Source organism: Pituophis catenifer, unplaced genomic scaffold (genome assembly GCF_029215685.1).
Source record: "Pituophis catenifer annectens isolate HBS135680 unplaced genomic scaffold, rPitCat1.0.hap2 SCAF_3, whole genome shotgun sequence".
Taxonomy (NCBI): Eukaryota; Metazoa; Chordata; class Lepidosauria; order Squamata; family Colubridae; genus Pituophis; species Pituophis catenifer.
The window spans coordinates 54,857,140-54,929,228 of NW_027256883.1; the positions used below are offsets into that span (position 1 = coordinate 54,857,140).

Sequence of the window (72,089 nt, forward strand, 5' to 3'; positions counted from 1 at the left end):
CAATAGTCAGTGATGGCACCAACTGACTATATTGGGACGTCGGAAACCACAGCCACTTGGTCTTGGATGGGTTGAGCCTGTTTCTCCCCATCCAGATCCGCATATTTAGATCTATAATATTTAGTATGAGTTATGATGGCACCTGGCCATATATTATCAAATAAGATTATAGACAGGTGTATTATGTCAAATATTCTTATCCTTATTTATGGCATAATAGATAGATGTGCATGTTCACCACCAAAACCATGTGTTAAAAAAAATCTGGGCCCTTTCACTATTTCTGCATTATCAACTACTTAAATTGGTAATTTTCCTTAATATAAAGTGTATTGCTTTGACTGTAGAACCATTATTTTAAAAGGACAATTGTTTGTATAATGAGGCAAGCCAGGTTAACCATTGAGATCCCCAAGTTGGTCATTTTATGCATAGGAAGGGAAATACATCAAGGACCACCTGTCCTCAAAAGAAAATTTCAGAGATCATTCGTAGGGCTTATGGAGACACTGCTGGCAGCTCCTTGAAACCAGAGTTCCCAAACTTCCTCAGTCCATGGCATCCTTAGTGCAGTTCCCAAACTGCACCCTGGAACACTCCAATAGATACTTTGGTAACTGTGGACTTGAGAAACGCTGTGTCATAGGGATGCTACAGGGCAGTTTAAATTTGCGGGGTGGGGGGACGAGGGACGGGACCCAGCACAGCTAGTCTAGCAGTTCATGCGGTTTCCAAGAGATGGTGACTGTTGCTGTGTTTCCCTCAACAATGTAAACATCCCATGGCACCCTTGAATTTTAATTGTGACACTCTAGGGTGCTGCGGTGCACAGTTTGAGAACTTCAGCCTTAAACATAATGTGGCTTTAGCCAGGTTCACACTGTGGCTGTGGAGGCGAGCTGTATAATTCCAATGCTGCCGACGTGCCCACCCAAAACTCCTTGTTCCTAAGTCAACAGCACTTTAATGCAGGGATTGGGATCCTGCCATAAGGGAGCCAAAAACCGAACAGCGTGGAACAAAATTTGGTCCATGGGGAGAAGATGGTAAAGAGATGGGGCATATCCATCAGGCACGCTGAGAACAAAATCTCCAATTCCCTCATTGCCTTCCTGTGGAACAGGCAGTTCAGAAACAGCAAGGGAAGTTGGCAGGTGATCCAAACTTACTTGGCTTCCTGCTTCCTTCTTGATCACGAGATCCAGAAGATCCACTTTGAAAAGGTTAGAATTCTAGAAGCCATTCACTGCATATCTTTCCTTATCTTGCTCCTCTGGGATCTGAGGTGCTGCATAACCCTAATGATTTATATTGCATAGCATTGCTGGTGTAGAAATAGCAAAAAACATAATATATTATGAGCCAGTTTTTAATTACTACTTCACCCAAATCTCCCAGGTTTTTCTCAGAGCACCAGTTCCCCCCCTCCCCTTCTTTTCATTCAAGTTATGGGTGCCATAAAGATTAAAGCAAATTTAAGGGTTAAAAACTAACTACTTAAACCTAGTTTTAAACCCTGGTCCCAAATCCTAGATGCACAAGCAGATCTAAAGCTTAATTTCTGAAAATGATACTATCACTTCTCTCATCCGCTTCTGACAGTAATTATTGTTTGTTTGGAAATACATAGCAAAGGTTTGGGATATTAATACTGCAGATATTACTAACGATGGCAGACATGTTGCTTCAGATAATCCCAAACCACATACTGTATTTAGGTGGACTAATCATGTAAATTTTCATACATTAAAAAAAAAACACATCAGTCTTAATGGTCTCTTTTTCTTTCTGCATCCTTCCTGCTCAGGCTGCTGGGCAAAATGCCAGAACGCGAGAGCTTCTTAGTGACAGACGCACTAGTTTTCCTCCTCCACAACTATAAGCCTCCACAACATTCAAGAGCTCAAGAAATCCTTGTGAACCAGCTTCATCTCACTGCCAATTAATTTAACTTTGCAGATATTGACAGTTAAGTTATAAGCAAAACATACACAGCAGACAGAGCTTCAGACAGTTTGACCCACATTTAACCCCCTACGCTTCAAATCTCTTTGTCAAGCTTAGCTAAAATAAACCATGTTCGTTCATTGTCGGATTTTTCTGAAGCTTGTTAAGGGAGAGGCCCAGGATTTTCCTATTTCTCATTTCACTAATCATGTATTTATTTTCCAAGACATCTTGTAAATTAAGAAAATGTTTGCACACAATTGATAAGAATAACTCTGCATCTTTGGTCCAATTTTTGTGCACACATCCTAATTTGAACACTTTTTAATAGGTTAATTCGGTTTAGTTTTGCCTGAGATTTTGCTACAACAAAATGTGTACTTATGTAAATGTATATATTTTGTGTACACTTTTTAGGTGCAGACTGCATTACAAAATGGAGGCAACTACAGATTTTGATATGCAAGGGAGTTCTAATATGAGATTAAATTAGATTAAACCAATTTATGGACATTATGAATGAAATAATCTAATAGAAAAATAGTTTTAATGTATTTATTCATCTACATTGTGGTGAATATGATCTATTGATTGATTCAATTCACATAGCTGCCCATTTCTAACCAGTGACCCTGGGTAATGAACAATCATAAAAGACAAAGCAGTTAAATAATACTAAAAAGAAATTAAATACAAATAGCAGCCAAGAGATATTATAAGCCTTCAGTGTCAACATAATCAGGAAATGGGGTCCTTCACATACTTGGGTAACCCAGACCTGGGCACATTGACTTCCAAAAGGCCAGCTGGGTCGGTGCCATCCTAATTTCTGGAGGGACAATGTTCCAGAGGGCAGGGCTATGGCAGAGAAGGCACCTGAATTGCATCTGAAACACATTGGCAACCCCTGAAGAAGTTACATTGTATGTGCTGAATAGCTGACATAATTTACAACATGCACAGCTGCATTCTGTATCAGCTAAAGCTTCTAAATGCTTTTCAAGGGCACACCAGATAGAGTGCATTGCAGTAGTCCAAACAGGAAATCATAAGTGGCAGTGGGTAAAGCCTCCAGGGTTAAACTGGCACACATCCTGAAGGTATACAAAAGTTCTCTCAAGCTCAGCTACCATCTGTTCTTCCAGCAGGAGCCATTAGTCCAAGAAGACCTCCAGGTTGCGCACCAGGTCCCTATGAGGCATTGCTGCTCCATACAGGACCAGATGTGAAAAAACCTTGGTACTGGAAGACCCAAGCACCCAAAGCCACTCAGTCTTGCTTGCATTGAGCCTATGTCCATTGTGCCCCAATGAGGTCCCTGCAGCTAGCAGACATGGAGAACAGAACATAGAGCAGACCAGGGTGGAGATTATTATTAGCATATGGTTTTGTTACATTAGCCAGGAGACCACAATGCTTTTTTCCCCCTTTTTTAAAAAATATAGATCAATATCAATACATGAACAGTGAGGCATCTGGGTATTATTCATTTGAATACAGTAGTATTCAATAGTAGTAATAGCTTATTACTACTATTATAAGCTACTTCAATAGCTTATTTCAGGGTTTTAAAAAAATAAGACAGGGTCTTATTTTCAGGTATTAATATTATTTGTTATTTAAATCATGCTTATGTAATTGTAATAATATTCTTATACATATTTGTATTAAAATATAAGCCTTCATTATTTAATTGTTCAACATTTTAGTCCCCCGTTCTAATAACAATAACAGTATCGTTAGAACATATATAATATCACCATCTTTCAACCTCTAATCTTTATGTCTAGCTATTACTTTAATATATATTTAAAATGTGCATAATAATATTTTCCCTATTTCTTGTGTCTGCCTCTATTCTAGCTCTATTCTAGCAAAGCCAATCTTGTGTTCTTGTAACACATTTCCTCTATCCGTCATCTCCTGCCTGTTTTAATATTTCAATTCTTATTCGTTTTTTGACTTGCCTCCCAAATTCCTCCCATGGGTCTTCTTCTCTATCTACATCTTTCCTGTTTAATTTAAGTATTTCTTCCATCTCTGCTATCTTTTGTGGCCAAATCTCCAGAGGATCTGCCCAACTCTCCATTTTCTTTTCAAATATATCTTTCTGTTTATCTAGTATCATTTTTTGATCTTTTAGCATGTATTTTTCCTGAATTGCTTCATAAGTTTTTATTACCTTCTCCCTCTTATTTTCTTGTTTTGTTTGTTTATTTAGTTCTGTCTTTTCCCCTGGTCTCTCCATTGTCTCCTCTATTTCCTCTATTTTTGATCATTATTCATCATCCCTTGTAGAGCGCTTTCTAACTTCCCATTTATGTTATTCATTAAGTCCATTATCTCCCTGTAATTCCTTGTCATAGTATAATGATTCTTTGAAACATCAATTCTTTTTGCAACCTGCTTATTTCCCCCTGCTGAAACATCTTGCCTTCTTTTTTGATAAGTCCAAATATAGCTCAGTAGTCTGTCAATGTTCTATCCCAGAGTCTCAATTATTTTTGTCCTCAGAAAGTTGATCTGGAAACCATTTACTCAGTCATGGAATAGATAAGTATAAAGCAATAGCAGTCCTCCAGGTATTATTTCCACTTTCTCCTCTGTTTTATCAGTATTTTTCTCAGGGTTGTAGGGATGTAATATATTCCATTCACCAGTAGATGGTGTCTTCCATTTAACTTCAATATTGCATAGATTCTAACAGGATCCATTTGTATTTATTCAAACAAATAATCAAAATTCTGACAAGTCATTCCAGCATTTTAAAATGCCTTATTGCCAATAAAAATTAGGGCTCCAATCTTTCTGTGTTTTTACAGGTTTTCCGCTCTCTTCTTAATATCCTTTTCTTTTCTTTCGGGTCTATGATTTTTCTCTCTGTAATTGTTCACCGCTTAAACAAACTCTTCAAAGAGTCCCTTTTCCAGAGTTTATTTTCTTTAGGGTAGGTTTCAGGTAAAAAATGTCACCTCACCCAGTTCCAGTCACTGTTCATCCACACCATTCCAACACAGTCTTTGTTTCTTCAGATTCCCCAGCTTCACAGCAGCCATAATGGCTGCCTGTCCTCCTTGTCATCAGATGAGAGGGAATTAGTTCTGGCTCAAGCAGCAGAGCCACTGCTCTTCATGATCTGCAGGGCACCCCTCCACTCTTCGTCACCCCTACAGGGTGACTTTAGCCCCTTATGGAGCCCTCCAATGAAGGGATTCGGTGCAAGTTTGTGGAGCCCCTCTTTTAGTTGTTTTAGTGCCGCGACGTCAACCAGAAGTCCGAGAGGAAATGTAGGAAATGCTTGCATGATTCCCAAGGGCCATAGGAGGGTGAGCTGGCTTCATACCAGAAATAAAGTCAAGCAGCTCTTCCTGCAGGTCATCCAAGGCCCTCTCCCTCTCCAGAGCCATCTTACAAATGGGCACTGCAACTGGGAATGTTCAGAGCCAGCAGGAATCTCGCTGCATAGAGCACCAACTTGTCTTCTCACGAAGGAGCACCTATTTATCTACTTATAATAGAACATGATTTTGAACTATTAGGTGGACAGAAGCTGAGGTAAATGATGAGGAGCCTACCCTGCCACATAGTGCTAGGTCTTGAACTGCTGGAGCAGAGACTCCAGCATCATTAAACCACAGAGCCACTGCGCCTCTTAAAATGGAGATATAAAGCTGGGTATCATTAGCATATTAATGGTCCTTAAATTATTGGATCACCTCACTCAGTGGCTTCATGTAGTTGTTAATTGAGTGGGGAGGACTGGGCCCCACAGCATTCCACAAAATAAGGGTCATGGGATAGACTTCTCTCCTGTCAACACTGACTGGAACTTAATCCAGAGGAAGGAGGATAACTAGCACAACACCATGGTCCTTACCCCTATTTCTTGAAGCTGGTTCAGAAGGATACCATGAAGGACACCATGAGATCAAGAAGAGCAAGAATGGATGCACTACACCAACCCCATTCCTGCCAAAGGTCATTCAAAAGCACAATCTATGCCATGTCTGCCCCATGTCCTGGCCTGAATACTGACTGAAAAAGGTGCAGATAAGCCTGGAAGGGCATTCATCTAATACAAAATGGATGAACTAACCTCATTGTTAAGGAGATGGAAAATTGGGGGAATTGGGAGTATCCTATTTCCTGAAGTTCAACAGGCTTGAACTCCTCCAGATAATCATGCAAGTCTCAACCCCTGTAGCCCTATTATCCCTACATGAAGGCTGGAGGGCAATGCAGAGTGAATCCAAGTGACTTTATCCACCAGATGATCAGCATCTTCTTCACGGCAACCTGAAGATAGACTTCAGAATTACTCCTCCTAGGAAGGACTGAATCACCCAAAGTAGGGCCATTGGGTGGATATCTGCAGATACGAAAGGCGAAGAAATAATTTACGCTTTGCGGCCCTTATTGCCATGAAATAGGTTCTAATCATGGAGTTAGCTTATGTTTGATCATCTTAGCTTTTTACAGATTGCCAGCAGTGGTCTAGATGTCTCTTAACCTAGTTGTCCCTCTTAAGACATTGGATGCTGAACTGCTTGGGGGGGTGGGTGGGAGGGTGTCACATAAGTAATTAGCATGTCAGAGCCTTATTGGTTATTGGAATCCACCAATCACTTCACCAACTAAGAACAACCATGCAACACCCACAAAGAATCAAGAAAGAGCTATTACTCTGTCAATCATTTCCATGTCCAGGGCTGGATATGGTTTCCTGTGTTGATACTCCCTCTCTCAACCCCCCCCCCCCCAAAATTAGTTAGCATTATTTTTTAAAAATAATTTTACAGGTTTATATCAAAGGATCCTGAAATGAGTGTTCTATTGTTTGCCCATTGCATAAAAGAAAGGCAAGTGAATGGATCACTTACGGTATCCAAGCTAACTCCCAGTATTTGCAGTTAAACCTATTTAATAGTCCCTACAGTTAGCAAAGTATTTAGATTTAGCCTGATTCAGATTCATTTGCATAAACAGGATTACATAATTATGCAGGTAAGCCCTTTAACTTAATTGGGTTGAGCATCATGTGTCATGTTCTCAAAGTCAAAATCTTACTGGACTATATTTACCAACTGAAAAATAAATCTTATTGTGCCAGCTTAATGCCATCACAATATGGCACTATTTGCATCACAAGGGAAAAGTAATAGCAGCACATTTAATCTGCCTAGCCCTCATATAGTCTAGCTATAATAACTTTCTCTAATTTGTACTAATTTATAGGTTGAATTCCTACCTCTCCCCCAGTAATCTATTTTTAAATCACATTTTACTGATGGGATCTAATAAATACTTTGAATGCAGATTCCCAGCGTCACTCTGCTAATTCTATAGGGATAACCTGAGGCTGGTAATTCAGCTTTCTTTAACCTGCCTCTGTCCACAAATTCTAGCAGTCTGTTACACATCAATAGCTTCTTGTATGATGTTGGGGGGTTTCCCCATTATCTGTTTATTTTACTTGAATATATACCCATCTATGTGTACATGCACATTTTGCCCCCTTAATCACACTCTGTCTACCACTAATTTGCATCTTTTTAATAAATGATTAATTACAATTCCCCCTTCAACTTTGAAAAACGTAAAAGACACCCAACCTCATATTAACACATACAATCTCTTGTATTTGTCTGAGTTATTAATTAGTCTGGGAAACAAATGCAAAGTTACTCTTGTGGCTTATACAATCAAGATGTGTTAGTTCTACTTAAAGAAACAGCTTTATCAAAACTGTCAGATAACTGCTAAAAGTAATTAAGTTCCTGCAATTGTTATTATAGTTGATAGGAAAAATATATGAGAAAGAATGGAGGTTTTTTTTTAAGTAACTAGTGAAGTTGCAAAAGGGGGAGCAGAATATTAAACAAATGTGATTCTCCACCCCCGCCATCATGAGAAGAAAAATATACCAATCTGAAAATGGACAAGGTATGTGATGTGAAGACCTTGGGCATATATTAGACAACATCTTATTAGAATGACATATGGGATCAATAAAACATAATATAAATTTAACTTTGACAAGAAAGTTGTAAAATGCAGTACCAAGCTAAAATAGAATTAGATCTATTTTAGATCTAATTCCCTTCTCAAAAGTTAATTCTTTGACTCAAAAGTTTTCAATAACTATTGACCAGTCTCTAACTTTTCTTTTTCGGGGAAGGCTGCTGAGAAGATGATTGGACTGTAGCTGAGAATCTTGAAGGAAATATCATTCTAGACACTTCCAATTTTACGTGGGAGAAGACCCGAATAACCAAAGACCTACATATATATATATATATATGTATGTATGTATGTATGTATGTATGTATGTATGTATATGTATATGTATATGTTTATGTATATGTATATGTATATGTATATATTGTGCCTTTGTTCTTAAAAACTAAACCCGGAAGAAATACTGTATCAAATCAGTAGTGGACTGCACTATGCAGAAATAATTCAATAATTCGTCAAACACAAGCATTTTGTTTAAATCTGAAAGATAATATACTTTCACCTTTTACTATCTATCAGTAAATGATGTGTTTTATGCAACCATTAATGCTGGCATTTTACATTAGATCTGTGGATTTAACATGTAGAACATGTACAAACTGCTAGCACTCATAGCAAGAGTACTAAGACTTATATACTGCTTCGTAGTGCTTTATAGCTCTCTCTAAGAGGTTCCAGAGCCAGCTTATTGCCCACAACAATCTGGGTCCTCATTTCACCAACCCCAAAAGGATGGAAGGCTCAGTCAGCTTTGAACTGGTTAGGATCAAACTCCTGGGGGCGGGGGAGAGAAAAAGAAAGAGGGATACACACACACACACACACACACACACACACACACACACACACGTCCACTAATTACAAATTAAAATCTGAATGCAATTCTATTCTGAAGGCGCAGATAAAAGTTCAAAATTAAAACCTAAATTGACTGAAATGCATAATTTCATAGTTCACATGAAGCCAGAAATGTTTTGAATAAAATTCCTACATTACTATGAAGCATTTTTATGTACAGCTATTATAGACAGCAATCTGATAGCTAAAAAGGCTGAAATAGCAAATATTTTGTCTTCTCTTTAAGAGTCCAAAACCTATGCACCTCTAAAACGTTTTACTACTGAGCCAAGATAGCGCTATACGGTTTTTCTATAGATAGCTTTGCTAAGGAATATTTCATTCTTTTTGGATATGAAGAGCTTTGATAATTCTCATTTGAATAAAGCTCAACACTTAGTGTCAGCTTAAGTCTTTGTAATGGAATATATGAATGACCTCCTTGGGGAAAGAGGGGAAGAGATGCTGCCAAGGAGACAATCAGACAAGTGAGGCAGGAGCCCTCAATGGATTAAGAATTAGAGGAAGAAATTTAGCAAGCCCTTCTCTCATTTAATTGTTCAAGTAGTTAAAACGGTCGTGGAAAGTTATACTTTCAAATGTGCAAGATTCTGTTAATGCAGCCTTATAAGAAGATAGAATTAGTTCACCTAGTTGTGTTTTCTGCCTGATTACCCACAAAGATAAACTCTATTGTAGTTAACATTCTGCTTAAAATACAGTCAGGATGATTTGACAAGTAGAAAAATCTAGCTAATTTAAACTATACAGGCTGCACACTCACTATATGTGACATTGTATGTCAATTTGAATAATAATTTATGATATTTTAAAAAGGAGAAACATGCCCTGCCCTGCTCAAATGTGATGGAATTCAAGCTTCTCATTTACCCTTGGAACTCCTGTCAGAAATTCTTCAGCATCCCCCTCCTCCACCTGCTCCAGGAGTCTTTCCCAGTTGCATCGAGCAGATTTGGTGGGTCAAGACCAGGGGCCTCCAAACTTGCCAACTTTAAAACTTCAACTCCCAGAATTCCTCAGCCAGCTGTTCAAGACAGTTACTCAGCTTTTTGTTGATAAAGCTAGTTCCTTCGGCAAAAGAACAATCCTGACGCAAGCCCAGCATTGTTGAAGTCCAATATGACTAAGCAAATTGCCAGTGTGATCATTTTAACGCTGCTTTCAAGTTTGGGAAATATAAATACGTGTGTAAAGTGTACGGACGTGATTTGTAGCAACTTGTTTGGGGAAAGATAAAATGGTGTCAGAACTAATCCCTAAGCCAATTATTCAAAAAGAACAGACATTGTGATATATAGCAGGAGTACTTTAATTCAATTAATGTCATCTGCACTATTATTTTAAGAACAATTCCTCTGCAGTGAATATAATGAAAACAAATTTATGAAAGAACTAAGCAGTGGTTTGATGAATATTATTAAATACTGCTTTGCCCATTCCATAGCAATGGGCCAATATTGTTTCCATTTATATCGATATGGAACTACTATTTTAAATTCCTGATGTTTTTACCAAAATCAAGTTGAAATATTGAAAGAGACATATTTTCATTCTGAATACACTGACATTAAATAAGAATGTTTGTTAAAAAATACTTAAAAGTACAGAAAATACAAGAAACATTTTGTTCACTTTTTCCCAGGAGAGCTCCCATACTATTTCCTATTATGTAATTTGATTATGTCAGTTAATTTTAGGAATTTAATATCCATGGAATTATGGATGAAAAAATTTCCAACATGCTGCTTCTACAAAAATGGAATATGTTTAAGTCCAAATCAGCTTTTCCAAAATGATCTTGTAGAGAAGGGATATATATTTTCTATCTGTTTTTGTGCTCTTTTCTTTTGATTGTGTTTGCTAGTTGCCAAATGATTTAATTCTAAGCTTCAAGTTAGCATTCCTCTCTCTGCAGGTTTAGAATGTAGTAGATGCTCTGAATCTACTAAGAGAGAAATAGCTGAAACTTGCAAATCACAAAGATGTTAAGTTACCTTTAATAAATGAGTAGCAATCTATTTTACATGCCACTGCTTATAGAGGCAAATCATGGATGTATATTGGCTAAGATAATGTCTGACTTTTATTAAGCATCTCTTTGATAGATCAGAAAAGATAAGCTTTTGTGAATATGTTCTCGCAATGCTAGGATTGGAACTGGCAATAAGAAGATTTGCTGAGTACAACATTCATTAAATTTACAAGAAAGCATACTGTACATTTTAAAAACTTACCTGCATATTAAGTATCCGAAACAAGTATTTTACAGGAGTAAAACTGTGCTTGAAAACAACTGTAGTATTTCTCCTATTAGAATAACTATTGCGTAAATATAGCAAGGTTTTATTTCATGGTTTCAGACAAAATTGACTTCATGGGACACAAGAGTGCTCAGCAATGCTGTCATAAGAGTATATAACCTCATAACCAATTCTCAAAGCCATCATTTTACTTTTACACAAGTATTATTTAGTAGTGTAGTGCTTTTATGATATTGTCAAACTTTACCAATTAAAAAAATACATCTTCTAAACCACTCCTGCTTTATAGCTAGGCAAGGCTGATTTTGGTAGCTGGCTCCTAGTCATCTCCTGAGTCTCTATCACCTCAATAACCCCCTTTTTTATTGCTTCCTGGATAAATAGCTTCTAAGACTAACTAGTATCAGATATTTTGTTTTAATTTAACAGAACTGAAAGAAACAAATTATATATTTTTTAAAAAAATATACAGTCCCCAAGTAGTTGAATTATAAACCAACAAAGTGTTTGACTTACATTAATGTAAAGCACTTTGAAAGCATTCCTTCAAATCACAACAGAGGTAGTGATATAAACCATGGATCTTAACATGGATGTGACAGTCATTTCTAAAGTTCTTCTTACCCTGATCTTTTCATCCCTTATACCAGGGGTCTCTAAACTTTGCAATTTTAAGACTTGTGGATTTAAACTTCAAGAGTTCCCCAGGCAGCAGGAGAATTCTGAGAGTTGAAGTCCACGAGTCTTAAAGTTGCCAAGTTTTGGAGATCCCTCCTTATTCTGTTACCTGCCCATGACTTTTTCTCATTACAGGAGAAATACCTGAAATGCCAATGTTCAAAGCTGTGATCACCAAAATAATACATGGAAATTATAGCCTCTTGATCTCAGCCGTCTTCCCCAAAAAATCCAAAACCCCACCTGAGATGAATCTATAGTATTCAATAGTACAATGATGTTGTGTTTAGCCTCTAATAACAATATTGGATTATTTTCTACAAAAATGGTTGCAGTGTTTCTTTTCTTTTTTTTCACCTGGCTAAAAAGATGTAAACATTTATTCCGTGAACAAAGATAGATCTATCTCCTTTCTTTTTATAGCTTTATCAGTAATATGAAATGTACGACTTATTTTAGCCTAAAGAAGAATCAAAATCCATTTTGCAATATAAATATGCAATTGCATTTAGTACCATTTCATTGAGCCTCACGCATCATTTTAAGTCAAGTTTTTATAAAAGGAATATGGAACATAACATAGCTTTCTAATTACCTGATTTTTCTAGAAATAGTAAGATTAATTAATATACAAATAATGACACAATTTCTAATATTCAGGACATTGTTTACATGACTAAGCCATTTTAATACTTTGTTTTACAACAAGGTGAGTGATGCCAGGTAAGAATATCAGCTTCATCAAACGTGCAGAGATTCATTCAAGTCACTGATGGGATGACCACAGAATATTCTCTAGGAACTGAGTTGTGGAGAAAACTGTTGCATTTACTACATCGTACATTGGAAAATGTTGGATAATTTTTATTAAGGCCAGTGCAAGTCTTAAGCATTATCTTTTTAGCTTTCAAATGTCTAGTCAGCCTGTAACAAAATAGACATGAATAGTAGCAAGAACATACATTTCAGACATTCTAAAGGATTAAAAATATCACCTTTCACTCTAACTTTCCTATTCTTTCTTCTTTATAAATGAAACTTTATCTTTGGTTTCTTGTATCTTTTCAGTTATCCTCTCTTTTGTTTCTTCCATTTTCTCAGTTAATTTTTCTTTTGTTTCTTCCATTTTGCCACTAATCATGTCTCTTGTTTCCTCCATTTTTCCCGAGATTCGTTCTTTTGTTTCTTCCATTCGGTCTTGAATATATTCCTTCACTGGAGGTGGTGTGGACATATATTCATGCTTGCGAAGATACTTCACAGTGATGGACGTTCCTCCTAATGTCACTGTGTATCTGGCTGGAGTTGCAATCTTGCCAATAAAAGAAAAGTGTGTTAAAAACATATAAAAACATTAAGGTATCAAGTGACTTTAAATTCAATTGTCCAATAGCATTCACAGGCTTGCCTTTAGCTACAACTCTTTAGACACTGACTGTGATAGTTAAAGTACTAATATAACCCTAGCAAGGAAGTTCTCCAAGCTATTCAAAGCATTTCCTAAAGAGATAGAGGCAGATCTATGTATTTTAATAAGTCATTCAGACACTATAAGAACAAGCTGCTCCCATCAGCAACATCTGTGCCTCCCAAAATCTACTCTGAAATGCAGAATGCATCATCTGCAAAGTACTTTAGAGAACTGTTGAAAATGGAAGAGAAAGCTGAATTTAGTCTCATGGTTTATCTGAATTATTTTATAGCTCTTAAAGCTTTGATAGTTGAGTTGTGCAGTTTCATTTGAATAAAATTAAAAATAAAATATAGTTACAGAAATTACATTTTCTATGGGGGTACAATGAAGAATAATTCCTAGAGAACAGATGAAAACTTTCAAAATATTTAAAGGAAGAAAATATTATCTCTGTATGAATTAAATAGGACTTTTATGCAGTTTTGATTGTCCTTTTCAATTTTGTACTTTGTGTGCGTCTTCATTTTTCTTCCTACCCAAATCATTATTTCCTCTTTTTTAGTTTTATGTAATGACATATCATGACATATTAAATGAGAAGACATAAACAAATTCCTTGGTTTATGGTTTGGTGTTTTGTATTCATTTAAACATTCTCACTACTTTAAAAATTAAACTTAAAAATAGTTTTAAAAAATACCCTCCTACTTTATTTAATAGTTTCTTATTGGCAAGTATTTAGGAAATACTTCAGCATGGATGGATGGAAGAGATTCAGTTCAAAATACGTGGCATTAAGCAGAGAAAAAGAGATCCGAGAAAAATAAAAAAGAATTATGTGTGTGAACATTTAAAATATCCTAAATGCTATTGAGCCAAGAAAGTAATTATTTGTCATGCAATAAAAACTTCTGTCTTTAAAGTACTAAAGTACTGAGATGCAGAAATTAAAAAAATAAAATTATGGTTTTTGTAAGAAAAATACTATTTTCCAAAGTTGTTCTTTAAGGCTGAAAATCAGAAAATCCATTTTAAACTAACTATTGCCAGAAAATATATTTAAACCTAAAATTTAGAGTGTGTAAAGATTAACAATATTTTACATAATTGGTTAAAAATTAGAAATATACAAAAAATATAGGGGATATATTACCGATTGATACATATATATCTAATAAAAAATATTATTAGATTAAAGAAAGGTGAAGGAATATATTATAAGTAGAATTGTAGAACGTCACTCTGAAAAAATGCATTTTTGTATTATTTTTAAGAGATAATTTTAAAATTATGAATAATTCCACAGAGCCAACACTTTTAATGTTGTCAAATGGCATTGATGATGAGAGTCATACGCTCACAGGCACATAAGCAAATTAAACAGTATTGCTTTGCAATTATTTTTCGCCCTTTTTTATTTACAAAGAAAGGTCAGGATGCATTGCAAAGCAAAATTATTAACATTCCATTATTATTCCACCGTGTGGCACTAATAAGGGTGCCAGAGTAGTAATGGAGACACTGATGGGAAAGCAAGCTTTTGTTGTGCCAAAGGCTAATATAGGGAACTGCAAATGATGTTCCTGGAGCAGCAAATCTAATCTTACATCACTTGTTAAGGCCTTTGAATGTCTGAAAAAATTAAGTTTATGACCAACTAGATATTGCAAAAGATCACATTTTACTAAACAAGACGGTATAGTATAAAAGTTGTGAAATACAGAAAATTTAAATGGAACATTTCCTCATGACCATAAATATTTTTTAGATAATGATACACTATCAAAGAGCCACTGTCAACCCTTGAAACGACTTCAGCCATGCTTACTTTCGTTTAGTTTCTCAGTTGCCACTCTTGGGGGGGGGGGAGTCAGAAGGTATTAGAATGTGGTGCCTTAACCTGCTAGACAAAACATCTACCAGAATCCGTGTGAGAGCCAAGGTCACGGCAACGAACATCTGCTGAGATCATCTGCTGAAACCGAGGGGGAAGCTGCTGACGGACTAATTGGTTAACGTACCCTAAGACACCTGAGGGGGTGGGAAGTTTTTATTCTTTTAACCACCCTAAAGTACGGGAATTACTGAGAGCTAGGTTCAACTTTCTACCAGCCAATATGATGTTCTCAATAAAAGGTCTCTGACTGAAGCCTCAGAGTCCTGATTCGATTGGATTCATTACTCAGAACCATGACATCCACTCAGTGAGTCTGCTGTAGAAGTGCACTTGGACAACGTGATTTTCTAAGATTCTCCTCTCCCTGCCTTGCCAGTTGCACCCCAAATCTCCTCTAGAGGATCGCATGCAGGGAGGAAGAAGGCAATCTGATGAGCAGAATGATGCCATTGAATACAACCCAGTGTCTTCTTAGTTTCTAAACAGGTGTCCTCTTCATTATTAACCTTTTTCCTTTTTTATTCCTCCAGCACTGTTTTTTTTTTACTTTCTTACAAACTTTTAAAATGAGTTTGCATTGAACTAAACATTTTCTGTCATAAACATCAAATTATGTAAATAAATTTTAGCATATTTTCTTTCATCACTACGTAGAGAATTTATTTTATTCATTATAACATTATTGTATCTATTCAGAGCCTTCATGACAGAATCTATTCCTCAGTAATTACACACACAGACACACAATTGCCTACTTTGAATGCAAAATCCCAGAGGCTCACTCGTAATTTTGTAGGGATAGTCTGGGGTTGATGGATTCAGTTTTCCTTAACCCACCTCTGTCCACAAATTCTAGCAGTCTGCCACACATCAGAATGCCCCAAATTAAGGAGGTCTTATTATCTAAAGTGATTCTTGGTACTTTGCTCTATTTGCCCTGCTAATATTAGTGGGTGGTGATAGTTTTCTCCTTGGCAATTCCTTGATTAGGGTACTGTTTTCTGCTCCTGGTGCTAATCCCTGTTTATCAGGGTATTGTTGCTGGAGTGGATGTGTTCTGATCTTTTTGTTTCCTTCTTAGCTTTTAACTATTTCTTTTGAATGGTTTGTAAATGTGGTTTATCTATATGACTATTGATAGCTGATGTGTTTAATGCCAAACTTCCAGGAATTTCCTAGTGTTTTAGAATTTAGTTTTCTCTAGGATGCTCACAGTTTTCCAGTTGAAATGATGGTTGAGTCTGTCCATGTGTTGTGAGATTAAGGAGCTTTCATTGTGTCTTCTAACTGCTAGTTAGACACAAATCCCACATTTGCTAGTCAGATAAGGAAACAATGGTGAGCAAACAATGAAGCTCAGAGAGCACCAAGGACTTCACAGTTCAACTCTGAGCTATAGATATTCTCTTCTATTGTAACTGTAAAATATTCCTGTGAGAAGCGTAATAAACTCATGGATCTACTTACCTTATACAACGCATAGGCAGTTAATGCATTTCCACTTTGAGAATGCTTTAGGATGTTTACAATGCTTTCAGGCAACCCTATGAATTCAAGAAATGGAACGACATTTACTCCCCTGTAAAATGAAGACATATTAAAATAAATTACATCATTCCTATTTCAGTAAACTTTTTTGTAGAGTTATAATAAAGAAGGATTTTTACATTTGATAACAAGTTTTTTTTTTCTCAACTGATACAGAGTAATGAATGAATGGTCAATAGGTTATAAGAAGAAAAACATGAAGTATATCACGTACAGAAGATTTCCAGTTTTGAAATTTAATTTCAATATTCTAAAACTATGATTTACAACCTGTGTTCCATGTCCTAGGGATCTGGGAGGGTGCTTTACATGATACAGCTTCCAAATGAAGTGTGCATGTATATAGAATTATAAACATATCTAAATAGCAAAAATACCACCAGATTGTCAATTTGATATTTCAGGTGGGAAAACCAGCAACTTAGAAGATGTAATGATTTTGTATGGCTCTGCTTATTTTTACATAAATTATGAATCCTAAGAGCATCAAATGGAAGGGATCAAGCATAACATAGTACCTGCAGGGGCCAGGTTGATGTTCTTTGACTAATATAGTGGTCTTCAAAACTGATGATGTAGTGCTATGCATTAAAATGTTAAGAATCATCTTTTTAGGCTATTCAGACATAACTGACTCTTAGAGTTATTTCACTATTGTATTTATTGTGGTAACTCAAGGCCAAGATGAATGAAAGTATTAGTCTCCAGGGCAGACTATATGATTCGCATTAAAATAATTTTGGAATGTTTGCCTCAACCATAAAAGCTAATACTGATCTGGCATATGTCAACTTCTTATCTAAACAAGCTACACAATAAGTCTTAAGAGAAAAATATAGTCAAGTTCTTCTGAAAACATGAATTAAACATTATTCTGAACATGTAGTCTCCATAAAATTAAAACTGAGTATCAAATGTTAACCTTGGTCCATTTGTACCAATGAACGTTAGCTGATTTCAAACAATACCTTAAGCCGTGCCTTGGAGAATTATTGTTGGAAACTTTATTGGACTCACAATATGAAAAAGTGACGTGTCACAACCCTACATGTTTGTCTGAGAAGAAATTCAATTACTGTATTTTTAAGGCTTGGTTAAAAGGCACTGGACTGTCGACTGGAAAGTGGGCAGTTCGAAACCCAAGTACTGGGTGATGGGGTGAGCTCCTGTTCTTGCCCTAGCTCCTGCCAATCTAGCAGTCTGAAAGCATGCAAATGTAAGTAGATAAATATATATCACTTTGGTGGGAAGGTAACAGGATTCCTTCCAGTATAGATATGCTGGCCACAAGACCACAATAGTATCTTCGGACAATGCTGGCTTCCTTGGATAGGAAACAGCAACCCCCTGCACACAACTGGACAGGGGAAACCTTTACCTTTTTATAATGTAATCATGCTTTTCTTTACAGTTCACCTCTTTGAATTCTGTCACTTGATAGATAGAATGATAGAATAACAAAGTTGGAAGGGACTTTGGGGGTCCAACCCCCTGCTTAGGCAGGAAACCCTACACCACTTTTGATTGGCAGAAAGTTTTCAAGATCTTGAAACAAAATTTGTTAGGATAGAAACTTAACTGTTGATCTGTTTGGAAAGGGGTAGTCATTTACCCCTAGATAACAGTAAATAAACAGCTAATGAGTCAATTACTGGCAATGCCGAAGTGAAGATTTATTCACTTTAAATAGGTTACAATTTGTGGCCTCTCATAGAAGAGGTAGAACAATGATAATTAGTGAGCAGAAGGACAAGTGTCTCTGACATCAGAAGGTATTATAACTGTTTTAGGTATTCTAACCAGATGGCATTAAGTGCCCTTTCTAAAAGCAATGGGTCTAAATGTCATTCTAAATTTATCCCTTCTCAGGGTAATAAACATCCAAGCTGTTTAAAATTTTGTTTCTAGATATATATTTATCTTCAGGTTTTAAGAAAAAATAAGTACCTGGTTTTGTTAGATATTACAGACATTAATTGCATTTACTTCTTGATCATGTAGTTTGATAGTTTTAAATAAATCTAAGGATCTAAATTGGGACGCTAGAATATTAATGTTTGGGATGGTTGTTTTTAGTTTTCAACGAGATATCTTATTTTAAATCTACATAGACATTCAAATATATTTAGGATCCTTCTTGCAGAACTACTGAATTCATACAGCACAGAGCCTTTAAAACTCATTTAAAGTGCTAGTCTATTCATATGTATATGGGATTAATCCCACTGAACTTTGTCACACTTTTGTATATATGGCAGGGATTCCAATTTTGTAACTTAAGCCAGAGATATTTTAAATATTCACTAGTAAGGTTTAGAGCATGCATGCAAGCATGCAACAGAATTACTGAGCAGAGATCCTATATTATATATTAAGTTCACAGCCCTAGCAGATATTTTCTTAAGTACTAATTCAACCTGTACTACTTATTCTAGCTTCATCATTAGCATTTTTACATGTTACACAATACAAGAAACTGTTCACCTTTTGAAATAAAGCTAGGAATAAAACAGAAAATAAAACATCAGAACTGCTATAAACACAAGTATAACTTCCTATTTTATATATAGACTCCACATATTTTTTTCATAAGATGACATCTTATTAATTGTCTTACTTTTACAGGTAGTTTCGATTTATGCTTATAATTGAGCCCAACATTTCTGTTGCTAAGCGTTCACTTAGTTTTGTCCCATTTTACAAACTCTCTTGCCACAGTTGTTCAGTGAATCACTGCAGTTGTTAATAACACAGTTAAGTGAATCTTGCTTCCCCATTGACTTTGTTTGTCAGAAAGTTGTAAGAGGTGATCACATGATCCCAGGACACTCCAACCGCCATAAATACATGCCAGTTGCCAAGTATCCGAATTTTGATCATTTGACCATAGGAATGCTGCAACGGGTATTATACATCACTTTTTTTCAGAACTATTGCTTTCAACTGTCACTAAACAAATGGTTCTAGGTCAAAACCTATCCGCAATGCAAACATCTTATCAGTTTTAAAAACATTATGTTTTATTGCACAAAGCAAATAACTACTTAAATGTTGACTTTGTAATTTTATTTTGAAAAGTAACCATGATTTAAAAATTGCTGTTTTTTCTTATCTGGTAGGCCAGGAACTAAATTTGAAGCTTTCTATAACCTAACAGAAGTTGCATGGAAATAAATGAAGTATGGCCTCTAACACAGATTTTCTTCACCACCCACAAATTCTACTTTCCACTAATCAATAAAGTGGCACAGAACAAGAGTGAAGGAAGGAGACCTCCAACAGAAAGAACATCAAATTTGGTAGATTTAGGTAAAAAAATCACAATGCAATTTTACAGAATTGTATTAAAATTCCCAGTGAGTTCAAAGGGCTATTATTAGTATAAACTTACAACTTTAGTTAATCTAGTAAAATCAATTTTATTTTAGAGTATGCATAGGCACTTTATGTGTATTTGGGCTTCCTACTCAGAAAAGTTACAATTCCTTTAAGTGTTTCATTACTTCTCTTGTACATCTAAATGCATTCCTTTTCTCATACAAAATCAAGTATTTTCATATCAATTGTTCAAGTATGATCTTGATAATGTTCTAAGATTTTTTTTCTAATTTCAAATATGATAAGCTCCAGGCTCTTTTATTCTACTCTTCCTGGGGACTCTTCTAAGGCTTTCAATAAGCAAAATAGTGCTTGTTAAATTCTCAGTCTTTCCTGCGCTAAAGTTGTTTGCTCCATCCTTCACTGAATGCTTGGCCAATTAAGATAATACACACTGTTGTTTTGAAATGAAATACAAGGTAGCGCTGGCTCTTCCCGTTTTTCAGGTCCATCCTCCCCAAATTTATGTACAGTTTTTTTTTTTTTAAAAAGAACACAACGTGAATTACAACAGAGAAATTATCATTGGTGTTCTGCATATATAATAGTTCTGTACTTACTTTAAAGCTGCATAGTAAAAAGTTCCAAACCATATGCTGGAGGTCAAAAGGTGCACGGGAATCAGAACTTTGCCATACTGTTTAAAAGTTTTCTTGAATCTTTGCACAAGGCTAATGGATTTATCTTGTAAAGGGTCAAGTTCTACAGAATTGGGCTGTATAGGTGTTCCACTGGCAAAATTACCAGCCGATGTGGTAAGGTTTTCTCTCTTCGGTTCTTTATTTTGAGGGTCTTCAGGTTGGGAAGATGTCTTGTCCACCAAGCCCCCTTCTTTGGAAACCCAAAAAGGAGTGGACATATGCAGATATTGACTTTGGCAGCTCAGCACCCAGAACATCTTTTTCTGCCTTATTGGATGTAAGGATGTTTTCCCGTTGATGCATGGAAAGATACAGGAGCGATAGGATAGCAAACAGGTCTTAATTGCCAGCTGAAACGGTTTCTGCATTTTGGTCGATTGTGGCAGCATTGTGCTGATAGTTCTGTGTACAGCTCCTAAGAAATATTAAGAATTGAATTGTTAAATTAAGCGAAGAATTATCCCGTCTATCATAATTACATTGTAAAAGCAAGAAAAATTGAGTCACTCCCTTAATCAAATTTTAAGTTAGTATAGTCAAATCTTAAGGTATGTAATTTGCAAACCTGATTTATACAAAATTCACATACAGTAATTCAGAAGGTGAACAGTTCCTTTCTCCAAGAATTCAGTCTCCCTGCTCTGGGTTGTTCACCAGCTATAATTTATGTACAAATCATTTATTTATTGAATTTATATTGCTGCCTATTCGCCCATGGCAACTCAAGGCGGCTTACAGAATATAAAGCCACATTTAAAACAATAAAAACTAACAAAAAGAATCAAATAAATTAATATAGTACTATAGACCTCCCAGCTCCGGTGACAGCAGATCACATGAGCCATTTAATGGGCTCCATCCCGCTCTGGGTTCCCCCAGGCCTGCATAGGATTATTATAATGTACTCTTTCTTCATATTTCATATAGCCCATAATACAAAATCATAGTAAAATAGCATCAGAATCCATCAAAGCGTTGTAGTGAGAATTAAACCCAGCACATTTATTGAAACACTTTTGTATATCAAAATCTTTCAGTTCTTTCCGCTATATGTTCCCTGCATTTTACAAGGGATCAAAGAAGCCCAGATATTTATAAAATACCAAAAATATTAATTACATTCTATTGGCAAATGCTTATGTTGCACATTATTATTAGTTGCACATTAATATTAGTTGTACATTGGTACAATGCATTAGACATAGCAATCTGAAGTTATAGCCTGCCCTCTAATGTATCATATTAGCACTACAACAAGTGTTGTGAATGATTGATATAAGAAACTTTTCCCATGCAAAGATTTTCCAGTGGTCAAATTACAATATAACTGTGGTTTTGTTTTCTCTTTCCTAAATAACAATTACATAACTTTTTCTGAGAGTTAACTCCATACATAATGAAATATACTAAACTCTGATAAGTTTTACTTAATTAAATAACTTTCAAATTAAAATGATTACATTTTCTTAAGTGTAACCAAATGTTGTGATGTAATACATAAGAAATATGCGTGGCAGTTTATATATGCAATGTGTTTTATCAACTGATCCATAATGATTCTTCTTCACCTAAAATGCTTTCTAATTTATAAAACATAAGAAAGAGGGGTAGTTTTGATATAATTTTATTCCAATGCAGATTATGTGAAGAATAATGCCAGCAACAATAATTTATCAAATATACCAAAGCAAAATTTGAACTCCCAATTTGAACTTGAATTCATATCAAAGTTACTTCTAAAATTGGATTTAATTTGCTTTATAGACTTGAGCAGTAACAGAATAACAGAACTTGAGAAGTAAACATATTATGACTGGAAAGTCAAGTTCAAAACATACAGAAAATTAAAACTAAAATCTTACTACTTAAATAATGCAATCACTTCCTTGGATAATTTCCTACTGTTAAATAAAAACTTCAAAGTCCCAATATATTAAAGTGATGCTTTTCTTTGACTATTAATTAAACCATAAAAGTTACTGTACCGGCCGATAGCATTCACAATGCTATCAGTACAGTATAGGACTTATTATAAGGATTATAGATATTACAAAGACAAATTACAATGCTTATACCAGATAAAAGTCAAATGATTTTTCTGTAATAAATTAACAGCACAGTCATATCATTAATGTAATGGCATACAAAAAAGTCATCTGAACTTCAGAAATATTGCACTATTTCAATCCATTTTTATTAGCTATGCTTGATTCCAGCTGGTCAAATCACTCACTTTTAAACTTATGGTAATACTTAAAGCTCCTTACTGAATTCAAGTATGTGATGTTATTTAAGGCTCATTGCCACTGAATGCTAATCTTGCTGCCCATACATAAAACACACAAAAAAATCCTGTCTTCAATTAGATGCCCATAATAATTGTCTCTTTAAAAAGGACAGCCAATAGAACCACAGAACCTAAATAGAGTTTGTTAATCAGCAGCATCACCCATAATTAAGAATAACTTTGGAGCAAAAATACCGTATTTTCCGGCGTATAACACGACTTTTTAACACATGAAAATCTTCTCAAAAGTCGGGGGTCGTCTTATACGCTGGGTGTCGTTCTCCTGTAACCAGGCAGACCAGCCCGAAAGGCTCTAATGAGCCTTAAATGGCTCTGTCGAGCCAAGCTCTGACCATTCCAGCTGAGTTGCCTGCTAATTGGCAAAAATCCCTCCCCCTCCAGCTTGCTTACCTTAGCTGCTAGTCGCAACGCTTGCCTAGCTTCGCTTGCCTGCAAGCCAGCAAGCAACTGAATCTCCCTGCCTGCAATCAAGCAGGCAGGGAGTTGTGGACTTCAACTCCCAGAATTCCTCAGCCAGCAAAGCAAAGCTGGCTGAGGAATTCTGGCAGTTGAAGTCTACAAGTCTTAAAGTTGCCAAGGTTAGAGACCCCTGTTCTATTGGGTAAGTTTTTTCCCCCTTTGGGAGCTTTAAAAAAATAGTTAATTGGGGTTTTTTTTAGTTGTTCTTTTTTTAGACCTAGCCATTTAGAGTTTAGGAAGCTTTAAATGTAGCTGCTTTTATATAAAAATAAAAATAAAATAAAATATTTTTTTTGTGCAGCTTTCTGAGATTTAGTGTGTTTCTGTAGTGTTTCACTCTAACTACACAAACACACAAAATTTCACAAAGCTGTATGTGGAATTTTGTGTGTGTAAAGTGTGAAAGTTGTTTTTTTGGACTTTTTGTGGCTGTGTGAGGCTCCTGCTTGTTGCAGGGGCCATTTTGGGTCTAGCATAGCTGCTTTTACATTGTGGGTGAGCCAGTTGTGTTGTGTTTTGTGTGTGTAAAGTGTGAAAGTTGTTTTTTGGGGCTTTTTGTGGCTGTGTGAGGTTCCTGCTTGTTGCAGGGGCCATTTTGGGTCTAGCACAGCTGCTTTTACATTGTGGGTAAGCCAGTTGTGTTGTGTTGTGTGTGTGTAAAGTGCCAGGGACTTCCCCAGCACTTGCTCTCTCTCTATTGTTTATTATCTTCCTCCTATCATCATCAGTTACAGTTTGGTTGACAGTTTAGAAAACAAACAGCATGGCAGCTCCCATGGGTTTATTATCTTATCCTTCCTTTCAGTTTTAGAGTGAATTAGGAAAAGTTTAATCCAATTGCACTGTTTTATGTTTACATGTTTGATGACAAGCAGCCTTATGTTTATAAGTGACAGTTTTCCTGCTAAGTACCTGCATGTCATAAACATTTGAATTAAAATTACCATTTTGAAATCAAATCTGATGTTTTTTAATTTTTATTTGGTGTGCATTGGAAAAGGGGTAGTTTTATATGGTGAGTATAGCCCAAACCCTATATTTTAACAGGAAAAGTCGGGGGTCGTCTTATACACCCAGTTGTCTTATACGCCGGAAAATATGGTACCATAATTTGAATATTTGAAAATCTTGTGCTCTGCAAGTGATATTTAACTGTGAGAAGATTACTATTATAGAAAGCACACACATATTCACTTGAAAGAGAATATATGCTATGGTGCCTTTATGTCCAAACAAGTCATTAATATAGAATATCAAATAAGTAATCTAATTTGACAATAGTTGTACAAAGACAGCTATAGTAAGGAGAAAAAATTCCTCACCAGTTTACAGCACTCTTGGAACTAATTTGCCACTAGGACAAAACATTACAGATGTATTATACCATTGGAAGAGAGTCATGATCAAGTCATTGTCTTCAGGTATGTCATAAAACCTCACAACGAATATATCTAAATATTCCTTCAACCAAAAGGACCTTCAGCTTCCAGTAAGAGCAAAACCTACAAAAAAGATTAGATATTTTCAAAACTCAGACAATAATATCCTCACTATAATAAATTAGCTACTTTGGCTTACATTATAGACTAAGACAGACTTGATGTCAATTACTTGGCATTACACAGCATTATTTCTCAAGTACAAGATAATGATATTATGATTATAAGCTAAGATAAAGTGCATTCTTGAAGGTATCCAAAACTTAAATTGTAAAGAAAATCTTCACAGTCCTTAAAATAAAGTCTACTCCTTGGAAAGCCTAAGGACTCAATGTAATGTAGTTTCAGTTTTGATTCAGTAGAGGGTAAGGGGCTGGGTGTGATTTTTAATAAAAACAGAAAGGCTAAGAGGAATTTTCCCACACATTGATTCTTTTTGAATTTAAAATAACACATCCCTCCCCTCCACCCACATCTTCCCCTTGCTTATTTGGGAAATTAATTCCAATTAAGATGAACCTGATTGAACATGAGAATTGGGGCATCCAGGGAACAGGGAATTGGGGCATCGAACACATGTTTCTCCTGTAGTAGCAGCAGAAGGAAAGTTTATCTCTTGCCCACAAAGCAACATCTGTATGGATGGCTTACTTTTGTTTGGAACTTGAAAACTGACTTTCATGTCATCATCTATCTTCTTGCACTATGCACTATACACACTGCATTCTCTCTTCTCTTTAATGAGATTCCAAAGTGTACCTAAACATTCAAAAAGATTCTGTACTGCACTTTTCGGCTTGCTACGATCAGATGTCTGTGCACTTTGTGTGTGTTCTTAGTTCTTCTGGATATTTGGATTCAGGATACCAGTGTAATAACTATGTCGTCTTCAGAAGCCCTCCAAAAGTTCAATAACCATTAGGATTAAAAAGCAAGTAGAGTATGCATTTGTATCTAAGTTCATTACTCCTCTCCCCCCAAATTCTGTGTTGATGCTTTAATTTGGAGCACACTTTTGGAATTTTGATTGTGATGCTGTAAGATACAACTGAATGATCTAAGTTATACACCTTCACTTGTGACAATGTTAAAGTGTCTAAAGACTTTACAGATTGACCTTCTATACGGAAATATGTACTGTAATGCTGTCTATGGTGTATTTTGCTGAAAAGACATTGGATTTTCTGGTTTCATTTGTTTGCCTCTGTTTTTTTAGTACTTCAGGTGTAAAACTTTTCCTGGAGTGTGTGTTTTGTTCTGTGTTCTATCAACCTTGCACATTTTATTTATTTGTAGGAAGCAAATGATGGTAGCCAAGTAGGGACATGTTTAGTATTCCAGGCTAGCCCTGTCTTAGATAATTATCTTTGCTCATGTTATCAGATAGAAATTAGCTTTGGCAGACAGCCAGGGAATGAGGGATAAACTCTGCAGATAAATACAGTGGGGAGGGGGGATACTAAGTCACATTTCTGTGAATGGCTGCAATGTTAGTTTCAGGAATAGTTTTTTTCTTATGCCATTGAATCACTCTTGACTTCTGACTGACTTGGACAGTACCTGCAGTTTTCTTGGCAAGATTTCAGAAGTAATTGTCTATTGCTTCCTTCCTAGGGGTAAGAGAGCATGACTGGACCAGAGTCATCCAGGTAGCTTCATGCCTAAAGCAAGACTGGAATACAGTCTCCAATTTTTAGCCTGGTGCCTTTACCACTACACCAAACTGGGTTCTTATGTATATCTTAGAAAAGAAGGTTTATTTTAAACAATTTTTAAAGTAACATCTCAATTGATAATTTAATATATAATGCCAGGATGTCCTCCTGCACTGGAAAGAAGCAATTGCTTAAAAGGATTGTGTCTAGAGTGAGAGATCAAGAACATGTAGCCTGTCAATTTATCTATCGTCACATTTCATTCAGTTAGAATATTTTTATAGTCATGGCAAATGGTTGCTCTAAGTTCAAGACTAGGGCGAATTCTGACCTGTAAAAATTTAATAACCACTAGGAGGCAGCAGCTGTATTTAATTTATTTGATGCCTGCTAACAATTATCCAGATTTCTGCAGCCCAAGGGACTTCTTCTAAACCTCAGTGTTTCATGCCTAAAAGTGTTCTGAAGTTTTGCCTGGGTTGATGCCCAGAATGGGAAAATCACCAGAGATTTTGTTTCACCTCAATTACTTTTTCTCTTTCATGCATTTTCCTGAAAAATAACCTTTTCTTTTCTAAATACTCCTAACAGATAGTGGTTATTGCAACCACTTTAAAACAAACAAACTGCCATTCAAAAAAACAATCAAACTTTGCAATAAGCTAATGATTATGGCATCAAACCTGAACAAAAGGTTTTGTTGAATTTCTCACCTCACTCAATAATTCCTACTATTTATGTGCAACAAATGCTGTACTTCCAAATGGATATATAAAAACCTTTTAGTGCTCTCACACAACATGGGCTACCACAAAGAGAAAAAAACACTAACCCAAGCTATGCCAAACCTTTCAAGAAGGCATTTCCAAACCTACACCGGAGAAAACTTGTTGGCTCTGTCTCACTCACACGCTCCAAATAAATACAAGTAGCCCTCAACTTACGACCACACTTGAGGCCAAATTTTCCGTTAGGTGAGACATTTGTTAAGTGAGTTTTGCCCCATTTTATGGCCTCTCTTCCTGCAGTTGCTAAGTGAATCACTGCAGTTGTTACGTTAGTGACACACTTGTTAAGTGAATCCATCTTCTCCATTGACTTTGCTTGTCGGGAAATCGCCAAAGGAGATCACATGACCGTGGGACCATCATAAATATGAGTCAATTGCCAAGCAACTGAATTGTGGTCACGTGACCCCTTTGGGGATGCTGCAACAGCCATAAGCGTGAAAAAAAAAAGGTCCTCCGTCCCTTTTTGTTCAGTGCCCTTGTAACTTCAAAGGGTCACTAAACGAGCTGTTGTAAGTCGAGGACTATCTGTAAAGGAGCTCAGTCATTAAAAAAACAACAACAAAAAACCACCCAGTCTCCAACTTCAGGCACTGAAATGCCACCTGGTGCTGCAGTCACCGCCCAGGGGCATTTAAGGCGGCCTTTTCGGAGCAGGTGCAGTGCGAGCTTGCAAGTCCCAACATCCTAGCTGGGGATTATGGGGACTGGAGTCTCAGCATCTTTGATGCGCTTCGGACGGGAAAGGCTGACGTAATGCTACAGAAGGCTGGCAAGCAGCGTCCGCGGAGCTAAGGCGACCCTCTCCCCGCAGCTTACCCGACAGGGGCTTCCTGGCAAGCACACAGGCGCCCCCGGCCCCAACTCCGACCCTTCCCCGGGTGGCTTCCTCCGGGCGCAGACCAGACGAACCTCGCCTGCTCTGCCCGGACCGCTCGGTACCTTTCAGAAGAGCTCTCCCTTCCCCTCGCAGGTGCAGCAGGAGAGCCGCCAGGCGCGCCGGGCCCACAAACTCCCTCCCGGCTGCGCCGCTCGACTCAGGCGGCCCACGTGCCTTCTTCGGACGTCCCGACCCTCGGACGCGCGTTTTCCCTCCCCCCACCCGCCCAGCGCAGGAGCCCTTCTAGGATCTTTTCCGCTTCCCGCCCCGCCGCCCCGCCCACTTTCCCTGACCTTCCCGGAGAGGAAGTGGCCAGGGCGACCCCGGATGGAAAACGGGGGAAAGTGGCGCGGCGTCTCGTTTTCCTGAGAGCGGGAGGCCGAACGTCGCCGCTCCGGTCAACCAGGAGGGTGAGCTTGCGCTGACCTGCGGGCGCGCGCGGAAAGGAGCCGTTGCGGCCCAGCCTCAATTTTGGCATCTTTTCTCTCAGCCCGAGAGTGGGGAGGGGGGGGGCTGCTTCTTCTTCTCCCGGTCTGACTGACCGCCTTCTCGGAAGGTTATTATTATTATTATTTTTAAGTGTCGCGCCAGGGAAAACGGAGCCTGGCTGCCCCGTTACCGTTGAGCGCTTCTCTCCTCTATTTTTTTTTATTTTTATTTTTTTTTCCCTCCCCCGGTCGCGTCTCCTGGAGGTCCCGGAGATGGAGCGGCCGCTTCTGGGGTCAATCAAGGACCCGAGGCGCAATGAGCACAGCTGCCAGTGAATCAATTGGACGCCAGTGTTGGGGATTGCAGGTAGTCCTCGATTTAGGACAGTTCGTTTAGTGACGGTTCAAAGTCACAACGGCACTGGAAAAAAAAAAGCGACTTCCGACCGTTTTTCCCCCTTTTGCGGCATTTTCCCCCCATGGTGATGTGATCCAAATTCAGATCCTCGGCAACTGGTTCTTGTTTATGATGGTTGCTATGTCCCAAGGTCAGGCGATCCCCTTTTGCGACCTTCTGACAATGGAGAGGCCAGATTCACTTAACAACTGGGTTACGGACTTACCAACTGCAGGGATTTGCTTAACAACTGGCAAGAAAGGTCGTAAAGTGGGGCAAAACTCACTTAACACACGTCTCACTTAACAACAGGAATGTGGGGGTGGGTAATTGTGATCGTAAATCGAGGACTACCTGTATTACATGTTCCTCCCTCCTTTTTTTTAATACATAAGGCCATGAAGATAACTAATACCACTGACTCTTATTTTCCTCACAACAACCACCTGTGATATTGTCTGCATTGATAGAGTGTGTCAGGGCCTAAAATCGCCCAGCTGGGTTTCATACCAAGAGAGGCCAAGGACTCCTAGTCTTCGCACCTTCATCAGAATAACATCAGCATCAGAATCAGAATAGAGCTGGAAGGGGCCTTGGAGGTCTTCTAGTCCACCCTCCTGCTCAAGCAGGAGAGCCTGCCCTATACTATTTTAGTCAAGTAGACTGTCCAATCTCTTCTTAAAACTCTAAAAACTTTTTAAAAAACTTTAAAAACTCATCCTCATAGCTCAGCACCTTAACCATTACACCAAATGAGCTCTCAAGATCCTTGCTTTCACCTCTTTCGCGGCCCAACTAGCCAGGAATAACCTCTTAAGATCCTTGTTAGATTAAGTCATGGGAGTGTTTCCTCTGAGGCTTATGCTATTTTGTTCTGTGTGGCTACTGGGATGAGGAGTGCCGGTTTGTTGTATGTGCTTAAGGCATCAAGCCAGAACGTGGGAGATTGTGATCTCTACTCCCACCTTAAGGCACAAAACCAGCTGTGACCTTAGGCCAGTCACTGCCTCAGCCCTAGGAAGGAAGCAGTGGCAATCAATTTCCAAAATCTTGCCAAGAACATTGCAAGGACTTAAATAGACAGTTTTCAGAAATCAAATCTGACTTGAAGGGACTAAAAAAAAATATTGAGATGATTGGGAATACCCTTGGTGATGGCTGAATAAAGCATATGTAAAGATGAGTGCAAAACAAGAGGAAGACCAGAGTTTAGACGGACCTTGCCATTTCAATAATTCAATCCTCTGACTGTGTTTAAAATGTACCTATTTCCTAGTTCTTATTATATTTGGGAAAACTAGTTCCCCAAAAGTAAAGTAGTTCATTTATGGGCTACTTCAAAGAGTCATTGCAGCCGAAATTCTTTTGATAAGGCAGTTGTTGTGATGAGACCTCTTACTGAGTTTATTCTTTTCCTGACTTGTGCCATTGCATTGTAAGCCCTTAACTTCTTTTCCACTCTCCAAGAATTAGCTACCATGAAGGAAAAGTAGTAAGGCTAAGGCACTTTTTTCTCTTCCATCTGCCTACCTACTGATATGAAGAAAATGAAATGAAAAACAGCTTAGGATATTAAAAGCTAGAATGGTGCAAAGTGTTTGAAATTGTTTTGTAGCTCACATTAATAAGAATGAAGCACCTCTTTGAACTAACAAAGCTGTCTTTTTTTTTTTTGCAAGATTAATGAAGCTGCTTCAAAATTTAGCCCATGTTCTTTATGTGCATGCACAGGTGACATTTTTTCTGGATTTACCAGTAAAAATAGGATGAAAAATATAAATCTTGTATCCCAATAATCCAGTGTGGGTTAAGGCTTAGAGAGGAGGCTTGTGAGAAGAAAACTTGGTTGGAATGAGTTGTATTGTAATAGGATATTCTGGAAAGGTATAGGAATCAGCTTAATGTGCATGATTTGATTGATAAAGCAGAGCCTGCCACTGCCTTTACTTACCAGAATAAGCAAAAAACTCATTGCAGTAGAAGTTGATGTGGATGTAAATAAATTGATGATGAAGCTTTAAGATTATATCAGTACGTGTTGCTTTAAATAAATTTTAGTATCAATTGTTTTGATTTGTATTTAAAATATTTAATAAATATTTAGTAAGGGATACAGGTAGTTCTCGACTTACAACAGTTCGTTTAGTGACCGTTCAAAATTACAACTGCAATGAAAAATGTGACTTATGACCGTTTTTCACAGTTACAACATTTGCAGCATCCCCATGATTATGTGATTAAAATTCAGATGCTTGGCAACTGGTTCACATTTATGACTGTTGCCGGTGATCACATGACTGTCCCAAGGTCATGTGATCTCCTTTTGCAACCTCACAAGCAAAGTCAATGAGGAAGCCAGATTCACTTAACAACTGGGTTACTAAGTTAGTGATTCACTTAACAACTGTGGCAAGAAAGGTCATAAAGTGGGGCAAAACTCACTTAACAAATGTCTCACTTAACAGAAATTTGGGGCTCAATTTGGTCATAAGTCAAGGACTACCTGTATAAGGATGATTATTTGAATAGCATAGATCTTGTGGCTCAAAATTAGTTTGAGTGAATTGTTTTAAAAATCAATTTAAATATGCAAATTCAAATTTAACACAATTCTTTAACAACATCATTAATATGCTATCATAATTAAAGTTACGTTCGGGATTTGTTATTTCCCAGTTGTTTGGAACGCTTTATGACCCAGTAGACATTGTTTTATCAGAATGGTCTGTCAGCAAGGTCTTGTTTAATAATAGAAAATATTATTTTTTGTTTCCAGCTGAAACAAGCTCTTCAGCTAATATGGCTGAAGTAGAAGAGAGTGGAAAGCGAAAGCGAAAGTTGGCTGAAGAACCTGATAGCATAAGTATCAAATGCCCACGTAGGGATTCTCCTGTTGAAAACGATGATAAAACTGAAAATAAGTGTGATGAAGGTCAAACAGGAGATGGAAACACTCTTCATCATGAAACAGAATCTGAAGAGGTTCCTAAAAAGAAAACAGTGAGTGTTTCAAATATTAATTTTTAAAGAAATCAAATTCTTCCAGGCACTTTTTCCCTATGTTTGAGGTTACCATATTTTTTGCACTGTAAGACGCACTCCCCCCCCCCAAAGTTGGTGGAAATGTCTGTGCGTCTTATAGAGCAAATGTTGCTGAAGCTCTGCCGACTCGCTGGCTCCACCCTTCAGCCGTTTTCAGTCTCTGCGTGTTCCATTTTTGGCCTCTGCGTGTCCTGTTTTCGCCCCGTTCCAGGTGGTGGGAATCACTGCTGCCTATCGCCGCCGCCTGGAATGCTTATCAAATTAACAAAAACTGGGTAAGATAGGAGCAAGAACAAGTTTTAAGTTGAATGGGATTTCCATCTTAGTGTATAAAACACAAGAGCAGAAGATTTGCTTTTAACTACCCTGTGTCCCCCAAAATAAGACATCCCCTGATAATAAGCCCAATCAGGCTTTTGAGCGCATGGCAATAAGGCCAAGTGCTTGTTTCAGGGTTCAAAAAAAATATAAGACAGGGTCTAATTTTGGGGGAAACATGGTAATAATATGATGAACCATAACAATTAATAAAATACCTGGAAGAGTAACTATTTGCATGCAAGCAAGTATTTGTGAGGTCACAATTCAAGCAGACAAGCATCTGCCACATAACATCCCAAACTTAATTATGTTGATAAGAGAAACAAAAAAAATCTAGATAGTGGACAGGGCAGTATCTGGAGATAAAGACAGAGGAAAATGAAAAGGGGGAGGGCCTTCTCTGTGGGGGCACCTACCCTCTGGAATCAATTGCCTCCAGAGATAAGGAGAATCCAAGACCTCGGTGCCTTCCGCCGTGCCCTTAAAACCTTCCTTTTCCAGCAAGCCGGGCTGGCCTAATTTTTTTAAGTGTTTTTAAGTGTTTTGTTTATTGTTTTTAATTAATGGGGCCAAATTTATATATGTATATTTTAACTGTATTTTAATATTTGTACTTGATGTTTTTACTTGGCTGTTCACCGCCCTGAGTCCTCAGGGAGAAGGGCGGTATACAAATTCAAAATAAAATAAAAATAAAATAAAAAAATAAAAACTGTAGAAGATTAGAAAACACAAACTTGCAAATAAAAGTAGTACCAATAGTAATAGCCATCTTGAGTGAAATCCCAAAATAACTGGAATACTAGTTGAACTCCATTGGCATTAACATTAATCAGCATCAATCAGTTGCAGAAGACTGTTTTACTTGGAACAGCTTATATCCTGTCACAGTATCTTTAATACCATCAGACAATATCTGCCTATCCCAGGTCCTTGGAAAGGTCTTGATAGGTGGATAAAAATGCCAAATCCAGTGTAAACATCTGGCTGACTGTGCCTTTGGCATTGCAAACAGAAATATCAACTTCATATTCCCCTTTATATGTAATATATCAGGAGAGAAAGAATATCTTGTTTACAAACTTATACCTCTTATTAATACCAAGGTAACTTGTGAAGAATATATGGAACTTCACCTCATTCAAAATGCAATAGGAAAATACATTGAGAATACATTGCTTAATATTATGTTTTGGCATTTAATCTGTTTTTTTCATGTTTCCTCTACTCGACAGAAGAAGTCCTGCTCTCTTTTTTTCTTGTACTCTTATTTGTTTTGTTTTGTTTTATTTGTTTCTTTAGTGGGTTGGAAAGAATTTGTCAGGAAATATATACTCTCTATGTAAAGATGTACCATATTTTTTTTTAATATGAACCCTATTGCTATAAAAAGGAATGCAACAATTAAAGAAAAATGTTGGGGCTTAGATATCACCTACATATAAATATTTACATGCTATACTCAATCATTTATCTTATGTAGCATTCAGAAGATGTAGCAGCGCATTATAATAAGCTTGAAGAGGTTGGATTGGAACAACGTAGCACGAGTCGCATCTTCTATCTCCGAAACTTTAACAATTGGATAAAGAGCGTGCTAATTGGTATGTCTGTACATTAAAAATACAGTTCAAAATATCTATAATTCACACATCTACTTTTTGGGATAGCTGGCTATGAGGAACAAATCTCAAACAATTTCTAAATTCCAAATATTAGATTATATATTGGAAAATTAATATTTTGATTGCACATAAAATATGACTGCATTCTTCACTGTTGGTCTATAATTCAAGCATTGTATGTATTTGTAAGATCATTTTTCTGTTTATTGTTTTAGTCTAAAAATGAGATTATAGTCATGTATATATTATGAGATAAAAATGATACTTTTTGTCAAAATTACATCTCAGTCCAGACTAGTCATTCTTGGATATTATAATTCATCATAAATTTCATCATTGAAATTCTGAGAATTCAGTGATGAAATTAACTTTCCTAAGATTTAGCACATAAAGTAGAAACATTTGAAGTGAATTAAGTTTTCATGTGGGACAGTCCTATATACTTAACTATAAATACATTCCTTTTTTTATGTTGAAATTTTTTTTAAACAAAAAATGTATTTGTCATAAACATGTCATAAATGCATAGTCTCTTATCCATTGTTAATCATACATATTCTCTCTCCATTGTTGTATTTATTTTCAGTTTCAATATTTTCTATATTGGTATCCGAGCAACCCAAATTTTCTATTCATATATACTTTCTTTTCAATTTCTTTTCTATTTTACTGATTTCACACATATCATCATAATTGTACATTTATATAGTAACATTTCCCCTCTTTTTCCCCCTCCTTCCCCCTTTTTCTTTTATTCAGGTGTCATCTGAGTTTCTATTTCTTTTTTGTCTTCTCTCTCATTTACTTTTACGTTATCTAATTTATTAATCTGTCATCTTTTATTCATATTTCTTTTCTAGCCACGCATAAAATCGTCCCCATGTCTTGAAATACACTGATTCCTCTTTATCTTTTATTCTTAATGTTAATCTATTCATTTCTGCACATTCTAAAATTTTCTTTATTACCTCTCCTTCTAATGGGATTTTTTTCTGCCTTCCAATTTTGTGCAAATACAATTCTTGCCGCTATTATTATATAAATAATTAAATAAGTATCTTCTTTACTACATTTCTCCGGTAAAATACCCAATAAAAATACCTCTGGTTTTAGTTCTATACGCTGGTGTACTATTTCTTCTAATCATGCCTGTATTCTAACCCAATAATTTTTTGCTTCCACCACATATGATAATTTAATAATTAATTTAATTTAATATTTAAATTTATATACCCTATATACCCACCCTTTTCAGGGCGGTGAACAGCTATAGATAAAAAACATAGAATACAAAATTTAAAAACAATTTAAAAATATATTAAGCAATTTGGCCCGACAGTTACAATCCCCCATTTAAAATTAAAATTAAAATTACACCATTGGAGAGTTAGGCCAGTCCAGCCTGATGAAATAAAAAAGTTTTGAGGGCCCAACGGAAAGTACGTAGATCTGGAATCGTCCGTATCTTTGGGGGGAGCTCATTCCAGAGGGCAGGTGCTCCCACAGAGAAAGTTCTCCCCCTGGGGGCCACCAGTTGACATTGTTTGGCCGACGGCACCCAGAGGAGCCCCTCTCTGTGGGAGCGCACTGGCCGGTGGGAGGCTCTCGGTGGCAGAAGGCGGTCTCGTAAGTATCCAGATCCTAAGCCATGGAGCGCTCTAAAAGTGGTCACCAACACCTTGAATCGCACCCGGAGGACCACCGGGAGCCAGTGCAGCTCATGCAGGAGAGGTGTTACATGGGAGCGCCATGACGCTCCCATAATCACCTGCGCGGCCGCATTCTGGACCAGTTGGAGCCTCCGGGTGCTCTTCAAGGCGAGCCACATGTAGAGAGCATTACAGTAGTCCTGGCCACGGCCGTCACATGTTCTTCTAAAGACAGCCGTGCATCCAGGATAATATGAGCCTGGCAATTGAAAACATTTCCAATATTTAGCTGATTTATCCTTAAACATTTTTGCTAACCTTTCGGGTGACATATGCCATCTATAAAACATTTTATATAGGTTTTCTTTATATGCAGTTGCCATTGTTAATTTATAATTCCTTTCCCATAGTTGTTGCCATTTCTCTAATTCTATCATGTAACCAACATTTTTTGCCCATGTTATCATTGTCTCTTTTACTTCTTCGTCTTCTAATCTGATTTGCAATAAGTAATTATACAGTTCTTGATCATTTTTCATCTGTCCCAGTCAATATCTCGTCCAGTTCTGATTTTCCCAGTTTGAAGCCATACTGTCTCAAATCTTTATCATATCTTGATTGTATTTGCAATCGTGTGTACCAATCTCTCTCAATCCCTAGTTTTTCTAGTTCTTGTTTCAAATTTTTAACTTTTTTGTCCTGTGGGGTTTTTTTGTAAATCTTTCTCTAATTTCTTATATTTCTCCTCCAATTTCTTTTGTGTTTGTCTACTCTGTTCGTTCCGTTTTCCTAAATATATCATTGTCAATCCTCTAATATATGCCTTACTAGTATCCCATACATTTTGCAATGATGTATCCTCTTTTCTATTTTCTTTTAAGAAAAATGTCAATTCTTTTTCCATATGTTGTAGAAAGCTCTTTTCATTTAGTAAATTTTGATTTAATATCCATCTCATTCTTTTTCTCTGCCCTTCCATGTCATTGTTATTGGATTGTGATCTGCCCATGTACTTGTTTCTATATCAAACTATCTTAGATATTAATTTTATTGACATCCACATCATATCTATTCTTGACCACAAGATGTGCCTATTTGAGTAGAATGTATATTGCTTTTCCTTCAAATTCTTTTTCTCCATGCATCTTGCAAGCTTAGTTCATCTGTCATTGTATAAAATGCTTTGGGGAGAGTCTTTCTTAATTTTTTATTTACTTTTGTTGATTGTAATCTAACTCATTATTGACAATCACATTAAAGCCTCCTGTTACGTAAATATCTTCATCTTCATATTCTAATATTTTTCTCTGTAGTTTTGCATAAAATTATTCTTGATTTTCATTTGGAGCATATATCCCTACTAATAGTAGTTTTATGGTTCATTCCTTCCTTCCTCATCTCAAATATTTGTTTAGATTGAGTTGTCTTTTTGATATAAAGTCCTACTCCTCTTTTGCTTTGGCAAGCAGCGTTGTATATAATGTCCCCAATTTTGGTTGCTCCAAAAGTTTTTTGTGTTGTTTTCTAATGTGAACTTCTTGCAAACATATAATCTCTAATTTTAACTTCTCTAATTTGTTAAATATTCTTCTTCTTTTTATTGCCGAATTTAATCCATTTATGTTCATTGATACTTTAATTTCTTCTTCCATTTCATACTTGTTTACTTGTTTTGTAGATCTAGTCGTTCTTATCTCCCTTTGTTATTTAACTTCTTCAGCTCTTGCTCCTTCTCTTATTGCTCTTTCTTCTTGTTCTTTACTTGTCTCTTTTAGTTGTTCTTTTTTTTCTTCCTGGTGTCCAGCTCCTCTTTCTTTACTCAATCTCTCTTCCTCTTGGAATCATATATTGTTCATAAAATAACTCTGTTTTCTCTATTGTATCTAATCTGTGTCTTTGTTCCTGCCAGTTCACCAAAATTCCTTCTAGTACCAATCATCTAAACTTCACTCCTCTTTTAATCAAACATTTCGTGAGAAATTGATATTCTTTTCTTAAGTCTCTAACTCTTCTTGGAATTTGTTTCAGTGCCACTGACTCTCTCCCTTTGTGCTTTAAATACATTCTATAAATACTATAAATACATTCAATTGAGCAGAGTGAAGCTGAGATGAAAACTCAGGGTCCATGCAAGTGCATGATGATTTTCTTTTTATCTCATACCTCTCAAAGATAGGAACATAGGCTGGAGCTCTAAATCTCTGAAAATAACCAGAAAGCTATATTCTAATACAGGGAGAACATTTCATTTTTTCACGATTATTATTTTTTCTCTTAGGTGAATTCCTTGATAAGGTACGGCAAAGAAAACAAAACATTACAGTGTTAGACTTGGGATGTGGTAAAGGTGGGGACTTGCTGAAGTGGAGAAAAGGCCGAATAAGTAAACTTGTATGTACAGGTAAGAACAGCAAATTAATTTGATATGGGAATCATGTTAAATTGTAGATAACATAGAAAAGGAACTTTGAGATATCTTTAATTTTTATTCTGCAAATATAATTTATAAAAATAGTAAGAAAATACTTTAAATCCATGTATAGGATAAGCTACTTTAATAGTACCTGGCTCTGGTAGGGTGAGTAGGGTAAAGTAGAGAAAATTCCCAAAGGCATATTTTATATCCGTATTATGGATATAAAATATGGAGTGTGTTCAATACACTCAAGTTTGCTAATAGTGAAAAGAAATTTTGAAATTAAACGAAACTTGGCTATTATACGGGTAAAAAAGAATAAAATCTGCAACACTAGCATCTAGAATCGCTGATTTTATTGTGTTAACTCTGTTTCAGTTGCATAGTTTCTTGAGTGGTATAAGTAAAATCAGATCTGCAGTACTTAACAGTATCTTCTAGAAGGGATGTTTTAAATAGTACACAAATAGTACACAATATATGGAAGAGAGTCAAATGAAGTTGGCTGAAGTTTCTTGTATTTGACTAATTTTACATCCACAATTCTATTTGTCTTGCCAACTGCTAGATTCCTATCTGGGATTGTAAGATACATTATTGTCCTTAAAAAAATGTTACATATGTCAGCTATGCATGCAATAAATATGTATTATATTATATGACTGAAATGCTTTCTAATTGTTCTTTAACTGAATCTCTTCAATGCACATTCTCTAACTGCACTATCCCATACTGTACTCACTGCAAATAATTGTGTTAAACATTTGCCAAAGGTATTACTTTTAGATTTGATTTGTTCTGAATAAACCAGGGGTGAAATGCTCCTGGTCCAGACCAGATCGCCCAATCCGGTAGCAGGTGGTTCGGAGAACCGATAGCAAAAATCCCCATCCATGCCCAGCTGAGCCATGCGATCGTCAGAGCTTTTTTTTTTACTTTTAAAAGCATTTTTTCTACAACTTCTTTGGCAGGAGAGGTTGTAAAAAAAATGCTTTTAAAAGGTTAAAAAAAAGCCTCTGAAGATCACACCTGAGCCGCACTATAGTCAGAGGCTTTTTTTAACTTTTAAAAGCAATGCTTTTAAAAGTAAAAAAAAAGATTGCGTGCCACAGCTGATCCCCCCTGCGCGCTGTTCTACTTACTGCCTTTTGGCGTGCACTGCAACAAACCAGTAGTAAACCGGTTCAGATTTCACCACTGGAATAAACACTACTGAACACTGCCATACCCTTGATGTACTATAAATAAGAAGTATTTGGTTTTAAATAGAACTGTATTCGTTTGAATTAAGCCTCCATTTTTTCTAAATCTCACAAATAAGTGATATTTCAGCTTTTTTTAAAAAACAGATATTGCTGGTGTATCTGTACAACAGTGTGAACAGCGTTACCAAGATATGAAAAATCGTGGTCGCCAGAATGATAGATTTTTCAGTGCAGAATTTATAACTGCGGATAGCACCAAGGTATAGTTGTTTCATGCTATTTATTTTCTTTTTATTACTTTGAGATATGTTATTCTTTCTGTAAAGGATGGAAAGTAATCAATATGACTGAAGCAATATTTTAGAAAAAGTTGCTAAACTCTTAGAAAAATAATTGCAAATTTTATAGACTGAATAATTAATCTAATTTTATTGGCAAGGAGAGTTAGGAATTAGTCTTAAACACTACCTCTCTAAAACTGTCAAGATTTGTGGTACTGTATTTCAATGAGACAAGTATACATTTGTAATTTATGCCATGTGAAATCGTATGTTCAGATATTCACAATTTTATGTAACAATTTTTCTATATACTGTTATGTCACAAATCTACATACGGGTTGCCTAAAATTGTTCTCTTCATCGTTGTTTGTTTCCCTGGAAAAGAAGTCCGAATACTTTTTACTTAGAATTCAGTTCATAAAGATATAACAGATATTGTGATACAGTAGATACAAAAAGGTAATTTTAGTTAGGTTTTTGAAAAGCTTTGTAGTTAGGATGCTGGAATAATATATGTTTGTTTTTATTTCCCTTTTTTGTTAATTTCAGGAACTTCTGTCTAAAAAGTACAGGGATAGCAATATGTACTTTGACATTTGCAGCTGTCAGTTTGTATATCATTATTCATTTGAGACCTATGAGCAAGCGGATATGATGCTTAAAAATGCTTGTGAGCAACTTTCCCCTGGAGGATACTTCATTGGCACAACTCCAGATAGTTACCAACTTGTGTAAGTTGATGAGAAGAATTATGTGAGAACAAATAAAGGAAATACTTTTTAAGTCAGATATTTTCAAATGTCAGTTTTTTTGGAATTGATTGGACAAAGTATTAATGCCATAACATTGATGAATATAATTATTAATATCTGCTCATATTATTCACCTTGACTGTTTCATTTGTTTGCCTGCCTGGCACATAATCAATCAGTCCAGCTCTGGTCTGTGGATCTTGTGACTATAATCTAAAGTAAATGTACTAAATGTATAATATAAATATCATTTAAATTAGAAACACTGTATGTCTAGTTTGATTCTGTATTTTATTAGTCCACAGAATTCCTAACACTAAAATTTTCAGACTCCCTCTTAAAAAACACCCTACCCTCTTAAGATATAGAAAAGCATTTTCTGCTCATTAAAATATCCAATTTTCATTGTTCCAAACAATGAATATTTTTGCATGTCCCCATGTTCTGAAGCACCATTTTGCTTCTAATTTGAAGCCTTCCACAGCCATTAGACTTTGATTACCCTCTGTTAATTAACTTATTCAGGATATCCAAAGGCATGCAGCCATCACATTTCTGAGTGTGCCTGTTGAAAGGTCACTTCCCCTAACATGTTGGGGCAAATCAGATGCTCCTTATTGAAGTGTAAAGGCTGTTGCATTTTCCTGCCTCACTATTCCATCAGTCTTGGCAGGCGTAATTTCCACATGTACAAATGTTCAGATAGTCTTCAAACAGTCCTCTGAGCAGCTGCACCATGTTTTTTCTAAGGTGTGGTTGCCTCACTGCTTTATTCTCTCTTTCTTCTGTCCAATAGGATTTTTTGTCATTGTTTTATTTGACTTCTTGGTGTTCTTTGAATTGGCTGTAACTTCTCTTAAGTTTAACCAAATGTTGTAATAGTCTTTTTTTAATGTTTTGCCATAGAAAACGCCTTGAATCTTCAGAAACAAATTCATTTGGGAATGAAATATATAATGTAAAGTTTCAGAAAAAGGGAGAGTATCCTTTGTTTGGTTGCAAATATGACTTCCACTTGGAAGGAGTGGTTGATGTTCCAGAATTCCTGGTTTATTTTCCATTGCTGGAAGAGTAAGTTCTTACCTAATTTTATTTTTTGCATGTTAGTTTAGTTTTAATTCTATGCTATGCTATGCTATGCTATGCTATGCTATGCTATGCTATGCTATGCTATGCTATGCTATTTTCAGCCTCTTTGCTTTATATTTTAAATATTGTCAGCTACTTTGAGTAATTGACATAGAAAAGTAGGTTATAAAACAATAAAAGTACTGTGTTTTATTTAAATGTTTGTCAGAGTTGTCCATAGGTTGGCTTTGCCTATTTAAAGTCTTTCTGTGTAGTAATTTAAGCTTAAGTTTCCTTGAGGAATAATAGAGCCAGGAATTGCTGAATTCGAACAAACAGACTTTTTGTCCACTGTTTGGAATTATATAGGTTGTCCTTAGCCTGTATGTTCAATGACTGTACAAAGATACGATGATGCTGAAAAATGGACAAGATTGGGCCTAACATTCTCCTGCCCACATTTCATAGTGCCCAACTGGGCATTCACCTCCCTGACACAGTACCCATCCTCCCATCTGTTGTTTCCACCTGCAGCTGTTACCTGTTTGCCTGGAATTTCTGACTCTTCCCATGCCATAGTCATTTGAAGTCTTCACTTAACAATCCACATCATTCTGGAGTTATGATGGGGTTGCCATTGTTAAGTGATGCAGTCTTATGATGTGGCACTTTATAACTGCATTATTTAATGATGGCAATTCAAGATAACCTGAGGACTAGTTGTAGCTTTCTTCTTCATTCCTTCCTCTTCTTTACATCCTCTTTTATACAGACAGAATTAGCACTAATTAAAATGAATGTATTTGGTCCTATGGTCTTAATATTGTATTCCAACTTACTTTCCAGTGTTCATAGAATCAGCAGGATGCTATGTCTGGAAAAAAGGCAAATGTAACTTAAGGCTGCTTGAATAAAAGTGCAGTTTCCAAAATCATGGAAAATAATTGTTCCTCTGCATTAGTTGTACTTCACCTCAAGTATTGCTTCTAGCACTGGATGCAGTATTTTTTTTAAAAATGGAGGCAATTTAAAACAAGTGTAAAATGGCAAAGAGGATGAGCAGAAATTAAGTCTTTCCAGAAACAAGCTAAGTGGAGTTTTAAATCTTGAGAAAATATGCCTTTTCAAATACTAGAATAAGTGACACACACAAAATGCCACAACATTGTCCCAAAGGTGCTTTTTGAAAAGGCAACTGGACTTTCCTTTGTTCTGTTTCTTGAAGATATTTTGCTTCCAGTCCCGGATTCAGGTGACCCTGAGGGCGTAGATAAACCCCAAATGACCTCAAGGACTTTCAGACAGAGTGCTAATGACCAGTTGACTGCAAGGAATATAAATCATCCTCTCCTCCCCTCCCCCCCACCGTTCAGAATTGAGGAAGCTTCTTCGATGAGAAGTGAAACATCTTCAAGGAAAAAACAAAGAAAAGTCCAGTTGCCTTTTGAAAAAGTACCTTTGGGACAACAATGACCTGGATGACTGAGAATCTTCATGGACAATGCCACAACACGTTCTCTGTTGTTTCAGACTGAGAAAATAGAATAAAGGTATTATGTGAAAGTAGATTCTAATTAAATGCTGAATAAGTTTCTTTACAGTTAGAACAGTTTGTTAATGAAACTTATTACTCAAGATAGTTGAATGTCTTCAAACAAAATTTAGACAGACAGTTTTAACAGATGCTTTAATTTTGATTTCCATATTGAGCACAATTGGGCTTGGTAATTTAAATAATTCCTTCTGATCCTGTAATGCATGTTGCTGCAATTTTGCTGCAGATTATGGTAGCTCTGGATACAGAAGTACTATTTGAAAACTTAGTATTTTGAGAATTAATAATTTCATGATATTCTATAAAATTTACTTTGCAGCATGGCAAAGAAGTATAAAATGAAACTAGTCTACAAAAAAACCTTTTGGGAATTTTATGAAGAAAAAGCGAAGAACATGGAACATAAAATGCTTCTGCAACAAATGAAGGCATTGGAGGTAAGTGCTTGATATAGATATAATATGTATAATCTTAAATTGTTGGTCTGGTCAACTTTTTAAATAATGTATTGTCATTAGATTAAAAGGGAATTTTGTAATAGTTTCCATGTTTATTTGCATTTGAATCAAGTGCATTTAAGATTTTGACTTTTACTATTGGCTACTCACTTCTGTAATAAACATTAAAATGTGTTATTTAAAATCTAATTGATATATGGATACAACCATTGGAGTAACCTAAGTAATAGTAAATTACTATTTACTAAGTAATAGTAAATTGTTTTAAGTTTGTTATTGATAACTCTATTGACTTTCCCCATTTGGATGTCATCAGCTAGGCTCACTGGAAATTATAAGAAATGCAGTTCCATCACATTTGGACAGCATCTGATTGCAGAAGGTTAATCTGAGATATGGGGTAGTATAAGTATAGTATCAGATCAAAGCTAAGTTGGGCTTATTCTGTAAAGATCTTGAATACAAACCACTTCTATCTCCTTTAATTCTGTAATGGGTGGAAGGAGATATACAATTATAAATTGGAAGATACAGTGTGGTGTACAACAAGTACATTTTGTTGTGGAGATTATCACCTGCTCATATAATTTTTAGTTTGCTGTCTATGGGTTATATTTGCATTAATTCTACCTAAACTATTTTTCAGAAATACCCCGCTGATGAAGGTTCCAGATTGGTCTCACAAATAAAAGAGGATTATGAGCATGCTGAAATGTTTAAGAAGGATGGAAAAGGAAAACTACCTTTTGTAAGTATTGGCAGAATTGTATTTCTCTGCCTGAAATGTTAAAACGTAGTCATTTAAGTTAATGTGAACACAGCAATACCTTGTCTTTCAACCAGATCAGTTTGGTTGAAGTCTTGCAATTTAAGATATTTTTCTTCTCTATTGGATAGGCTTAGGTCTCTATTAGATCGCCTATAGCACATATTCTCTTCTCTTATGGTGCCACTGTGAAGGAAGAACGTTTTCTCAGGTTGCTGACTTGATATAGGTTATGAAATCAGTCTGCCTCTTTGCCCAAATGTCAGGGAGAGATTTCCTCCCCCCCTTAATTTCTGTAAAATGGTGAAACTATTCATGTCTTATTATTGGTTTCTGTTTGCAGAAAGGGCAAGAAAGTACTGAAGCTTTTTGTGTGTGTCATGTTGGTACACAATGTTAATGTTAGGTTTGCTTGTGTAGCAAATAGCTTTTTAAAACAGTTATTTGGAACTTCTGACCCTTAGAAGGAGAAAAAAATATAGTGTAGTCACAGTTGCATGTTTTAAGGTCTGATATTGGCATATAATAACTTACAAAGGTGTCTTTATGTATAATTAGGGCTGTTCAAAATGAAACATCAGCCTTGTAAATAAATTTACAAAAATTGCTAGTTTAATTATTGTATTTTTCGGACTATAACATGCACTGGAGTATAAGACACACCTAGATTTTGAAGAGGAAAACAAGAAAAAATAGTTTTTGGCCTTCGCCCGTCTGCTTTTTGCCCTCCCCAGCCCCCAAGAGCACTCTGCAGGCCTCCCAAACCCTCTGCACGTCCCGTTTTTGCAAAAAACGGGGCCATTTTTTGCAAAAACGGGACATGTGGGGTGCTGGTTTTGGGAGGCCAAAACAGGGCCGTATTTGATCTATAAGACGCATTGACATTTCCACCCACTTTTATAGGGAAAAAAGTATGTCTTATAGTCCAAAAATACGGTAATATGTCTTATCTTCTCAGAACATAGTAATTTTAAGAGAGTTCAGCTATTGTTTGAAAATAGAAGTAGTGTAGAAATGATTTGACAAAATCCTTTGTGTGTTTATTATTGAAAATGTTTTTTGCTCCAGATAAAAAATAATTACATTCAAGTAAATTGCTATCCTTTTTTGCTTGAGTATGCTTTATTATGTGTGGAAAGTTGCAGACAATATTTTTCTAAGAGAATAGAGGTAGTCATTATTTATTGATAGTTAAAAATTACAGTGAGGATGAAAAAGTAACTGTATAACCAATCCTTACATTTATGACCTTCACAAGAATGAAGCAAAAGAAAGCTGAAGTAAGATAATAAATACAGTTGTGGTTTCACTTAGTGACTGCTTCACTAAACAACTGGATTACTGTTCCCAATTGTAGTTGCAATAACAAAGACTACATTAAGAAATTGAGAAATATTCTTATTTCCTAGGTTAAAAAAGGTAACTTGCAAGTTCTAATATTAAGCAATTGTTCTAGGAAGATAAATCGTTCTATCCAAGTTAGTTGCTATCTTTGTTTGCCACAGTATCCTTTAATATATGTGGAGAGTTGCAGAGAAGCTTTTGAATATTAATATTAAGGAAATAACCAGCAGTGGTCCAGTATTATGCACAGTGGATTGAGCAGTTGAATAGATAGATAGATAGATAGATAGATAGATAGATAGATAGATAGATAGACGTTTATATATTCTCTTATTTGTTAACTGATTTATTGGTTTGAAACCCAGGGGCAAAACATAACATAAGGTTAGGGTAAACCTAAAGATGTTCTTAAATTAAGTTTAAAAGGTAAAGGTTCCCCTTGCAAATATGTGCTAGTCATTCCCGACTCTAGCGGGCAGTGGTCATCTCCATTTCAAAGCCGAAGAGCCAGCACTGTCTGAAGACGTCCCCGTGGTCATGTGGCTGGCATGACTAAATGCCAAAGGCGCACGGAACGCTGTTACCTTCCCACCAAAGGTGGTCCCTATTTTTCTATTTTACGTGCTTTCAAACTGCTAGGTTGGCAGAAGCTGGGATAAGTAACGGGAGTTCACCCCGTTATGGCACTAGGGATTCGAACAGCTAAACTGCCGACCTTTCGATTGACAAGCTCAGCATCTTAGCCACTGAGCCACCGCGTCCCTAAGTTAAGCTTAGCTTCTGGTAATTAAATAAAATCTTTCATATAAGGTGAATCTGCTTGGTTTCTAATGCCAGACAAGGTCCTCCAAATTATTTTTTTAGATAAACATATATAAATGTGTAAAAACTCATTTTTTAAATTTTCTTCATGTAAAAATGTTTTTTTTAATTTCAGAGAGATGGAATTTCTCAGATATTTATAATTGGATGTTATTTATTTTTCTCACATCTTCTTTGTGAGGCTCTTGCCAGGTTATACCTGCAATAACAAAAGATTTGCAGAAGAAATCATTTTACATAATAATAAAAAATAATTAAACCACAGATAAAATAAGGCAGCTAACATTACATGTAAATGGCAGGTTCTATCAGCAGAGATTTTAAGAAGGAATTGATAGATGGGTAAAAATGCCAAATCCAGTCTAAACATCTGGCTGACTGTATGATAAAGCATGATAATAATATTAAGTAATAGAAAATGAAGAAGCTAAAATGGGACTTTAGAATTCAGATAGACAAGCCCCTGCCACATAACAGTTTAGACTTCATGATTGTTGGTAATAAAGGCAAAGTCTGGAAAGTGGACATTGCACTCCAGATAGAATAGAAAATAAAGACCTTGAGAAAAAATCACAAAATACAAAGGCCTCCAAATGGAAGTAGAACAACTATTGCAAAAGAAAACAACAATTGCACCAATTGTAATAAGCACTTTGGGTGGAATTGCAAAACATCTGAAGTACCACTTAAACATCACTGGCATTGACAAAATGACCATCAATCAGTTGCAGAAGCGTCATGCGCAGTGGCTGGATGCGTCAAGCGCAGGCCATGCCTACTTCAGCTCCGCGAATGGGAAAAACATCATGAAACGTCATGTGATAGCAACGTGATGCCACAAGTTTGACACCTATGCAACAGGAGGACAGAAATGCCAAATCCAGTCTAAACATCTGGCCAACTGTGTGACTCATGCTATTAACAAAATCACCAGTCCATTGCAAAAGGCAGTTTTATTTAGAACAGCTTACTTTGTGTCAATACTTTTAATATCAATCAACAACATCTGCCTATCCCAGGTGCTTGGGAGGGACTTGATAGGTGGACAAAAATGGCAAATCACATCCAAACATCTGACTGACTGCAACCAATAATAACAATAGCTGTTTTTAATAATTTCCTGGATCTTAGGAAAGTAAGATCATATTTCAAAGGGCAAAGAATTCAATAATATTGCTTCCATCACAGAAAACAATATTTGCATCCTCCATCCCTCTAATTTAACAGAAATCGGAGGCTGCTTCTGGGAGCTTATCTTCAGATGGCATGACATTGAAAACTGGCAGAAAGTTTTTAGATATTTTAACAGTATGAGATCTTAGTATTAATCCAATGTTCAGCTTCTAACTGCTTAGGGTCAAAGAAAATGCTTAAGTATTATTGTAGAATTTGGTTTAGCTTTTTGAAGTATAGGAAAACTTCAGAGAAAAACAATCTTGTAAATTTCTTTCTCTTTCATTTTAGGGAACAATGAGTAAACCTGAATGGGAAGCAACAAGTATGTATTGCAAGCAGCGTTTGAAAATTCCTGGAATAGTTATCAAATATCTGTCAAATATGCATATGTTTGCTTAGCAGCATTTCTGCATTTGTCTTGCTATTGTGCTATTATGATAAATTTCTTGAGTGGAAATATTTCATAAATCTACAAAGTGAATTTTTGCACAAAAGGACTGGTTATTCATCATAGTATTTCCAATTTCATCAGTAGGTACTGAGATTAAATTCAGTCATTTAACTTTGCCTAGCATTCAAGAACATGGAAATGAAAATCACTTTCACACTGTTAAAAAAACATTGTGAGTGTATCCATGCAGGCAGTCAGTGTTGACTGTTTCTGGAAAAAATGCTTACCTTTCAAATTTATAATCATAAATTATAAATAGGCATTAACATTTATTATATTTTACAAATAACACAAATTAATTTTCCTAATATTTTGGATGATGTTTATTGAAATTTATTCCTTAGGTCAATTCCACCGTCAAACATCAGTGGAATTGACGTAAGGAATAAATTTCAATATAGTAATATCCTTATGGTTTCAAAAAAATGGAATGACTAAAACTGAATTATGCTGAATTATTAGTTTTAAAATGTTTGAAAATTATGAGACATGCTTGATTATGCTTTATTCTTAAAGTGTAAAATAGGAACTATGAGCCACTAATTATAGCTGTTGTTGATGGTGATCAACCTAGCACCTATACATTTTGTTACATATTATCTTAGCTTTCATGACATGAACCATTTTCAGAATACAAGATGCACCTTTTTCTCCCCTAAAAGGGGGTGAAAATTTGGGTGCGTCTTATACGTAGCCCCGCCGACCCATTGGCCCTCACCGTTTGGCCTCTGTCTCCCAGCAATTTACCTCCTTCCAGCAAGCAGCAAGAAGAAACAGTCCATTTCAGCTTCAGCAAGGTCTAATTAGCACAAGTTGATTATCAATTGGATTGGCCTCCCGACTCTCAGCTGTTTCAGGCTGCAGAGATTGCCATTGCCTATTGCTGCGCGGGCCTCTGATGCTTGCTGCAAGGAGGTAAATTGCTGGGAGCAGATTTTTTTTTTGTGCTAATCAAGCTATGCTGAAAACGAAAATGAAAGTAAAGCAGGCTATTTGCTGTTTGCTGCAATGAGGCAAAATTGCTGGGAGGCAGAGGCAGATTTCTTTTTCTTGTTTTCCTCACCAAAAAAGGTAGGTGCATTTTATAGTCCGGAACGTATTATACTCTGAAAAATACGGTATGTTAAGTGCAACTATATATATTATTGTTTGTACCATTAATAGATTTATAGAAAAGTTTCCCATTAGTGTAGATATTGTAGATATAGCAAAAGAAAAAAATACGAAGTTGAGACAAACTGATTTTGATTTAATTTAAATTTTTTAAAAATCAATGCAATTACTCACTTTCTAGGTAAGCAGTATCCTTTTGTAATCTGTATCATAAATTAAAATTCAATTCTTAGCAATTCTTAGAGAAATCCTGGGGTTGTAACCAAGGCTTGGGTGAAGGGTGCTGCAGGTTCTGTGCTTCTGTATTAAGTGAATACATGGATTGAGAATAGTTAAATGTGGTTGTATATATCAGCTAATTACCTTTGAAATATCAATATGTGGTACAGGTAATCTACAACAGTTCATTCAGTGACTGTTCAAAGTTACAATCGCACTGAAAAAAGTAACATGACCATTTTTTATACATGACCGTTGCAGCATCTCCATGGTCATGTGATCAAAATTTGGGAGCTTGGCAATTGGTTCATGTTTATGACAGTTGCAGTGTCTTGGGATCATGTGACAGTGGGGAAGCCAGATTCACTTAACAGCTGTGTTATTAACAACTGCAATGATTCACTTAACAACTGTGGCTAAAAAGATCACTTAACAAATGAGTCACTTAACAACAAATTTTGGGCTCATTTGAGGTCATAAGTCGTGGACTACCTGTATTTAAAAAAATAATCATCTTTTCTTAAATATATCACCAAGTACATGTGCTTTCTGTATATACACATTACTAGAAGTAGTTCTGTCGGGCTATGTTATGAATGATAACGATAATGATAATGATAACTGAGTAGATATGAATAGAACTTGCATAGTTTCAGGTTTGAATATGTACAAAAAGAAATGAGTATTAGGAACATCTTAATTGTTGAAATTTTTGACATGAGATCAGGCTGTTAATATTTTACTTTTTTCCCTTCTAGGTCTATACTTGATTTTTGCATTTGAAAAACTTTAAAAGGAAAAAGAAAACAATGAAATACAGAGGATGTGAACAAGCATCCAAACTGACAGCTATTTTATATTTTTATGTTTAAGCGTGTGCAGGAAACAACCAAGATAGGGCACGCTTATATTTGAGTCATGGCTGCCTGTCTGTGACAGATGGATTTTTTGTTGTTGTTTGTATGTGGTGTATATCCAGTATATGTGTTATGCCTTTTACTTTTTGTGTGGTATGGCTAGGTTCCTACTTTCAACGAAAGATGAGTTTTCTGGAATACTCAGGGTGTTTTCAGGTACAGAGTTGCCACATTGACTCCTTAAAGCTGTATCGTGACAGTTGTCACAGTACTGTATGAAGATCTGAGCATAATATGATAATGTAACTGCTGCCAACTAAAATGTTTAAGGAATAGTTTGGTAATTATATTGCTACAAATTATAGGACTACAAATTACATTGCCAAGGACTACAAGTTCACTTATTGTTACACTTCTTGCAAAATAAATTTCCAAGGGATTATCATTTGAGATCTGCTGCAAGATGCTGTTGGGTTGTATAAAGTTGTAGACTAGTAAATTTGTAAGCACTGAAATGTGAGTCTGGATCCAGTATTTGCTGCAATCAGTAGAAATGTTACCCTGTTTTGAAACCTGTACTAGTGGGCATTTTCTTTAGACAACCTTGTAAAGAGCTTACATGATTCAACAGCTCTTTTATGTGTACGAGTTCTGTGTGTGTTGGGATACCAGAACTTCATTATTAATGGCTTAGATTTTCTATTTCACAGTGGAGTATTTTCACTGTTAAATTAATTGTGGTTGGTATGTAGGATGGGTAATATTTGGAGAAATACTATTGTGCTGTTTGTATTCCTTAGATTGTAATTTCTTTTAAAATAGATAATGAAAATTAAAAATATTTCTCTTCTTATCACTTACGTGTATCTGAGAAGTTGGAATTCCCAACTATATGGCTGTTCATACTGTATATATTCTTTGAAAAATTGTGATACATAAGTAGCAAAAGTCATTGCCATGAGATATTTTTTTTTTTTTTTTACAAATACTATATTTACACAGCTAGAATTGTCCTACAAATCATGATTTTTCTGAGCTGGATTTAATTGGATATACACTTTTAAATGAATAAAGGGTAGGTCAACACTACAGTGAATGTACACACTAAATAATGGTAGGGGCTTGCAGGAATGGCTTGTCTGGCCATGGTGTTCTGGATGAAATAGGCCAATTTTATAACATCCAAAATACTACATCCTGTTTTTGGTTTAGAGGTTTAACTTCTTGAAAACTCTGGGACAATGGCTTAGCTAAGTATGGTTTGGAGAACTGGAATATTGGGAAGCTCATGGAATCATAGGTTTTGCACTTATCTACATGATTACATATGTAAAAGCAGTTTGTGGCATATGTTTCCAATATGTAAGGGATATATAAAGAGATGAAACTTATTTTATTGAAATGAAAAGATTTCCCACTAAATTCTGCATATATAGATTTTTATTGTAACCGTAGCTTTAAATTGTAATCTTAAAAATGAGTTCACCACTCAGCTGCTACATGATACATTGATAGGAGATAACTCATGTGACTTAAACTGTATTACTTTAAATGAACAACTTCTGTCTTCATCTTAAATGAACAACTGCTCGATCACACAGTTTACATGTTTGTTCTTGGTTCCTTTTTCATTCTCCATATTTTGCCAACTGGTCAGTTCTCATAATAAAGCTATTTACAGCTGGTGTAAAGGTGGATTATATTATGTGACTGAATGAAAATCTTGTAGAGGTGCTTTGGAACAAGAAGGAACCTATACAAAACATCTATTTGGGAAATTTCCTGGCTCTTTCCACATGCATGTGTAACTAGTTTTCTTCCCTGACAGAAATATTTTCTAATTTGTTGCCTAAATTCTTAAGCACCTAGTAACTTTTCTCTTGATAAGACCCTGTTCTAAATTTGCATATTCAAGATAAGAACCACTTCCTTGTCATTAATTAAAAGTAACCTAAGCAATAGTAATTAAAGATCAGTCACATTTTTTCCTCTTTCATATTTATTCTATCATTTGTCCAGATTTCATTGTATCTGTCTTCCAGACAAATGAAAATTTTTTGCCAGGATGTAATGTTAGTCATGAACCCTGTTTTGGACTCTAATGTTAGCAACTGATGTAGCAAGTGGAAGAATTCTTGCTTTTTTGTTTTGTTTTGTTCTAAAGAGAGGTATTGGGCATATTTCAAAATTGTACAATGATGAAAGCCTTGAAGGGGTATCTGATATTTGAGTGGGTTAATATCTTCTACCATTCCTATTATTTTACCTTTCTACCAAAAAAGAAAAAAAAATTGGCAGTTCACAAATCTTTTTTAAGAAAAATATCATAGTGTATTGGACCAAAACATGTATTTCAGATTATATGTTCAAATGATACAATATTCAATCTTTTCAAATACTGAATTGAAATTGAATTGGAGCTGTACCTAAAAATGAAATAGTTGTAAACGTCTATTTCACAATAACAGTGAAATTTATTATATGTATGAGTTCTTGGGCCTGCTGGATACTGATAGCAGTTTTCTCACCTTTCCTAAGAAGAAGAGGTAGAAGACTGAATGAAAATTGTCCAGATAGGTTGGATCCAATGATTTTTTTTATTGAAAAGTTTTACAAAAAAAGAAAAGTCCCCCCCCCAATATTCCCCCCACCCTTTTCCCTCCCCACATCCCCCCCCAGAGTTCGCAGAGCAGAATACAGGGTATTTCAGTTAACAATCATAAGCTAATTCAACCTATCTATCCTTAGACTACAAAATCCCTCCCTGAAACCTTAATTCCACTATAGGTAACATAATACTAATACTTAACATTCATTCATAAGCTATTTGATATTTTCTTGTCTGATACTTATTTTGAATATATTCAATCCATCTTCTCCATTCCAATACGTATCTTTCTTGTGTATAGTCCTTCAAATACGCTGAAATTTTTGCCATTTCTGCTAAATTCGTTACTTTCAATGTCCACTCTTCAATAGTAGGCAGAGTCCTTCTTCCAGTATTGGGCTACCAACAACCTAGCTGCTGATATTAAGTTCAAAATCAGTTTAGTCTCTAATACTGTACAATCTGTCGTTATACCCAATAAAAACAATTGAGGAGTAAATTTCAACCTTTTTTTCAGAATATTCTGCATCACCCACCAAATTTTTATCCAAAATGCCTTGATTTTCTTACAAGTCCACCATATATGATAATAAGTTGCATCCTCACATTCACATCTCCAACATTTAGCCTGCAAATTCGGGTACATACATGATAATTTTTTAGGATCTAAGTGCCATCTATAAAACATTTTATAAAACTTCTCTCAAATTTTGTGCTTGTGTAAATTTAACATTTCTAATCCAAGTCTTTTCCCATGTTTCCATCATCACTGGTTCCTGGAAATTTTGTGCCCATTTTATCATACAGTCCTTAATCAATTCCGTTTCTGAATCTATTTCCAGTAAAGCATTATACAACCTTTTAATATGCATCTGACATTGATCTCTAATCTGTTTTACCAGGTTTTCCTCATTTTGCATGACACCAATTTTTTGATCTTCCCTCCATCTAGCTTGAAGCTGACCATACTGAAACCAAGTATAAATTATCCCTTCTTCTTTTAATACATCTAAAGATTTCAATTGCAGCTTACCCCTTTCCATAAAAAGAAGCTCTTTATAAGTAATCATCTCTATTTTTTGTTCTATACTTATATTTTCTATTGCATGTCTGGGATTTGCCCATATAGGTATCTTATAGTTTAGCTTATATTGATACTTTTTCCAAACCCTCAACAAAGCATTTCTAAGTATATGACCCTTAAACATTTTGTCCACTTTTTTTCATATAACAAATAAGCATGCCATCCATATAACAGATCATAACCTTCTATATTTAACATTCTCTCTTCAGTTAAATTAAACCAATCGCTAATTTGTGATAAAACAGCTACTTCATAATACAATCTTAAATTAGGCATTTTAAGATCTCTCTCGCGTACATCCTGTATAATTTTCAGTTTCACTCTTGGTTTCTTCCCGCCCCCCAAAAAAGTATTAATCCCTTTCTGCCACTCCCTCAAGTTTCCATCTTTCTTAAGCACTGATATCATTTGAAACAAAAATAAGAACCTAGGTAATACATTCATTTTTATTACTGCTATCCTTCCCAGCAGAGATAGTTGTAGCTTTTTCCATATTTTTTTGAAGAGAGGGCAGACCAATCCTTGATTGGTGGTGGGAACATCTCCTCCTGCATCAATGCATTAATCATTGCCTGAATCCACTGGCAGATCACTATCCTGGAAATTTTTACCAACCACAAGGGACAAGAATCTAATGTATTTGCATTGACAGCCCCAAAGATTCTGTTCACTTCCTCATGTTCAACAGGGTCAAACTGTTCCCAAATAGTCGGGTAAGTTTATTCCCTGGGCATCTCTAATGGTCCTGTTCCATGTTTGGTCTCCTAGTGAGAACAGATCTGACTTATTTTATTCAGCAAGTGTTTGACAAATTCTTCGGCATGAGCGTATAAATGATAATCTTCCCTTGAGGAAGAACCAGGTGACCCTGAACAGGGTTGTTGGGTGACACTGCAGTAGCTGTGTTTTGACTTTTCATTGCTCTCATCTTCCTAATTCATAGGATTTCAGGAGCAATGGGCCAGGAGATAACAAGCACTGGGCAAATCTGGCAATTCTGGCAATGAATATAAAGATTTATTGCAAGTTTAAGCCCTCTACAAGAATCTGAGCTACTAACGGTCAAGGGAAATGAGCGGGAATTAAAGCATTCAAGGTGGGCTGGATTTAGATCTCTTGTGGGACTCATGATTTACGAGGCATTTGCCTCTCCCTCAGCCTAGTCATCTACAGGAGAGAGTGCGTAGATGTGATCCTGCTTAAGGCCTCAGCTGCTTTTTGATTCATGGTTGTAACTAAAGCTACCACGGGTCCATGCAGTGGAGCCTCCAGGATATCCCCAGCTCTTGGAAGTCACGAAGGTCCATCAGTTCCTGAGGGAGGACCATTTGAATAGATCCTGCCTCCCTGCAGAAGGGGGCAGCAAATCTCAAGGCCACCAGGGCATGGTCTGACCATGACAGAGCTGATAATTTAATTTAATTTAATTTAATTTCCAATTTATATACCGCCCTTCTCCCTGAGGACTCAGGGCGGTGTACAGCCAAGATAAAAAACATAGAATACAAATATTAAAACATTTAAAAATATATATAAATTTTGGCCCGAAAGTTAAGAATCACAGACTAATTAAAAGAATTTAAAAATTTTAAAAATTTCTTCTTAAGCCAACCCGGCTTGCTGAAAAAGATAGGTTTTCAGGGAACGACGGAAGGCATTGAGGTCCTGGATTCTTCTTATCTCCGGGGGCAACTGATTCCAGAGGGTGGGAGCCCCCACAGAGAAGGCCCTCCCCCTGGGGGCCACCAGCCTACATTGTTTGGCTGATGGCACCCTGAGGAGGCCCTCTATGTGGGAGCGCACGGGTCGATGGGAGGTCATCGGTAGCAGCAGGCGGTCTCGGAGATAGCTAGGCCCTATGCCATGGAGCGCTTTAAAGGTGATAACCAACACCTTGAAGCACACCCGGAAGACCACCGGGAGCCAGTGCAGCTCGCGCAGGAGCGATGTTACATGGGAGCGCCATGTTGCTCCCATCACTACCCGCGCTGCTGCATTCTGGACCAGCTGGAGCCTCCGGGTGCTCTTCAAGGGGAGCCCCATGTAGAGAGCGTTGCAGTAGTCAAGGCGAGAGGTGACGAGGGCGTGAGTGACTGTGCACAAGGAATCCCGATCAAGAAAGGGCCGCAACTGGCGAATCAGGCGAACCTGATAAAAGGTCCCCCTGGTAACAGCCGTCAGATGTTCCTCCAAAGACAGCTGCCTATCCAGGAGGACTCCCAGATTGCGAGCCCTTTCAGTGGGGGCCAAAGACTCGCCCCCAATAGTCAGTGATGGAGTCAACTGACTATATCGGGATGCCGGGAGCCACAGCCACTCAGTCTTGGAAGGGTTGAGCCTGAGCCTGTTCCTCCCCATCCAGATCCGCACAGCCTCCAGGCACTGGGACATCACTTCAAGGGCATCGTTGGGGTGGCCTGGGGTGGAGATGTACAGCTGGGTGTCATCAGCGTACTGGTGGTATCTCACCCCAAAGCCACGGATGATCTCGCCCAGCGGCTTCACATAAATGTTGAACAGAAGGGGCGAGAGGACCGATCCCTGCGGCACTCCACAAATGAGAGGCCTCGAGGTCGACCTCTGCCCCCCTGCCAACACAAACTGCGACCGGTCGGAGAGAAAGGAGGAGAACCACCGCAACACAGTGCCTCCCACCCCCAACTCTTCCAGCCGGTGCAGCATGATACCATGGTCGATGGTATCAAAAGCCGCTGAGAGATCTAATAGGACCAGAACAGAGGAATAACCCCTGTCCCGAGCCCTCCAGAGATCATCCACCAACGCGACCAATGCCATTTCCGTGCTGTGCCCAGACCTGAAACCCGACTGGAACGGATCTAGATAGGATGTTTCCTTCAGGAATTGTGGAAACTGTTGCGCGACCACACTCTCAACAACCTTCGCAATGAAGCGAAGGTTGGAGACAGGACGATAGTTAGCCAATATTGCTGGATCCAGGGACGGCTTCTTGAGGAGAGGCCTCACCACCGCCTCTTTCAGGGCAGCGGGGAAGTGACCCTCACTCAACGAAGCATTAATGACGCCCTGGAGCCAGCCTCGTGTAACCTCCCGGGAAGCCAGTACCAACCAGGAGGGACACGGGTCCAGTAAACATGTGGCCGCACTAAGTCTCCCCAAAATCCTGTCCACATCATCGGGAGTCACAGCATCAAACTCCTCCCAGATAACATTCTCAAGACTGTTCCTCGTCACCCTGCCCTGATCTACCCAGTCAGAGTCCAAGTCCCCCCGGATCGATTGAGCGATTTTGTCATACAGGTATTGTCCGAAATCCTCCACCCTGCCTTCTAAGGGATCCTCCCACACTCCCAGATGGAGCAGGGCGCGGGTCACCCTAAACAGGGCGGCCGGACGATTCCCTGATGACGCAATAGAGGCGGAAAAGTAGTTAGACTTTGCCGTCTTTATCGCCACTAGGTAGGCCTTAATATGCGACCTTACCAGTGTTCGATCAGATTCAGCGAGACTGGCCCTCCAACCGCTCTCCAGGCGTCTTTTCCGGCGCTTCATTTCCCTCAGCTCCTCAGTAAACCAAGGAGCCGCCCGGGATCGGCATCGGGTCAGAGGCCGCAAAGGCACAACTCGGTCCAAGGCCCCACCAGCCGCCCGATCCCAGGCGGCTACCAGGTCCTCGGCCGAGTCATATGCTAGATCCTCAGGAAATGGCCCAAGCTCCATCTGGAACCTATCAGGATCCATCAGGCGCCTGGGGCGGATCCATCTAATTGGGTCCGCCTCCCTGCGGCGAGGGGTCGCGGTTCGAAGATCTAGGCGAAGGAGTGAGTGGTCAGTCCATGACAAGGGTTCCATGTCTATATCCCCTATAACAAGACCACTCAACCACTGGCCAGAGACAAAAATCAAATCCTGAGTGTGACCTCCCCTGTGAGTAGGGCCATGAACTAACTGGGTCAGGTCCATGGCCGTCATGGAAGCCATGAACTCCCGAGCCACCTCAGACGTTTCACCGACGGATGGCAAGTTGAAATCACCCATGACTAAAAGCCTGGGTGTATCTACTGCCACCGTGGCTATCACGTCGAGTAGCTCAGGTAGGGCTGTTGCCACGCGGCAGGGAGCCAGGTACGTAAGCAACAGGTCACATTGTTGCTGCTTCAATAAGATACCCAGAGTGTGACTGCTGTCATGAATTGGGCCATAGATAATTTGCATAGGCCCATGGCTGCCACGGTGGCTCTGAACTCCTAAAGCTGCTTCCAAGGCTGATCCTCCAGGGATGGCAGATTAAAATCTCTCAAAACCATAAACCTGGGCAACTCCAGTGCCAATCCTGAGATGGCCTCCAGCAGCTCAGGCAAGATGGTTGCTGTGCAGCAGGAAGGTGGCACAACAGTAACACTGTCAACTGATCCCTTGAACCCCGCTTCAGGAACTAGTACTTAGTAGAATGGACACTAGCATTTCAGCCTTGTTCCTATGCAAAAAGACAAAGGATAAAATCATACAAGCACATTATATTTCAGTTCTTTTTTTATTCCAGTGCTGGATTTCTTGGCAATTACTATTTTTTTAAAAAGTAAAATTGACGTACTCAAAGCTATTCTAACATGCTGCCACCTCATGCTTAGCAGCAGATGTATATGGTTTTCATCCTTAACAGAGTTTTAGAGATAGACAGAAGGCATGTAGGGAATAAAAAGACCAGATGTTCAGTATGAGTCTCTACTGTGCCACAGATAAAAAGCAGAGTCTAAATCTATTGCATATTTTCCATGACAAAACTAATGAAATAAGTAGATGTGAGATATATTTTATGGCATGTTCCATGGGCTACTTTATTCTTCTTTAGATATCAACTTTAATAGAATTCAATGTGAAATGATGGAGAATTTCTAACTACAAAAATTTCTATCTAGTGATAGTTACATATTGTTTTGATTATTGTAGTCAACACTAAACTCTCATTGAGTGCAGGAACTTACTGTATTTTCCGGAGTAAAAGACACACTTTTTCCCCTCCTAAAAGAGGCTGAAAATTTGGGTGCGTCTTATACTTCAAATGTAACTCTGCGCAGTGCCCAAAATGGCTACCCGGAACAGTTGCTGCCTTCTTACCCCTTCCGCGCTTTGCCTGCTTTAGTCACCGGAACTCCCTCCAAGGATCAGCTGTGCTTTTGAAGCTGTTTTTCAGCCCCAATGCAAGTGAAGCTATCTTCTGTGCTTTACCTGCTTTTCTAATTGCTGCTCCTTCCAACAATCAGCTGTGCTTCTAAAGCCCCAATCAGCCCCAACCTCAAAACCAGAAAGTGAATTAATGTGCTGAAGCTGACGCCTCAACCAGACCCAACCTCAAAACTAGTGAGTGAACTAATGTGCTGGATCTAGCCAGATGGATACCTGGTAGACAGAATCCCCTCACCCATTTTCCTCCCCAAAAACTAAGGTCCGTCTTATACTCAAGTGCGTCTTATACTCTGAAAAATACGGTAATTTGATGCCAAATGCAGCAACCAAAAAACTTCTTACAAATTTTGTGCTGAAAATGGAAAACAATGTATTAAGTGATGTATGGATTTGCTGTTTAAAAAGGATTGACTATGGAAAGAAGAGAACCATGTAATTTAATGTTAAAGAGGGAAAGAGATAAGTTTGTAACTGCGGTTAAAGAAAAATCAAATGTAATTTCTTTATATATAAAGAAGTCACTTCGTTATATATCTCTTTTTCCCTTTTTCCTAGTTTAAAAAATCTTTAGGTATTTTCATGTTCATGTTTAACTTTTATAAATCTCTCCTTCTCTCTCTCAAAATAAAAATGAAATATGGCCATCGGCTGTTAACTGGTTCAGAGATTAGGAGCACATTAACCTATACTGGTAGAACATTTATTGCCACACGTTTTACAGATGCAATTTAAGGTAGCATTTAATCTATGAAACTTTAAATAATTTTGGATTGATTATCTCAGGGACCATCCCTCATAATATGATGATAAATCATGCTTCAATTATCAAAAAGCTTTCTGCTGATAAAAATCCATCATTAGTGATTTAGGAGAGTGAAACAATAATTTTGTAGAGATCCAGTAGTTGTATATGTAAAAAACCAAGGCTAGGAAAAAGTGAAGCAATTTAACTATGGAACAGATTAAATGTACTTCTTTGAGTACATTTTGTTATTTTGCACACATGAATTACGAAGTCTAATCACTGTAGCTGAAAACTAAGGAAATGTGTAATAAAATGACTAAAGAAATGTCTTGGTATATTCCTGGAAATATAATTTGTAAAAAACAGCTAATCATAAATTTTGATCTGGGTTTGTAAAGTGGCAAACCTTGAATTTTCTTTTTTAAAAATTCATATCCACTGCTGCATAACTTTTCTAGATGAGATTGCACTCTCTGCAGCCTTTCAGTTGTTAACAGACCTTCCTGCAAATCCACAGAGAACACCTGATTTTTAGAAAGTATATTTGTGATCATATTTGAGTTATCATGTTCCATCCAAAAAAGTACTGAATTGCTCTAATTCAAGGGCCATTTTTAAAGTATTCCAGTAGCCGGTGCAATATTTATCATGAAATAGTCCCATAAATGCTTTACAGAAAAGTTTCTCTTAAATGAATTTACTAACGAGATTCTTAAATTTTATCATTACGAATTAGTATTTCTGATTTAGAGGTAAACTTTCCTATTACTAATCTCTGTTCAATAATTTGTTCCTGTTTTCTGCAAAAATCAAAGTTTCATTGTTCTTGGCCAATGAATCTATAATTCATTAAAGAACACAATGAGAATAAACCCTATTGATTACAGGACTGCTGAGACTGTAGAGAATAATTGAATTCCATTGTTAAGATAAAATAAACAAAAATTGGAATAAAAGGAATGAAATAATACATGTTAAGATAAAGAATAGCATTAAACCGAACTATAGCAATAACACATATTTCTGGATAGGGAAATTATCCAAAATATTTTTTCTCTTATCAGTTTTGTTCAATTTCCTGTTGTCTCCAGAAATTCTCAAACAGCATTTTAGAGGAACATTGAACATAGTGTTGTTAATTTAATAATATTATACAATAGCTTTCACTGTATAATTTTGCTTTTAGCAGTCAGCAACCTGCCTTCAATAGATTCAGGATGGAAGGAACAGTGGAACGTTCCAATGGGGCTTTTTCTATAGCAGTGGTGCTGTCACCATTAGAGGGGTTTTCTATGAATGAAGGCAAATTATATGTGTCCCAGGATAATGTTATAAAAATCCAATCTGGGTTGATCACTGGGACCAGAAGCTTTTTTATGTTTCAGAAACTTCAGAAGATTGCTCTAGTGACATCACAACATTGGTAGACAGGCCTCCTATTGCAAAGCAGATAGTCACAATGTCACTCGGAAGCACATTTGGTGAAAACGAAATGTACAGTATTCAAGTTGAGTTTTTTAGAGCCATTTTGATGTTGTGGTTGATATTTTGACCTAGAAACCTAGAGACTGTGAGACTAGTGCTGCCTTAGGCATGAAAGCTGATAGAGTAACATTGGGCCAATCATCTCTCAACCCTGACACACCTGACAGGATTGTTGTTATGGGGAAAATAGGAAGAAGGAGTATTAAATATGTTCGCTGCTTTAAGTTATTTATTAAAAAAATTATACAAGTGGAATAAAAGTCTAATAAATAAATATTCCCATACCTTTTTACATTGTGCAATTATACAATGGAAAACACTCTGAAAGACAGATTACAAGTATTAAATATATTCTTTTGACCTTTCTAATTCACTGAAGTATTTTAGGGTAGATATAATTTAAGCATTTATGCATAGTTACACTTTAAAGTCATTCTAAAATAATTTCCTGAGTTCTTGTATCTGCCTACAGTACATTGAAATGACTTCCTTAAGTAGCTATGTGACCCGTAGGAAGCTCATCATAAGTGTTGTAGGGGATTTGTAAAATGGAGCTTAGGAGCTTTGTTAGCTTTAATACACTGGGCAAAAATTCCACTTGCCTAAAGCAGGCACAATGCTTGTCATACATATTTTAGTTCTACATGGGGCTACCCTTGAAAAGTGTTCGGAGACTACAGTTGGTCCAGAACGCAGCAGTGCGAGCTGTCATGGGTGCACCTAGATACACCCACATTACACCAATTCTCCACGAGCTGCACTGGTTCCCTATTGGTCTCCGGTCATAATTCAAGGTGTTGGTTATTACCATACATGGCTCAGGGCCAGGTTATCTTCGAGATCGCATTCTGCCGCATAGCTCCCAGTGACCGGTAAGATCCCACAGAATTGGTCTCCTCTGGGTCCCGTCAGCTAAACAATGCCAGCTGGCGGGCCTGCGAGGGAGGGCCTTCTCTGTGGCTGCCCCAGCTCTCTGGAACCAGTTACCTCCTGAGGTCCGGACCATCCTCACCCTATTGGCCTTCCTGGCTTAAGGCCTGGCTTTTCCAGCAGGCCTGGGGCCGTTGATCTTGCTCTTGTGATCTGGCGAGATCCGGCCATGAATGGCGTGAATGAGTTTTTAATGTTTTTAATTTTTAATTTTTAAATGTTTTTTTTATAATGATTTTTAAAAATGTATTGTGAGCCACCCTGAGACTTTGGAGAGGGGCAGCATATAAATTGAATTAATTAAATTAAATTAAATTAATTTAGAATTGTGCTTACAGAAGAATCAACAATTGCAGGGGCCCCTTCCATCTTTTAGTTCTTTCCTTGTTTTAGACACTAGTTAATACAACTGCAGGTTTTTCTAGTTCCTCCAGGGAGGCTAATTGTCATAACGGTGTTGTAGCTTTACATTCTAGACATTATAGTTATCATTTGACCATTATACTATGGAACTTAAATGCATTTAACAATTTCTGAATCTTTTTCAGAAGAACAGATAAAAATATGCTGAGATACAGTACTTTTTGTGTGCACATATACAATACTGATATGCATATTTTGTCATCTTTTCTTCTCTATTAAGATATATTTTACTATTTCTTGAGGATAGGGCAAGAAATGGCTGTTAAGACAACATTTGTGTTAACTATTATTGTGTTTTGATGAATCCATATAAAATAAAATATTATAGTTCCTTTGGAACAAGAAAAGGCTGAATAAAGGTTTTGGTTTTAAAAAAATAAATAAATTATAGTAGACTACAAAGTGTTCAGGAAAAATTGTTATGTTAAAATTGTTAAATCTGAACAAACTATAGAAAAGTAGGAATTAAATACTATGACTAATCCTTAAAAGAGCACAGAGTCTCTCTGGTTGAAAGATTTTGTCTGAATGGAAGTGCTACTGCTTTTAGAGGATGTGGCTGTGCAGAATTAGGATTAAGAATGATGGATAAACATAAAACAAATCAAAAAATACCTCCGTGACTTATGCAGGAGCTGGGAGAAAATGGCAAGTAGAACATTAGATTCATTCAATTTAAAGTGAATTAATTTAAAGTAAACTTAAATGGAAAATGCTGCCCTGTAAAATACATTTATGCTTTCAAAAAGCCTTGGTATGCCATAATGGAATAGCACTGTATCTGTATAACCAAGATAATGGTACTCAAGGATAGATTTTAATTTGATTGCAGTCAAGAAGAATTAAAGCTTAGCTGGATTAATTGCTTCCCCCCCCCCAGGCATTTTTAATGAGAACAATCTTGGGATAGATAAATAAAGCATTCCATGTATTATTACATCCTAATCAGGAAGATGAAGTTCTATGTCTCAAATGATTTCATAGGATAGGGTCACTCTAAACCATGAGTCATGATGGGGAAGATTGACAGAATACAGAGAACAAATACGCTGTTTTTGGGAAAGAAGACCCTCCCCTAGGAAAGTGTTAAAATGACATAAAAGTAGGAACTGAAGATTATAAAGGAATAATTGAAGATCCAGTGTGGTGTAGTGACTAAAGGGAATGGGATAGGAATTGGAGTAGGAATGGGGAGAGTCAAATTCTGGTGCATTCCTAGCTATGGGAATTATTGTTTCTTAGTCAACCTATCTAACAGGTTGTTTGGGGAAGGAAAAGGCCCTTGTGATGCACTTTGATATAAGCTTGCTTATTTATTTATTTTTATCCCTTTGCATCCCTTTTGACTCATGGTGACCACTTGCTAGCTTGTTCAGAAATGACTTGCCATTGCCTCCTTCCTAGGGTTGAGAGAGACCCAAGGTTATTGAACTGATTTTGTGCCTAAGGTACAGCTCGAATTTATAGTCTCCTGCTTTATAGCTTGGGGTCTTAAACAGCTACACGAAATTGGTGCTGTATATGCATTTATTAAATCCAAACAACACTAACAGGAACAAAACTATTAAAAAATTCTCCAAAGTAAAACTATTACCCAAAAATAAGTTAACCAGTGTTAAAAGAGATTTTTACTAACAATATTAGTATCAAATATTTCCTGTGGAAATAGACAGGATCTTCTGTGGTATAAATTTTGACCATGTGTAGATTGTGATAAAAGGGATGTGGTGGCTCAGTGGCTAAGATGCTGAACTTGACGATCAGAAATTTCGCAGTTCAGCAGTTTGAAACCCTACAGCACGTAATGGAGTGAGCTCCCGGTACTTGTCCCAGCTTCTGCCAATCTAGCAGTTTGAAAGCACATAAAAAATGCAAGTAGAAAAATAGGGACCACTTTGGTGGGAAAGTAACAGCACTCGTGCGCCTTCGGCATTTAGTCATACTGGCCACATGACCACTGAGACATCTTCGGACAGCGCTGGGTCTTAGACTTAGAAATGGAGATGAGTACCACTCCTAGAGCCAGAAACGACTAGCATACTGTACATGTGCAGGGGAACCTTTACCTTTAGCTTAGGTTGTGATACATTATCTACCTGGCTGGTGAAAGCTGTCATGGAGATTACTGGAGGCTGGGGTTCATCCTTGAAGGAAAGACATTCATATCCTGCTCTGAAAGAGGTGATGGTACACTCCTTTCTCAAGATTGCTCAATCTGGCTATTTTAAACCAGTGGTGAAATGTAAAATTTGCTGCTACTGGTTCTGTGGGCATGGCTTGGTGAGGCGTGGATTGGTGGGGGAGTCATGTCACTGGGTAGGCGTGGCCAACTTAAAAAAACTTTTTAAAAGCATTTTTTTACTACTGTTTGGGTGAATAGGTAGTAAAAAAATACTTTAAAAAAGTAAAAAAAAGGTTCTGATGATCACAGCGGTGCCGTGCGATCGTTGGAACATTTTCTTTTTTACTTTTTAAAAGCATGTTTAAACTACCTATTCACCGGAACCGGTAGTAAAAAAATGTTTTAAAAAAGTAAAAAAAAGGTTCCGATGATCGCGTGGCACAGCTGTGATCGTCAGAACCTTTTTTTTTATTTTTTAAAAGCATTTTTTTACTATCAGTTCTGACGAATAGGTAGTAAAAAAACGCTTTAAAAAAAAGTTCCTATGATCGCACAGCACATCTGATTGTCAATCAGTCAATTGTCAATCAGCTGTGCTGTGGGATCCTTGGAACCTTTTTTTTTCTTTTCGAAAGCATTTTTTTACTACCGGTTCTGGCGAATAGGTAATAAAAAATGCTTTAAAAAAGTAAAAAAAAGGTTCCAACAATCGTGCGGCGCAGCTGTGATGAGTGATCATCGGAACCTCTTTTTTTTTTACCTTTTAAAAGCATTTTTTTTACTACCAGTTCACTCGAACTGGTAGTTTTTATCACTACCGGTTTCCCCGAACTGGAACGAACCGGTAGCATTTCACCCGTTTTAAACCATCATAATCCTGTAGCCTACCTTTAGTTTGAAATAAAGGTTGGTGAGAAGGTAGTTGACATACAACTCTATTTGGATTTCTGTCAGTCAGGATTCCGGACTATAGAATGGAAACTGAGGTGGTTGTTTATTTGGATAATCTTTGATAGGACTGGGATAGAACAAATACAGTCCTTCTGAATCTGATGGGTTCCTCAGTAGCTTTCATACCAATTCATTTCAAGGGTTATGGCATCCTAGATTGACAGTGAGTGGGACACTATATTGCCATAATTCTTTTTCTTCTTGAAGGACCAGTCCCTGTTGATGATTGGGGGGGGGGGAGGAGCTCAATTCACTGTTGGGTGCCACATGCTTGGTCCTTTCTCATCTGACCAGGTATATAAATAATACCTGGAGGCTGGTAGATCAATGGTGGGTTGCTCCCGGTTTGGTCTGGTTCTATAGAACCGTTAGTAAAACTGGTGGGAGGCTCCGCCCACCCACCATGACTTCATCATGAGTGATCTGCGCATGCGCAGAAGCTTCTGCGTATGCATAGAAGCATGCACACACATGCTCCCATTGCGAACCAGTAGTAAAGGTAAGTAGAACCCACCCCTGGACTGGATAGTAAAAAAAAGCAGCTAAGGGTTAACCCTAGCAAGATAATATAGGCTGTGAATTTAAAGACCAACTGATTCTGGGGTTAGCTCATTTTACTTCTGAATGGGGCTTGCTTCCCATCAAAAAGAAATGGCTTGCAATCTGGGGGGGTGGGTCTTCTTGTATTCATGGCTCCTCACAGCAGGTGGAAGCTGTAGCCAAGTGGGCATAATTTTGTCTAGTGTACCAAATGTGACCTTGCCTGCAGTAGAAGATATTGGGAAGTTCCAGATCATCTTGTAGCTGGACTATTGTATTTTGATCCACATGGGGCTGTGCTTGAAGATAATCTGGAAATTTATGATACTCTGACACAGTATGTGGTAGTTCAGGTAGTAATGGGTTTGCCTAAATTCACTCAGACCCACTATAGGTTTACATTGGCTACTAAGATGCTTCTGGGTAAAATTCAAAATGTTGGCTATTACCTTTTAAAACCCTATATCGATAAGAGCCTGAATACTTGTAAAGACTTGTAAAATGTCCCATTACTGAGTGATCAGAAGTTGAACCCTATCATTGAGACATCCCTCTTATAAGGAACTGGTGTCCTCCTTATTGAGCTTTTGAGTTGCCCTGAAGATAAATCTCTTCAGGAAACATTTGGAAATAATGAAGATTGATTGAATGGTGCTATTAGGACAGGTGTCTCCAAACTTGGCAACTGTAAGACTTGTGGACTTTAACTCTCAGAAAGGTGGCTGAAGAACTCTGGGAGTTGAAGTCCACAAGTCTTAAAGTTGCCAAGTTTGGAGACTCCTGTATGACATAGCATTTTGATTATTATAATTCTGTTTTAATGGTTTTTGTTGCTTCATGTGTGCCATTCTAAATCATTTGGCGCTGAATATAATTATATAATTTAGAACAAAGGAGCAGAGTGCAAGGCATAGTATCCAGGTAAGTATTTTTTTCTCCAGATGTGATTTTTTTTTTCACATGCTGAAAGACTGAGCTGAGTTGTGAATTAAAACTAAACAAATAGTTTGATCAATGAGAATCTAAAATATATATATTCTTTTTAGCTTTTCATGAAGTCTTTTAAAGCCAGGCTTTTTGGAGGTTTATTGTCAACTGATTTAGTATGTGTAAATTTTAGAAATTTATTTCATCTTTATTTTAGCCATCATCTGTAATCTTTGTCACAAACAATGTGTTCAGAGCATATGCTGGGAAAGAGAATTCAATTCTCATCCATCTCCATTCAGGTTAGGCTGAAGATTTTTGTACATGGTCCACTCCAATGCAGCATCAGATCAGCGTAGTAAAATTGGAGCACTCTAGCTTAGTCATTAATATATGCTAAATTCCAGGGTTTTCCTTATTAAAGACAGCAAACAAAGCTCACCCTGTACTGAGGTTGATCAGGAGGCATCTTGTGTATGATCAGAAGCTGACACTCTGTTATGTGATGTCAGAAAAGTGCCTCGATGCTGTCAAACATGCTGGATCTAAAGGTTTGAGATCTCTGATTCAGATTAAACCCCTGCAGAGTATATATGAGAAAGGCTGTTTTTAAAAACAGAAAACCCAGTTCATTAAAAAAAAATGTTTACAGTTCGGGATAGGAAAAATGGGAACAATATTATAGGGAAGCTTTCTAATAACAGAGCAGGCCTGGGAGAAGAAGGGGGTGCATCACCAGTAGCTGCCATGAGGTGGCACTAAGCATTCAAGTCTGCATCTTTGGGAAGTCTGCGAAGTTAGGTGAAAGGAGGAATATAGGAGGAGCTGAAGCATTGAAATCATTTTACTCTTGAGACTATAAAAAGGAGGACCTCAGTAACTAATTTATAACAGCAGCAGCCCTGTCCTTTTGGATATGCATTTCTCTTGACATGGCACTTACACCTGCAAATAACCTAAGAAGCTTTGATGATGTAAGAAACAGGGCAAGAGAAACTTCTGACATCCTGATGAAAACATACGAAATCTGAAGAGAAACAGGATCAGAACAAATAACAGGACTTGGTAAATAGCTAAAATTCTTATCTACTCGCAAATTAAGCCTTTGGGGAATACTGGGATTCTTTGAATATTATTGCTTAGACAAAGAATATAAATATGTTGTCAACCTGAATGGTCTGCGCTGTTTTTGATAATATTGCTGCTGTGTCAAAGAAATTTGAGCTCAAACATCCATAGTGAGGCTAAAATTCTGATGAAACTGATGCATTGTGTTAAAGAACAAGAAAAGCTATATAATACACATTTGAATATCAATATATTATTAGAAAATATGCTGCAAAAAAGCTGACATACAAGTATCATTCTTTCATAGACTGAAAGATCGAGGAAAATATTTAAACCTTTTGCTTTATGGTTTAGTAGACAATTAAAAAGAAAATCACACTGTGTATAATTTAGAATAGCGAGGCTGATCCATTATGCAGTATTATTTGCTAATCTAGCAATGTTAGCATATTAATATTTCCTCAGATCCATAAAAAAAACCATCCATCAGTTGAAAGTAGTTGGATTTAGGGGAAAGGAAGGAAATCTTTTTGGGGGGGGATAGACGAGTGGGAGATATATTGATCACCATCATTGCCTTTGGATTCTTGTATTCCATATTTATTCCTTTCTTCCTAACCTTAAGCTCAGAAACAATGTCTTGAGATTCTACTTCCTCTCTTGGTATCAGATTACTTTTGGTCCTTCTCTTTGCAGGAACTTCCGCATTTCTGGAAATTGCCTTTCCAAGGTTATGTTCTGACAAGCCTCTCAGACGGAAAAGACCATCTTAAAAAAGGCATAATTGCTAACAGAGATGAATTTGTCCAACCATCCCAACACGTTAGACTCGAACTTCACTGCTCTTGGGAACAATTTGGCCATTCCCACCACCGGGACCAATCCATCAACATGTGACCAGGTGGTTATAGCAGCTGAAGTATTTCTCATGCTTGGCATTGTAAGCCTTCTTGAAAACATCCTTGTCATCTGTGCCATATTTAAGAACAAGAACTTACATTCTCCTATGTATTTCTTTGTATGTAGCTTAGCAGTTGCTGACATGTTGGTCAGTGTGTCAAATGCCTGGGAGACGATAACTATATATTTGCTAAACAACAGGCATCTTATTATCGAAGATGTTTTTGTACGTCACATAGATAATGTTTTTGATTCAATGATCTGCATATCTGTGGTGGCTTCCATGTGCAGTTTGCTAGCTATCGCCGTTGACAGGTACATCACCATCTTTTATGCCCTCCGTTATCATAATATCATGACTGTGAGAAGATCGGGACTCATCATTGCATGCATATGGATTTTCTGCACTGGCTGTGGAATCATCTTCATCCTTTATTATGAATCAAAGTACGTAATCATGTGTCTCATCACAATGTTTTTCATAATGTTGTTTCTCATGGTTTCTCTCTATATACACATGTTTCTTTTGGCTCGTACTCATGTTAAGAGGATAGCAGCTTTGCCAGGATATAATTCTGTCCATCAAAGGACTAGCATGAAAGGAGCTATCACTTTGACAATACTACTGGGCATCTTCATTGTATGCTGGGCTCCCTTTTTCCTCCACCTCATCCTGATGATCTCCTGCCCTCAGAACCTCTACTGTGTTTGCTTCATGTCTCATTTCAACATGTACCTCATTCTCATAATGTGCAATTCAGTGATTGATCCCTTGATCTATGCTTTTCGGAGCCAGGAAATGTGGAAGACTTTTAAGGAGATCATATGCTGCTATAGCATAAACATGGTCTGTGGATTACCCAGCAAGTATTAGAAAACAGATATGGATCCCATACTGTAAGAACCTTTGAGAAATAACACTTAGCCTAAATGCAGTTACCTGAAAGCTCATTCAGTGATGCTTATTTGTGAGTAAACATGCATAGGATTGTTAGTTTACAAACTAAATTATTGATTTTATCTTGTTCCTTATGAACTGCTACACTTCTAACTTGTGATCCTTGTTGACAGTCTGTGTGGGAAACGAGCATTTTTTCATGTTTGTATTGCCATTTTTGGATGATTTTATCTTCCTTGAGCAAGCATGAATGTGGTATGTGTTAATTATTTATAAAGATGCAAACAGTTGTTTGGTTTGGTAGGTATATAGAGTAAATTGTCTTTGTACTGCTAGCAATCCAGATAAGTCTTTTAAACAACCAATACTTAAGAATCACAAAATGTCTTTGCTGAACTCTATGTACAAATGCAATTTGCATATCATTTATAAAGAAATCAGTTATTCATGGGAAAAGAAGCCAAAGTATTAAGAAAAACATAATAGATTATTCAATGTAAGTACAATAATTTAATATTCGTTTAACATTTTTAAAGATACCTAACTCTATGACTATGGGTCATATAAATTATTTCATATTTACTGATATCTCTTCTATTGTGTCCTTTTCTTTTTCTTTGAAAAATAGCTAAGAATAACTTGCCTTCTAATATTTATAGGATAGGTGTGTCTTAACTGAATAGTGAGGGTTAAACGGGAATGAATGCTGCAGGTGGTCAGTGGTCTTTGGCTTGATTGTATGTATTTACAGCCATTGCTGCTATACTGCTGTTTCTCCTGAATGAACCCTGATGGCGCAGTGGTTAGAATGCAGTATAGCAGGCTAATTCAGCTCACTGCCATGAGTTTGATCCTGACCGACTCAAGGTTGACTCAGCCTTCCATCCTTCAGAGGTTGGTAAAATGAGGACCCAGATTGTTGGGGGCAATATGCTGACTCTGTAAACTGCCTAGAGAGGGCTGTAAAGCACCGTGAAGCAGTATATAAATCTAAGTGCTATTGCTAAGTGCTATGTCATATGTCTGGGATAGACAGCATAGGACAGAATTCATCAAAGTCAATTGAGGCATCTTAAAGCTTCTTCATTGCTTTAGCAAGGAACATCAGATTATTTAGATGCTGCTGTTTATTCGTGGTAAATCCCTATTATTGCTACTATTTTTAAAAGCAACAATTTATAATTGTGCTAAAATAAGATGCACCTTTTATTTATCATTCAACAGTCAATTTAAGCATACTTGGCCCAATGACTACATACTACTTTTAAGTGTGCATTTCCTATTAATTTGAATGTGGGCTTCTTGAGCCAGCATTTACAAAAATGAATTGATTTTCTTTGAAAATAAAGACATTTTGAATATACAAAGTGTTGAACTTTGTCCAACTTTATACATACACTAGAAACAGAGATAGATATGAAGTGTGCCAAAATCAGAAAGGGAAGTAGACTATATTGGGAAAAGTGCTAACATTTGAAGCAAGTCTTTGATTGCAAAAACTATACATTTTATTGGAGATAATGGCAAAGTCTGAATGATGCTGAGATCCAAGCATGATTTATATTGTTTCCCCTAAAAACATATACATATACATATACACATACACATACACATACACATACACATACACATACACATACACATATACATATACATATATACATATACATATACATATACATATAGTGTTTTTCTATCGAGACACCTGGTCTATCCCAGCATGTGGGAGGGAGCAGCGAAATATAAATTTGATATAATGTCACATTTAGAATACCTACGTTATGATTAAAGTGAAGCATTTTTATAGTTCTACTGATTTAAGTGATAAAATTAAACACATGGTGATATCGGTAACAAATTTGATTGGATTTAATGTTGGCTGGATTAATATCCCAGATTTTTAATTGCTCAAGGAAGACAATTTTAAAATCCATTTTCCTATTCATCAGCATGCATTTCACAGTCAGCTTAACTGACTAGGATGTTGCTAGATTTGCAGTTGTTCCAAGGTCAATGTTCAGAAATAATAAGTTCTATTTTCTTCTAAGAAATGTACAGCAAGTTCCACTGTTATCCTTGGATGTCATTTCAGAAAAATGTGGATCAATAACTTGTAGAACTAATACAC

The 72,089-nt window shown here is 36.9% G+C and overlaps 3 protein-coding genes across 6 annotated transcripts; 2 read left to right on the forward strand and 1 right to left on the reverse strand.

Moving 5' to 3' along the window:
- Window positions 1-10,114: 10,114 nt before the first annotated feature.
- FAM210A (family with sequence similarity 210 member A) lies at window positions 10,115-28,368 on the reverse strand. Of its 3 annotated transcripts, none has more exons than XM_070940644.1 (5): window positions 28,232-28,368; window positions 24,730-24,909; window positions 20,560-21,055; window positions 16,541-16,652; window positions 10,115-13,074 (listed from the first exon to the last, which is right to left on the reverse strand). In XM_070940644.1, the coding sequence occupies exons 3-5, from the start codon at window positions 21,027-21,029 to the stop codon at window positions 12,775-12,777; spliced, it is 882 nt and encodes a 293-aa protein (XP_070796745.1). In that variant the 5' UTR covers window positions 21,030-21,055; window positions 24,730-24,909; window positions 28,232-28,368; the 3' UTR covers window positions 10,115-12,774. The 3 variants fall into 3 exon arrangements, with proteins under 3 accessions (XP_070796745.1, XP_070796746.1, XP_070796747.1); XM_070940645.1 differs by lacking the exon at window positions 28,232-28,368 and adding an exon at window positions 28,109-28,189; XM_070940646.1 differs by lacking the exon at window positions 24,730-24,909.
- A 114-nt stretch (window positions 28,369-28,482) lies between these two features.
- RNMT (RNA guanine-7 methyltransferase) lies at window positions 28,483-50,970 on the forward strand. 2 transcript variants are annotated; one of them, XM_070942408.1, is made up of 11 exons: window positions 28,483-28,579; window positions 31,771-31,994; window positions 33,841-33,961; window positions 37,910-38,032; window positions 39,397-39,512; window positions 40,083-40,264; window positions 41,192-41,356; window positions 43,228-43,345; window positions 44,013-44,114; window positions 47,763-47,796; window positions 50,016-50,970. In XM_070942408.1, exons 2-11 carry the CDS (start codon window positions 31,794-31,796, stop codon window positions 50,048-50,050), a joined length of 1,197 nt encoding a protein of 398 aa, XP_070798509.1. In that variant the 5' UTR covers window positions 28,483-28,579; window positions 31,771-31,793; the 3' UTR covers window positions 50,051-50,970. The 2 variants fall into 2 exon arrangements, 1 of the variants encoding a protein (XP_070798509.1); XR_011600304.1 differs by lacking the exons at window positions 44,013-44,114; window positions 47,763-47,796; window positions 50,016-50,970 and adding an exon at window positions 42,727-42,903 and having other exon boundaries at window positions 43,228-43,304.
- A 17,989-nt stretch (window positions 50,971-68,959) lies between these two features.
- MC5R (melanocortin 5 receptor) lies at window positions 68,960-69,937 on the forward strand. The gene has a single exon (XM_070942409.1). It carries the CDS (start codon window positions 68,960-68,962, stop codon window positions 69,935-69,937), a length of 978 nt encoding a protein of 325 aa, XP_070798510.1.
- The last annotated feature ends 2,152 nt before the right edge of the window (window positions 69,938-72,089 follow it).

Excerpts from the sequence above, each read along its gene's own strand:
- RNMT (XM_070942408.1), top strand. The coding sequence starts at position 31,794 with ATGGCTGAAGTAGAAGAGAGTGGAAAGCGAAAGCGAAAGTTGGCTGAA. Across the intron at positions 38,033-39,396 it reads AAGTAAACTTGTATGTACAG|ATATTGCTGGTGTATCTGTA; the intron begins GTAAGAACAGCA and ends TTTAAAAAACAG. Across the intron at positions 40,265-41,191 it reads CCAGATAGTTACCAACTTGT|AAAACGCCTTGAATCTTCAG; the intron begins GTAAGTTGATGA and ends GTTTTGCCATAG.
- FAM210A (XM_070940646.1), bottom strand. The coding sequence starts at position 21,029 with ATGCTGCCACAATCGACCAAAATGCAGAAACCGTTTCAGCTGGCAATT. Across the intron at positions 16,653-20,559 it reads TTTTACTATGCAGCTTTAAA|GGGAGTAAATGTCGTTCCAT; the intron begins GTAAGTACAGAA and ends TTCATTTTACAG. Across the intron at positions 13,075-16,540 it reads CTGCCTATGCGTTGTATAAG|ATTGCAACTCCAGCCAGATA; the intron begins GTAAGTAGATCC and ends TTTATTGGCAAG.
- MC5R (XM_070942409.1), top strand. The coding sequence starts at position 68,960 with ATGAATTTGTCCAACCATCCCAACACGTTAGACTCGAACTTCACTGCT.